This window comes from Nicotiana tomentosiformis, chromosome 8 (assembly GCF_000390325.3).
Source record: "Nicotiana tomentosiformis chromosome 8, ASM39032v3, whole genome shotgun sequence".
NCBI classification, from domain to species: Eukaryota; Viridiplantae; Streptophyta; class Magnoliopsida; order Solanales; family Solanaceae; genus Nicotiana; species Nicotiana tomentosiformis.
In genome coordinates, this window is record NC_090819.1 from 115,555,513 (window position 1) to 115,627,601 (window position 72,089).

At 36.7% G+C, this 72,089-nt stretch overlaps 2 protein-coding genes across 4 annotated transcripts; one reads left to right on the forward strand and one right to left on the reverse strand.

Annotated features, from left to right (window-relative positions):
- Positions 1 to 4,651: 4,651 nt before the first annotated feature.
- On the reverse strand, positions 4,652 to 5,787 carry LOC138898027 (serine/threonine-protein phosphatase 7 long form homolog). The gene is made up of 3 exons (XM_070184057.1): positions 5,222 to 5,787; positions 5,002 to 5,065; positions 4,652 to 4,912 (listed from the first exon to the last, which is right to left on the reverse strand). The coding sequence occupies exons 1-3, from the start codon at positions 5,785 to 5,787 to the stop codon at positions 4,652 to 4,654; spliced, it is 891 nt and encodes a 296-aa protein (XP_070040158.1).
- A 1,567-nt stretch (positions 5,788 to 7,354) lies between these two features.
- On the forward strand, positions 7,355 to 58,446 carry LOC104111184 (probable serine/threonine-protein kinase PBL19). 3 transcript variants are annotated; one of them, XM_009620829.4, is made up of 5 exons: positions 54,121 to 55,116; positions 56,464 to 56,724; positions 57,280 to 57,402; positions 57,548 to 58,036; positions 58,115 to 58,446. In XM_009620829.4, the coding sequence occupies exons 1-5, from the start codon at positions 54,757 to 54,759 to the stop codon at positions 58,118 to 58,120; spliced, it is 1,239 nt and encodes a 412-aa protein (XP_009619124.1). In that variant the 5' UTR covers positions 54,121 to 54,756; the 3' UTR covers positions 58,121 to 58,446. The 3 variants fall into 3 exon arrangements, with proteins under 3 accessions (XP_070038785.1, XP_070038784.1, XP_009619124.1); XM_070182684.1 differs by lacking the exons at positions 54,121 to 55,116; positions 58,115 to 58,446 and adding an exon at positions 7,355 to 8,343 and having other exon boundaries at positions 57,548 to 58,108; XM_070182683.1 differs by lacking the exon at positions 58,115 to 58,446 and having other exon boundaries at positions 54,120 to 55,116; positions 57,548 to 58,108.
- The last annotated feature ends 13,643 nt before the right edge of the window (positions 58,447 to 72,089 follow it).

The following is a 72,089-nucleotide window of genomic DNA, read 5'->3' on the forward strand; positions in this document are numbered from 1 at the left end:
CTACTAAAAATGTATGAACTTTATTCTTTGTTTTGAATAAAAAATATGTTCACTGGATTAAATTAAACATAACCTGTGGAAAACAGAAGAACCCTGTATTTGAAATTTTCTAGTCAAATACTTCAAGAGGACCTAGAATACTGTCAGTGTCAAATGTTGGTCCACAAGAAGTTTACAGATGCAAGTCTTCAAGCATACTGTCAGGGTCAAATGCTGGTCCACAAGAATTCTCCAAGGAACCACCTTCAGACAACCACCAAGAACATTAAAGGCCAAATATCACTTTTAGTTCCCGGCCAAAATTATTTATATCCGATAGTCATAAAAGTATATAAAATTTATAAATTTTTTATATATAACATACATAAATTATTTTTTTATATATATATATATATATATATATATATATATATATATATATATATATATAAAATATACAAAAAATATATAAATTTTTACTATTATTTTGAAAGTAACTGTACTATGTCATTTTCCCAACCTTATAACCCAAAAAAATAAAATAAAAATTGTCACATGATATTCATAGTACATTGATTTTAAAAACAGTAATCATATCATAGTACTACTTAAGAAGTTAGTAAGGAGTCCAGAACCCATTTGTAGTTCTTTTAGACAAATGTGACGAAAATGTGTGTTTAAAAAAAAGAGTGACATTTTTATATATAACGTTCTTTTAAAGAGCGTTATACTTTAACGGCCTATAAACCGCGCTATATACATAGCGCGGTATATAACCGCATTATACCTATTTTGTGGGCCCACCAATAAGTCTCATGCGTTTAACTAACATAACAATAATTCAAATAGGTATAGCTCTCTTTAAAAGAGCGCTATACCTAAAAAGAATTCAGCCCACCGAGCTAGGCATTGCCTTATTTAAAGGCGTTAGGATTTTACAAAAGTCCATTCAAAAATATTCCTAACTCTCGTTCAAATTTTTCTTCTTGTTAAATTCTCAAGCATTTTTTCATAGTGTCTGAAGAGCGAAAAGTAAGAGTTTCATTATATTGGGGGGTGAGGTTGCAGGGAGGGTGAGGGGGAGGGTGAGATTGTGGTGGCGAATAACTCTGTTAGCTATAATTTATCTCCACAGTGTCATGTTAAATTGTCACTTACAATGGAGTATGATAGATTGGTATCGTTGTTATGTAATAAAATGAGTGTGAGGAAACGTTCGGTGAACCTTAAAGTAACCGGAAGATATCCGTATTCCGTCACTCCGCAAGGGTTGCTTGTTACGCTGAGTTTAACATCGACGATAATGAAACTTTGAGGGATTTTTTGAGGACTCCGGATGAATACCGGGAATTTCTTGTGATAAAAATGTTAGAAATGTACGTCAAGGTCGAAGACATTCGCAATAATGAGGTTGCGCATAGTAGGGATAACCCTCAGTCATCGGGTGGTTATTCTGGAGCAATTTTTGCCGGACAGGTTCTGGATGAAAGAGTTTGCCCTGATTTAAACTTATCACCACGGGCGAATTAGGAGCGAGAAAATAATTTCTCTCCTGCTTTACATAATCTACAAGACGAGTGGTAAACTTCAATTTTCCTTAGTGTTACGATGTATATTTTTGTTGTATTGAATTTTTATTAACACTCATATATTCCACAGGGGGTGCTGGCCAGATATGACTTTTATAAGTTATGAACCCACGCCCAGTTGGAATATGCGTATTTCTGGTGTGTTGGATCATGGTGGTCCATCCGGGAGTCATCACCAACAGGATAATGTCCATCAAGGAATGCCAACACGTTACGACTTGTAAGTGAAGTGATATAGCTATATTGAAAGTATTTATTAATTTCAGTAGCTTATCATTTTGTTGTTTGTGCAGTAAAAACGAGCAAGTTGAACCACCTGTCCTCACTCAATTGCCCGAAGATGACATATTAAATCGGGATCTGGTAGATGCACAGAGTGAGGAAGAGAACAGTGATTATGACAACAATGTCGATGATTCCGGAGACGACACACCCTTCCCTCATGAGGATGGTGACGAGGAGGAAGAGAATGAAGGACCTGATTTGACGAAGGAGTATGCTCTACCCCCGTTAGACCAAGAGTGTACGAGTCCCAAGTGCCGTTTCATTCAAGGAAGATTCCCTACCTTGATAACTTGCCAAGTATGCCGGATGTGAATGCTCTCACAAGGGATTTTGATGAAATTCGGACAGCAATATGGGATGATTCTAGACCAATGGTGCTGGCAAAGGGCATGCTTTTTCCTGATAAAGTGCGCCTAAACAGGGTGGCGAAAATGTACAGCGTAAAAGAGTGTCATGAGATGACGGTATGGGAGTCAAGTCCGGATGTATACAAGGTTGTTTGTCGCAGATAGTTTACAGGTTGTCATTAGATATTGCGTGCGAGCAAGAAGAACACAGGTCTGTGGAAAGTGGGTAAATATATTCTCACCCACAGATGTGAAATGGACACAATCAATGGGAATCACTACAATTTGGATATTGACTTGATTTCTCTTGTCCTTATTCCACACCTTGAAGCGTCCATAAGGTATAAAATCAAAGAGTGCATTACATCAGTCCACCAAGAATATGGCCATACCATTACCAAAATAAAGGCATTTCCCGGGCGCAAACATGCGTTTGAAATTGCTTATGGTAACTGGGATAAATCATTTGTAGCTCTACCCAAGTACATGGCCGCACTGCAACACTTTAATCCCGGGATGGTTGTTGAATGAAAGCTTGAGCGGAGTCCGGGAAAACTAAAATATATATTCAATTACGTGTTCTAGGCATTTAAACTAGCAATTGATGGTTTTCCGCATTGCCGGCCGGTAATATCCATAGACGACACTCATGTCTATGGAAAATATGATATCAAGCTGTTGATAGCCGTTGCAGTAGATGTTAATGGACAAATATTTCCTCTAGCTTTTGCTATTTGTGCCAATGAAAGCCAAGAGATGTGGACGCTGTTTTTGAACCATTTGAAAGAGCACGTTGTCAAACAGCGTTCCGGCATTTGTCTAATATCTGATCGGCATGGTGGTGTCTTAAGTTCTGTAGAGAACTTGCCTGCATGGCAAGAACCTTATGCCTACCACCGTTACTGTGTGAGGAACTTTAAGGCCAATTTCCAGAAGGCACATCCCAATAAGGATCTGCATGATTTGATGTGGATGGCAGTAACAGACCACCAAGAGCATAAATTCCGGAGGCACATGGAATCTATCAGGTAGGAAGATGAGAGAGCCTATCATTGGTTGATGTGATATGAGCTTCACAAGTGGACTTTGCATGCGGATGGTGGAAGAAAATGGGGAATTCTGACTATAAACGTGTCAGAGTCTTTCAACGGGTTATTGAAGTCGGCAAGAGGATTGCCTGTCACCGCTATGGTGCGGATGTCGTTCAAGCAGATAGCGGAGAGGTTTGTTGAAAGGGCTGCAACTGCAACGTCATTGATGGAAAGGGGTGTTGAATTTATGCCACTGCCGATGAAGAGATTTGAGAAATGCAGGCGGCGAGCACATTGGCATTCATTTTTGCAGTATGATCACTACATAAATATTTTTGAAGTTCGCACCGCTATTCATCAAAACCGGGGGAATAATGTACATACCATAAATGAATCTAGAAGGTTATGCTCTTGTGAGAAATGGTCCATCTACCACATGTCGTGCTCACATGCCATTAGGTGCTTTCAACATACAGGTTTAGGACCAACCAACTACGTTGATAAACAATATAGTGTTGCAGTTTAGGACCGTCGAAAATGTCCTTCGGCTGGTTTGGGTGGCGGTGGTAATCAAGCTCGTGGTGGGTGTTCTTCTAATGTGCCCAACTATCAATGAGTTTATGTTGTAATAAGTAGTTGTTTTGTTTATTTTGCAAGATGTATCAAATAAAATTATGTTTTCATTGTTGTTAAATCTTATTGATATTTAACATTTTCTAGTTGAGTAAATTAATGCATTTCTCCCTCCCGTTCATGTAATCAAAAATAGTATTGGATTAAAAAACGGAAAAATATGTGAATATATTTGATAAATATAGTTCAAAAATAGTTGAGTTAAAGGTAGATTTCTGATAAATATGTGAATACACATAGCGCGGTTAAATACTATATTATGTGAATATATATAGCACGGTTAAATACTACATTATGTGAATATATATATCATGGTTAAATACTACGTTATGTGTATTGTCTTGTCAAACTGAAAAGCTGCCCGTTTGAGAAAAAGCCGTTTTGTATTCGTAATCATCTTTAACACGCAAAGCATAGCGCGGTTAACTACTACGTTATGTGAATATATAGAGCGCGGTTAAATACTACGTTATGTGTGTTACCTTTCCTATAAATAACGGGCGTATTCTAGTTATTTTTTGCGCTTAACAATAACCAATAGCCATGCTACATATGCGTCGTCCGCCCTGGAACGATCATCCCGCTGATAATGTGTGGCCTCCCATGTAGGCCCCCTCGGTATATACTGCGGACGGCCAAACTGGCGAAGTAGCCGCTCTGTGGCATGATGCTCCACAATATCGAGGCACATGAGTGGGACGGAAGTGCTCCAAATCAGTCGGCCGGCCGAGCAATAATCGGGCAGACCACCTATCAAGTCGTCGTTATATGGCGTCCAAATGAACTATCAAATAACAACAGAAAACATGAGTATGCGCAACACATGTGAAGCTATACCAAGTAAGTTTAGGTACACATTTACCTGTGCGCCCTCCAGCATATCCAACACATCCCTGCAAAGGGGGAGATTATGCCGAGCCTCGTAATCTCGTACATATCCACGCCGGAGAACCCACCTCCTAGCTAGAGGGAGAAACAAAGGTGGTACATCCGGAGGTAATGGTGGTAGAGGTGGATGCAACTGCACGAACCGCTCCCAAGCCCAAACCTAACATACAAAGTTGACGTAAAGTTTAAGAAACATTTTGACTAGATAGAATTGGAAGGAATGAACAGAGTATTCGAATATGTTGTCACCTGTAGAAGCGGCAAAAATCCACATACGTCATGCTGGGTGCCCATGCTCGCCTGGCACAGATGCCTATACAAGTAGGCGAGAACAGCAGGACCCTAGCTGTACTGGGGTAAATCATCTAGCAGCTGAAGATGATGAAGAAATCGCAAGCTGACTAGGTTCCCCGAAGTGTTCGGCAACAAGACCCCCCCAAATAGAAGGAGCATCAGCAACCTCGTATACCGGTGAATATGCAGATCATCTGTCTCCCCGGTGATGTCGGGGTGCAATATCTCCAAATGTTGTCGAATAGCTGTCAAACTCATGCGACTGGCCCCTGAGTGTGCAATCTCATCCTGTGGCCTGAAACCAGTGAGCTGCTGCAGCATGTCCAAATACTGCCCACGCGTCATCTCTCTCATGGCCTGAGGCAGTGCAACATGCAGTCCATTAACAGGCATCCCATATAAAACCTCCACGTTGTGCAGCGTGATAGTGGCCTCGCCAATAGGCAGGTATAAATTATGCATCTCCGATCGCCACCGCTCTATCAGGGCCGTGATCAAAGACCAGTTGAGCTGCAGCCGCCCGATCTCCAAAATCCTGTAGAAGCCCGTATCCCGCAGGCGCTGGACTACACGGGGATGGAGATCTCTGTCCTTCATAAAATCCCATATGTCGTCCACTCTCCTGGCGCGGAGAGTCTGGGCCTGTAACTCTCCCTCCCATACGTAGGCGGACCTATGACCGCCCTGTAACACTAATAGCTCATCGGAGACAGGTCCGGGATGCATAGGCGGCACGTCCATGTCGTCTATTGTAAATTAAACATCATTAATTGTATGCTTGATCTGTAAATTAAATAATTATTTTTTATAATTATACAATATTTAATTGGACAGAGTATATATCTATGGATTTCGGGCTCCATATTTGATGCCCAGTAGGACCAAGCTATCCTGAGTTCTTGTATGTGTCAATTTTATTATTTTCGTAATTTTGTATGTTTGTTTTGTAAATTAAATAATTAATTTTTATCATATTTAATTGGACAGAGTATATACCTATGGGTTCCAAGCTCGATATTTGAGGCCTAGTAGCACCAAGCTATCATGAATTCTTATGTGTGTCAATTTTAATATTTTCATAATTTTGTATGTTTGTTTTGTAAATTAAATAATTAATTTTTATCATATTTAATTGGACAGAGTATATACCTATGGGTTCCAGGCTCGATATTTGAGGCCCAATAGCACCAAGCTATCCTGAATTCTTATGTGTGTCAATTTAAATATTTTCATAATGTTTTATAAATTAAATAATTAATTTTTATCATATTTAATTGGACAGAGTATATACCTATGGGTTCCAGGCTCGATATTTGAGGCCCAGTAACACCGAGCTATCCTAAATTCTTATGTGTGTCAATTTAAATATTTTCATAATTTTGTATGTTTGTTTTGTAAATTAAATTTTTAATTTTTATTATATTTAATTGGATAGAGTTTGCGTTTGATCTATCAGTATAAAAGATACTTAAACTACAGAGATTCTACGCGAAAAGGCTCTACATTTTACTACGCTAAAAGGGCACTAGTGTTTAAGCAAATAAATAATCTAAACTAGATAAAAATAACAAATATATTTTAATCACAAAATACTAATATCTTAGTCCGGATAAAAATAACATACTAGTTTAATCGCAAAAAAAAAAATACAAAACAACATGGAAACACATTCAAAACAACTAATATGCATTATTATATGAGTTTCGACATAAACTAAATCGGAATACCTCGATTTATGTTTTTCGGAAAGTCGATGAATTGAAAATTTGAGCCCGAAACGAGGAAACCACAACAATAGAAGGCTTGGCTAGGATGTGGGACCTATAATCTTATCTTTTTGTGTGACGGGTGGGGTCCACTATAATTCTTTTAGAAGGAAATTTTGGGAGGTGGGGGTGGGGGTGAGGGGTTAAAATTTTTGAATTTGGGGAGGGGGACGTCTGGTTCGACTATGGGGAAGAAGGAGGGGGACCGTTTATTTATCTATGTATAGTGTGGTATATAACTGCGCTATACATTGTTGTCTTATCAGCCCTGTGTAATACGGTTTATAGTGGCATTATATATATATATATATATATATATATATATATATATATATATATATATAGCTCGTTATATTTTAACGGCCAAAACTCTGTTAAAGTATAGCGCTCTTTAAAAGAGTGTTATATATATAGATGTCACTCTTTTTTTTAAACACATAGTTCCGGACTGAGTTAGTAAGTATATTGGAGCAGAAAAAGGCAAAATTGATGAGATCAACTTGTATTTAGCCTTCTTCTCAAGCTTTGTCTTTGCATACTCCTTTTCCTTTCATACACGTTAACACGCTGCCTCTCTCTCTCTTTGTCTCTATTCCTATGTCACACGTTTGTTCAAATAATTTTCTCCAAATTTTACTATTTTTACAGCTTCAATATTCTTGTCTTTAAATTGTTTTTGTATCAATTTAGAGGTTCAATCTTTCACTTTTTTAGCTTCAATTCTCAATCGGGGTTTCTGAGTTTTCCTTATTTGTCTTCTCTTTTCACATGGGTTCCTCTTGTTTTTGAGCTTTCTTGTTTTTGTACTGTGTTTCAGTACACATGGAATTTTTTTCCCTTTTGGTGTAAATCCCACTTTTTTCATAGACTTTTCTCTGTTCCTTTTTTCCCAAGTTAGTTCTTTTCTCATATAGCCATTCCAATTTTCAATTTTTCTTACTTTTTCATGCTTATCCAAATTTGGTTCCTTTCTTAGCTACAAAAGGTTAATATTTTTCCCTTAGTGATCATCAAATTTTCTCTTTTAGCTACAGAAAGTTGGTATTTCCCCCCTATTAATCACCTAATTTTAATAAAAATTCAATCTTGGAAGATTTTTGATAAAGAAACAGAATCTGTGTAATTTGGCAAGAAGGGAAGGTTTCAAGATTTTAGCTTTGAGGGGAAAAAAATGCTGAAGTGTTTTTATATATTCAAGGATAAGTCAAGGTCAAGAAGGAGAGGGGAATCAGCACCAGAATTGAGTAATGAAAGTAGGAGAGATGGTAATTCAGAAGGGAAAAAGGTAGCTAAGTCTACAGGTTCAGTTTCATCTGCTAGAAGTATACCGCAAATGTATAGAGAGAAAGAGCAAAATTTGAGGGGTTTTTCACTTTCAGAGCTTAAGGAAGCTACAAGGAGTTTCAATAGGATGTTAAAGATTGGGGAAGGTGGTTTTGGGAGTGTATATAAAGATACAATTCAGCCTCCTAATGGAAGAGGTGATCCTATTGTGGTTGCTATTAAGAAGCTCAACACACTTGGATTGCAGGTATGAGCTTTGCTTTTGATCTGCAGAATATGTATAATTTGCTTGCCTTTTGTAAAAGATCTCCCTTTGATAAAATGTCTGAGTAGTAAATGAGTACATGATTTGAATCTTTGATTGAGACAGATGTAGTAAAATATCCCTTTGAATTTTATGCTAAAGGGATGTAGTCTTGTACTAAGTTTAGCATAATTGGATAGAGTATATACGGTAAAAATCGGTTAGTACTTCGTATAAACTGGTTTAAATGGTAATACATTGGATCGGAGAAGCGTCTTCATAGTATCAGGTTGAGGTCCGAAATCAGGTCACCAAGTTTCGAGCCCGAATGACCGATCAATGTCGAGCTCGATGTTATTATCAAACTCGATGTTATTATCAAACTCGAATCTAAGTCAAACTATGATGCAAAGTAAAGTTATCGAGCTCATGATTCAGAGACCGACCAACACTGACCCCGAATCAATACAGGGATCCGAGTCAGAATCGAGCTCGAGTCAAGATCGAGAGCTCGAGTCAAGACCGAAAACTTGAGTCGATATCGAGCTCATAGACAAGAGCCGTTGCAATTCCACTAGAGGAGAGAATACTGGCAAGAATTATGGAAAAACTGATTTATCATGGGTCTCCCACTATGTATTTTTAATTATATCTAAAAGTAGGATCCTCCACCATAAAGATAATGACTACATTTCTGTACAAGCAGTTCTTTGCTTACATTGTAATTCAAGCACCATATTCTCCTATATTCAAGAGTTATTCTTTTAAGCTTCATAAATTGATTCATCTTGCTTAGTCCTGAAAATCATCTTCTTTCCAACCCTGTTTATTTTGCATTCTTTGCAATCCATATTTGATATTTCTATTTATCCTTACGATTTGTATTAAGCTATATCACATATCCTTAGAACTATGTATAAATTCAACTTTATCCGTTTTTTGGGTAAATAGCTTGGCGTCCTCCGCCTTTGTCAAAACAAGCAAGAAAAGATTTTAAAATCTGTTACCAGTTTTTCAGTTGCACAAAGTAAATTTGGCCACCACACTCAGTTGTTACTGTCAACATGCCTTGAGGATTCATGCAAAGGCTCCCCCAAAAGACTCTTGTCAGCCCACTTGGCGCAAGTAAAGATAACTTGTGATTCTCTCTTACAAACAAATTGCTCAAAAAGCAAGAAGCCATTCAAGATATCAGAAAAGGTCACCTAAGCAAAGATCTCCAGTTGAGATAAGGCTGATTGAGCCACAAACACAAATGACACTGGAGGCAAAACAGTCAGGATTGATACAAAATGTAAAAGTCCCTTGAAAGCAACAACAGTCTCCCAGCAGTGCAGCCAACTACCAAAGCAGTCAGTCTTCCAAAAGTTGGATGATCACAAAGCCAAGTTGTCCAAGATTCAAGGCCACAAACCGACCACCACTTTTAAAACTCATAAATTTTCTTTGTTTGAAACATGACCAAAGCAGTGCAGGGAAAGTGTTTCCAAAAAAAGAAAAAAAAAGATGAAAAAAGAAAAGAGAAAAAAAAGAGCCGCCAAAGGGAAGTTTCTCAAATCTTTGCCTTTATTTTTCTTGTTAGAATGCATAAAATCATGCCATTGCTCTTTGCATTTTCCTCCTAGGGTAATACATCCTAGTCTGATGGATTTTTCCCCCCAATAGAAGTTTTAGTATGATGAATCTTTTTCCTAAGACAAAAAGTCCTAGTTTGATGAATCTTTCTCCTAAGACAAAAAGTCCTAGGCTGATGAATCTTTCTCCTAGGATAATAAATCTTAGTCTGATGAATCTTTCTCCTAAGATTAAAAAAAAATTAGTCTGATGAACTTTCTCCTAGAATAGACGTCTTAGTCTAATGAATTTTTCTCTTAAGATAAGAAAACCTAGTCTGATGAATTTTCTCCGAGGATAGAAATCTTAGTCTGGTAAATCTTTCTCCTAAGATTAAAAAAAAATAAAAATTAGTATGATGAACTTTCTTCTAGGATAGACGTCTTAGTCTGATGGATTTTTCTCCTAAGATAAGAAAACCTAGTCTAATGAATTTTCTCCTAGGATAAAAATCTTAGTCTGATGAATCTTTCTCCTAAGATTAAAAAAAAAAAAAACTAGTCTGATGAACTTTCTCCTAGGATAGACGTCTTAGTCTGATGAATTTTTCTTCTAAGATAAGAAAACCTAGTCTGATGAATTTTCTCATATGATAGAAATCTTAGTCTGATGAATATTTCTTCTAAGATTAAAATATATATATATATATATATATATATATATATATATAGTCTGATGAATCTTTCTCCTAGGATAGACGTCTTAGTATGATGAATTTTCTCCTAAGCTAAGAAAACCTAGTCTGATGAATTTTCTCCTAGGATAGAAATCTTAGTCTGATGAATCTTTCTCCTAAGATAACCAAAAAAAAAAGACCTAGTCTGATGAACTTTCTCCTAGGATCGAAATCTTAGTCTGATGAATTTTTCTCCTAAGATAAGAGAACCTAGTCTGATGAATTTTTCTTCTAGGATAGACGTCTTAGCTGATGAATTTTTCCCCTAAGATAAGAAAACCTAGTTTGATGAATTTTCTTCTAAGATAAAAGTCTTAGTCTGATGAATCTTTCTCCCAAGATATAAATAAAAAAAAAGAAAAAAAAACTAGTCTAATGAACTTTCTCCTAGGATCGAAGTCTTAGTCTGATGAATTTTTCTCCTAAGATAAGAGAACCTAGTCTGATGAATTTTTCTCCTAGGATAAACATCTTAGTCTAATGAATTTTTCTCCTAAGATAAGAAAACCTAATTTGATGATTTTTCTTCTAGGATAAAAGTCTTAGTTTGATGAATCGTTCTCCTAAGATATATATAAAAAACAAAAGACAAAAAAAACTAGTCTGATGAACTTTCTCCTAGGATAGACGTCTTAGTCTGATGAATCTTTCTCCTAAGATAAAAAATCTAGTTTGATAAATTTTCTCCTAGGATAATTAATAAAAATGAAGTCTGGATTTTTTTTTTTTTTTTAAAAGGGTCATTTGTTCATGCCCTCAGAAAATAAGCGTTGGGGCAATTTGTTTAAAAGAATGATTTTCTAAAATTAAAAAAAAATCCTTCTTGGTTCGTTTTAGCATAGGGTACACAATTTTCTAGTCTCGATTTCCAACATAGGACCTCCACTCCCTAGTTGATTTTTATTTTTAGACATAGGGTCTCCACTCCCTAGTCTTATTTTCCAACATAGGGTCTTCACTCCCTAGTTGATTTTATTTTAGACATAGGGTCTCCACTCCCTAGTCTTCTTTTCCAACATAGGGTCTCCACTCCCTAGTTGATTTTATTTTAGACATAGAGTCTCCACTCTCTAGTTTACTTTCCAACATAGGGTATCCATTCCCTAGTTGATTTGATCTTAAATGCAGGGTACACCACTCCCCGATATCTTTGCCAATATAGGGTATACCTTTCCCTTGCCACATTTTCCCAATAGAAGGTACACAAATCCTTAGTTGAGACATCTTTTTGACAATAAAGGAACACCATCAGAAAAAAATAAAAAAAATAAAAAAAATAAATAATCAATCATGATCTTTTCAGGGTACACCATTCCCGACCTTTTATTGCTTTCAATAAAGAAGTAGTTTAGAATTTTGTTACAATAACTCACGAAATTTTTCTGGTGCAAATTGGGGTAGAAATATTTCGCTCGTTTGTTTGTTTTGGTGTCTAAGAAGGTTTTACCTCGAGGCACAAGGTTCGAGAAGACCAAAGAAGAAGTCTCAATCCAGAAAGAAAAAAAAGTGATTCCAAAATGCAAAAGCTGATGAAAAGATGTGGACTACTCAAGACATGACTGAAGTCATGAGCATTGCATTTTCCGTTTTGATCAGAAGAAGCCTTAGAAGAATGAACTAACACCTACAACTAGCAACCATCAAGGTTCAGATCAGAGTCTGCGTGAAGAACCAATCAAGACTTAAGATCAAGTTTTAGAAGATTTATAAATAGGAATCTTGTAACTCATAGCTGATAGGCTAGTTTAGTTTCTTTTGATTTTGATGTAATAACAGGATCATGGACTGGAGCCTCGGCGGAACCTCACTCGACTCTGCAACTCATCATTCCATCATTCTCTTTGAACTACACGCGACCTGATTCCCTTATAACCCGGGATATGTAGGCGGTCCAAAATCAGGACTCGGTTGCACTCTTTTTTTTTTTTACTTCTTTTATTTCTTCCCCTTTTAATAATGGTTTGGTAAAAAATTGATCACATGGCTCACCTTTCCTTTGCCTGAAACTCTTCATGTTTCCAAGCAAAGAGGGGCATGCTGTGAGCACATAATTTTTAACCAAATTTGAAGATTTCATCATCTTTTAATATGTAAATATTTTTAAGTTTAACCTACGTATTTTAGCTCTTGTTTTACCTTTATAGATTTTATTTAAGAAAATTAAAAATCACAAAAAAAATTATATGTTCTTGATTTTTAAAATATTTAGCTAGTATTTTTATTTTACACTCTTAAAAGAAAAGAAAATATATTAAATAAAGCAAGAGCCAATGAATCATTTTCATGTGTCAAGATTCTTACTTATCTTTTGTAACAAAATCACATGCTCACCCTCAAAAATCACATGTACATACACACTCTTTTTTCTTGGCCACCAATTAATGATTATTGTCGATGTATCTATTCATTGTGTCTTGCTTTGATGACGTAAGTAAATGTTAACGTTCTTATAGCATGTTTAGTGAATTACAGTACACTTTATCATGTTTTATTGATCCTTCATTGAGATGGAAATTATTCATTATATTAAATTTGATTAGTTTTATTATTATGTTGAAGTGTTGAACATAATTTTCATTTCGAGAACGTTGGGCTGTTGAACATAAAATTTGAAGATGACCCCATTTCATCCACAAATAATTTTCATAATTCTGATACCGATCACAATGATCTCAAATTAGCTTTAGGAAAATAACTTATGAACATTCGTAGTTTGCTTTAGGCACGCTTAATAAAATTATTGTGACTATGGGTACGGTTCCCGTGGCATAGTCATGATACGTAACCCCAAAATTTGAGTGCACGCTTGCGTGACTCGACCCCAACTTTAAATAATAAAAAATAAACATGTTGTAAGTCGTGGGTGCGTTTCAAGTGACGCGATTCGCAATATGTACAAAAATAAACGAGTGTGCGACATCGCGACTTGTTCAAATAAATTTCAAAAATCGTAAAAGCAATTAACACTCTATTAAAAGCGGTTTGAAAGTTAAAAATGTACAATATGTTTAAAATATGTATTAAATCAGATAATTAGGCCAATTATTAATAGTTGAGCGATCGTGGTAAAACCACGGAACTCGGGAGTGCCTCACACCTTCTCTTAGGTTAACAAAATTTCTTACCCGGTCTTCTGTGTTCGCGGACCGTAAAAATAAAGTTAATTTTCTCGATCTGGGATTTTAAAATAAACCGGTGACTTGGGACACCATAATAATTATTTCAAGTGACGACTCTGATTAAATAAATAATCTCATTTCGAATAAAGTCACTTTAATTGGAAAAACTCTCCTTATCCCTCGGAAAAAAGGAGGTGTGACAATGATGTGGCGCATGATATCTTAATTTGGCCCCGAATCTTGGAGATACTATATGCAGATGCATTTTTTTGGTTATTTCTATGTTAATTAACTTTATTGAATGATAAATGCTTGACAAATATAAAATGGCAAATGGTAGATTCAAACTTGTTACGTTACTGCCTTTAGTATATGCATTTTTCCAATATGATTTATTTGTGGAACAAATATAGTATATAGTAAATTTTGCTTCGTGATATATAAGGCTTTACTTATTTCGTTTCTCTGGTGAGAACTAAATTCCTGAACCTCATTCTTCTATGAGATCTGAACTCCACCGGTTCTGTTTTGTATCCTACGTATGTGTATTACACTATTACTCATAAACCAGTATTAGCAAGAAAAATTGTTTGTCTTTCTTGTTTCTTTCTCCACGGTTCTTTAATTGATACATCGAATTCCTGAATTGAGTAACTATTTTCCTATTTACATCCACTTCTTACGCACTTAGCCTTTTAAGATTGCTGTATCTCCCACTGCTGTCACGACCCAAAATCCGACATGTCGTGATGGCACATGTCATGGTACTAGGCAAGACGATGTTTCATGCATACCAACATTTTAAAATCCCAAATATACGGAAATAGGTTTAAATAAGTAGGAATTTAAAAAAAAAAACTGAATATAAACATCGTAACTCAATACAAAAGTCTCCCAAAAGATCCGGGTGTCACGGAATAAATGAACATCTACATAACCATACGGTCTAACCAATGGACCACTGTCTAGGAACGTTAAACAATATAAACAAGACTAAAAGATAAAGGAAGAGAGTCAAGGTCTGCGGACGCCAAGGCAGCTACCTCGATGATCTTTGAACTGATGAAACGCCAGGAATCAGTAACCGCCGTGCCCGGAACACCTGGATCTGCACACGAAGTGTAGGGTGTAGCGTGAGTACAACCAACTCAATAAGTAACAAGTCTAACATGTGGTCTGAAAGCAGTGACGAACTCAACAATATAGTAAAGATACAGAGTTTAACAATACAGAAAAGTAGGCATGCTTCTAGGTTCAACAGTTAAGTTTAGCACAGATAAAATATGCCAAGTGTGACTGATAAGAAGAGTATGACGTCTCTATAGCTACATGCCAATGTGAATACCGTATGTGATGCAACACAGTGAAATCCCAAGTACTCACACTCTCAGAGCACTCAATTTGTCCGTCTCAATTCTCGCTCGTCACGCTCAGTCACTCAACACTGTACGATACTTGTTGCGGCGTGCAGCCCGATCCACATATAGCCATAAGGCCTGTTGCGGCGCGCAATCCGATCCACATATATATAGTCATAAGGATTGTTGCATCGTGTAACCCGATCCACATATATATAGATATCACTCACCGCACGACACTCGGGCCCCAAATCAGTCAGCAATCTCTCCAGTCTCTCGGGCTCACAACACTCATGCTAAGCAGCCCTAATAAATGATACGAGATGCGACAATATACGATAACAGAGACTGAGATATGACACGTAATGATGAATCTGACTAAGTACACAACTGCAGTTTAACAGATAACTCAACAGCAAAGAACGACCATTGTGAGTCTCAATAGTACCATCATATAGCCTAAAAATGATTTCTAGCATGAATCACAACTCAAGTGCTCTAACACATAGAGTACAACAAAAATGTTCGGATAAAATAGCTACGCAGTTCCAGGGAATCGACTAAATCATAATTTCTACGGTGCACGCCCACACGCCTGTCACCTAGCATGCGCGTCACCTCAACATCAATCACATAGCACGTAATTCGGGATTTCATACCCTCAGAACCAAGTTTAGAAGTGTTACTTACCTCAAACTGTACAAAACTTTACTCCAACAAGCCCTTGCCTCGCGAAACGGCCTCTGAATGCCTCGAATCTAGACACAATCAGTTTGATACAATCAACATGAGCTAAAAGAATCAATTCCATAAGAAAATACTAAGTTCTTAATTAAAAGTCAAAAGGTCAACTCTAAAGTCAGCCCCTGGGCACACATCTCGGAATCCAATAAAAGTTACCGTATCTCGGAATCCAGGGTAGCTGGTTCGTCTCCGGAGAGGTTTCAGAATGAGCTGGTTCGGCTCCGGAGAGGTATCTCAACTCATTCTGAAACCTCTCCGGAGCCGAACCAGCTACCCTGGCAAGTCACATAGCAACTATTAAGCATAAAACGAGCAGTAAATGAGAGAATAGAGCTACAACTCTCAAAACGACCGACCGGAACGTTACATCATCCCCATCTTAAACAAACCTTCATTTTCGAACGGGTCTAGAAACGTACCTGGAGTCTCAAATAGGCGTGGATATTTGCTCTACATCTCCCACTCGGTCTCCCAAGTAGCCTCCTCAACCGGTTGACCTCTCCATTGCACCTTCACTGAAGCTATGTCCTTTGACCTCAACTTTGGAACCCGCCAACCCAAAATGGTCAGCGTTTCCACATCATAAGTCAAATCACCATCCAACTGAACCGTGCTGAAATCCAAAACATATGACGGATCACCAACATACTTACGGAGCATAGAAACATGGAACACCCGATGCACACTCGACAGACTAGGCGGCAAGGCAAGCTTGTAAGCCATCTCTCTAAACCTCTGAAGCAACTCAAACGGGCCAATATACCGAGGGCTTAACTTACCATTCTTCCCGAACCTCTTAACACCCTTCATGGGTAAAACCTTGAGCAGTACCTTCTCCCCAACCATGTAAGCAATATCATGAACCTTCCTATCGGCGTAACTCTTCTGCATAGACTGCGTCGTGCGAAGTTGATCTTGAATCAATTTAACCTTGTCCAAATCATCCTGAACCAAGTTTCCAATAGCCTAGCCTCACCCGGCTCAAACCAACCCACTGGAGATCGACACCGCCTCCCATACAAAGCCTTATACGGAGCCATCTGAATGCTCGATTGGTAGCTGTTATTGTAGGAAAACTCTGTGAGCGGTAGAAGCCGATCCTAAGAACCCCCAAAATCTATGACACAAGCGCGTGGCATATCCTCTAACATCTGAATAGTACGCTCAGTTTGACCGTCTATCTGAGGATGAATTGTTGTACTCAACTTAACTTGGGTGCCCAACTCACGCTGCACTGCTCTCCAAAACTGCGATGTAAACTGCGTGCCCCGATCTGAAATGATGGACACTAGCACACCGTGAAGGCGAACAATCTCGCAGATGTAAATCTCAGCCAATCGCTCCAAAAAATAGGTAGTCCCAATTGGAATGAAATGCACGGACTTGGTCAGCCGATCCACAATCACCCAAATAGCATCAAACTTCCTCGAAGTCCGTGGGAGCCCAACTACAAAATCCATGGTGATAAGCTCCCATTTCCACTCCGGAATCTCAAGCCTCTAAAGCAATCCGCTCGGCCTCTGATGCTCATACTTCACTTGCTGACAGTTTAGCCATCGAGCTACAAACCCCACTATATCCTTCTTCATTCTCCTCTACCAATAATATTGCCTCAAGTCCTGGTACATCTTCGCGGCACCCGTATGAATGGAATACCGCGAACTGTGAGCCTCCTCAAGAATAAACTCACGTAGCCCATCTACATTAGGCCTACAAATCTGACCTTGCATCCTCAACACCCCATCATCCCCAATAGTAACATCCTAGGTATCACCGTGCTGAACCGTGTCCTTAAGGACAAGCAAATGGGGATCATCATACTGGCGCTCTCTGATGTAATCAAATAAGAAAGACCGAGAAACCACACAAGCTATAACCCGACTGGGCTCTGAAACATCTAACCTCACGAACTGGTTAGCCAAGGCCTGAACATCAACTACAAGCGGTCTCTCACCAACAGGAATGAACGCAAGCCTATCCACACTCACCGCCTTTCTACTCAAGGCATCGGCCACCATATTGGCCTTCCCGAGATGATACAAAATAATAATATCATAGTCCTTTAGCAGCTCCAACCATCTCTGTTGTCTCAAATTTAGATCATTTTGTTTGAACAAGTGCTGGAGACTCCGATGATCTGTAAATACCTTACAAGACACACCATAGAGATAGTGCCTCCAAATTTTCAATGCATGAACGATGGCAGCCAATTCCAAATCGTGAACAGGGTAGTTCTTCTCATGGGGCTTTAACTAACGCGAAGCATAAGCAATTACTCTACTCTCTGCATCAAGACACACCCAATACCAATCCGAGAAGCATCACAATACATTGTATAAGAGCCTGAAGCTGAAGGCACAACTAGAACTGAAGTTGTGGTCAAGGTAGTCTTGAGCTTTTGAAAGCTCTACTCACACTCATCCGATCACCTAAAAGGGGCATCCTTCTGGGTCAATTTGGTCAAAGGCGATGCAATAGACGAGAAACCCTCCACGAAGCGACGATAATAACCGGCCAAGCCGAGAAAGCTCCGAATCTCCGTAGATGAGGACGGCCTGGGCCAACTCTGAACTGCCTCTATCTTCTTCGGATCCACTTTAATCCCTTCACTGGACACAACGTGCCCCAAGAATGCCACCGAACTAAGCCAAAACTCACACTTGGAGAACTTGGCATAAAGTTTCTCCTCCCTCAGCCGTTGTAGTACAATCCTCAAATGCTGGGCATTCTCCTCCTGGCTAAGAGAGTACACCAAGATATTATCAATGAATACTATGACAAACGAGTCGAGATAAGGCTGAAATACACTGTTCATCAGATGCATGAATGATGTTGGGGCATTGGTCAGCCCAAAAGACATCACAAGAAACTCATAGTGATCATAACGGGTCCTGAATGCTGCCTTTAGAATATCTGAGTCCTGAATCTTCAACTGGTGATATCCAGACCTCAAATCAATCTTAGAGAACACACTCGTTCCCTGAAGCTAGTCAAATAGGTCATCAATGAGCAGTAAAGGATATTTGTTCTTGATTGTAACTTTGTCCAGCTGCCTATAGTCGATGCACATCCGCATAATATCGTCCTTCTTCTTCAGAAACAGAACCAGTGCACCCCAAGGCGACACTGCCTCCTAATATGACCAAGCTCCCCACACTCGTAGCATCACTTGCTTAGGAGTACGGGCGGCGGGAGTCTGAGTACCTCTCCCGGCCTGAGAAGTGGCTGTTGCGGACAAAACTGAGACCGCCTGAGCAAGGCCAATGCAAACAGTCAATATCTAGGTCAGAGCCTCCTGAAGGCCTTGAATCACAATAGGCACAGCTGCTGCCTGAGCTGGTCTTACCGGCTTAACCACATCTGGAACCTGCTCCTGAGATGGGGCAACTGGTAGATCTGCAGGTGCTGCTCTAGCTGTTGTACGAGCTGCACCTCTGCCCCTACTGCGGCCCCTACCGCGACCCCGACCTCTCGTGGCCCTAGCCGATGGTACTGGTGGTTGTCTGTCCTGTCCGATAGCACGTGTCCTCACCATCGGTGAGAGAATAGAATAATATCATTATTGATCTTTATTATATTTGTGGAACCTATATTAGTTATTGTTCAATTATTCCACTTCCATTCGTTTTCATTTCTTTTTGGAACCTTCTATTCTATCTACTTTATTCTCTTTCCAATCTTTCTTGTTGTTTGATTTAGCGTATACTTCGACAAGGACTCAATGTTATTTGTCTGTTCGTAACTTGTCATCTATAATCTAAATATTTCAAGTTTTATCATTTACTTTTTTTCTTTTTTTTTTTTCTTTCAAATTTATTACCCCTAGACAGGGAACAATAGAATTGCCTGCTAGTTGAGGGTTATGATTTTAGAAAACTGCAATTAGTATTGAATTCCCTTCTATTCATGTAATTGTTGGTGTAATTGGTGTCGCAGTTTCTATGATGTGGTCATTTGCATCTCTTTTTCGAGTGTTTATATATATATATATATATATATATATATATATATATATATATATATATATATATATATATATATATATATATATATATTCATGCATTAACTTAGTTATTATGTTTTTCATTTACCGCCAGAGGAAAAAGAAAATAATTTCAAGCTTCTTCAATAGGAAGAGATTTTGACTACCTTTGTTAGGCAAAACATGGCCATTTTGTGTGCATACCTCTCCTTTTTAGGTGGTGCTTCTTCAAATATAATAAAAGAGAATGATTACATACTATGTTAGTAAAAGAGAATGATCACATACTATGTTATAGTATGATCATATTAGGGCACTTTCACCTAGAATCTTAATCCATTTAATTTACATCACCAATAACTTGGACAAATGATCAACCGTCCCAGTGTGAGTGCAGTAGTTTTTTGGCTAAAACGTTGTATTTTCCATGGTAGTGTTACAAGTTCAAATTCCAGTAACTTTCTGATTATCGCTGTTCAATTAAACCTTCCTATTTTTCATATAAAACTATGAAAAAGGTTGTTTTTTTTTAAAAAAAAAGAAATAAAATAATCGACTAAATCAACAAGTTGTCTACTGTGGACTTAACAAGTCAATGGAAGTCCTAAAATTTCATACCTCATTATGATTGCATTTTCTACCACTAAACATATATGGTTCTATATATAATATAATATCTTGACCTTTCCTTGTACTAAACTAAAGTGGGCATGCGAAGTACTATAAAAAACACAAAGTTTAGGTAGACCAAAGGGTTTTATGAGAACATCATTTAATATCAATATAACGTGTAAAAGCTTGACCAAAATTGATATACAAAAATTTTCCATTTCACAAACACATGGGAACAGAGACGAAACCTTATCTCATTTATTGTTGCCATAGATCCAACATTTAAAGGTGATAGAAATGGGCTAGCTCTCATTTAGAAATTGCATGCATTAGTCGTTGTTGAACGGTAGACTCATGTTCAAATAATTAATGTAACAATAACCTACACGAATTTATGTCGAAAAGGTTAATTTTACAGCAAATTTCTCTGGTCTACATCACATGTCATTAGTGGTGTACACATGATTTTATGCAAATAATATTGGAACTGATGTTTGGAGCAACACTAAAGTTGTCGTCGTGTGACATATACGTCACGAGTTCGAGCCGTAGAATATACCGGTCACTTATGTTTGCATTAGGGTAGGTTGCTGCCTACATTACACCCCTTGGGGTTGGAGGTGCGACTCTTTCCTGAACTCTACGTAAATGCGGGATACTTCGTACACCAAACTACTTTCTTTTTTTGGTTTTAATTTAATATCGGGACTATTATCACAATTTGGTCTCTAATTAGGTAGTTCTAGGATTGCGTTAATTTTGAGACTTCACTTTAATGTTCACTTTATAGTACTGTATTATTTTTCATAGTATAGTCAGTCTATTATATTGTATATATCATAATAATCTTTTTTAAGAAAATATTATTTGCACATATATAAAGAATCCTTTGAAGCAGCGGGATATTAGATGTACAAAAGAGTTTGTTATTTAAATTTTTTCTTGATCAAGTGATTCAAATTGATCTGGTACATTATTTTTTTCTAAGTGAAAAAAATTGAAGATATCTATAAGTAAATGAATATAGGCAGCGACAAATACTTTTCTTCGTCTTCTTAAAGACTGAATATGAACCTACTTATTATGTCAATTGACGTCGATTTTTCATCAATCATATTTAAGTTTGGATCTGATAAAATTATTTTGTTTATTATTTATTCAATATTGTTTACTTATTACTTATTTGTCATAAAGTAAACTGGAACTTCATGTTTGATTAAACGGTGTCACGAATTATAGAATTAAGAGAGTATACAGATTTTACTCAAATCCCACTTTGGGACTACACTGGATATGTTGTTGTAAAGAGTATACAGATTTTATAATCCTTATCTCTATTGTGGTGGTTATAAATATAATGGTACCAAAAAGGCTTATAAATATAAACGTTGATGTATTCAACATAAAAAATAACTTCAAATAAAAGCAAAAAGAGAAACATATAGGGTAAAAGAACTCGATCATCAATTATTTTGCATGAACATTTTATCAAACTAAATAAAAGAAAAAGAAATTCGATTTGAACACTTATGAAATGAGTAAGCCGAAAACAAATCCAACTTGTATACGCACATTCCACAAGGAAATAACATAACCACCATTTTTTTTTATTTTTTTTCTTTTGTTTGGGTAAAAGAAGAATAATATGGACCAATATTTAAATATAAAATCATGAAAATGAATTTCAAAACTTTTAAAATTCTTAACCCATTAGAACCATGTGTAGCGTACTACTCCATTCGTCTTCTTTATATGACAATATTGGAGTAAAAACAAAGTTTAAAATATAGTAGTAGTTGTTATAAATAGCATTGTATTTAAGGTGAATGTTTATATTTTAGAGAGATTTTAGGGATTTTACTTGGTGGCTAAGTCACTCTTTCCCTATAAATTGAGGGGTCTTATTTTATTATAATTCATCCCAAAATCAATAAGAATTCTCTCTTTCTTTGTAATATTCTTCTTTATTGTTTCATTATACGTTATCAGCATGAGACTCTACCGTCTCAAGAAGCTCTTTGAGAAGATTAAGGTATAATTATCTTCTCTTTTAATTATGACTGATATTATGAAAAGAAAGTTTGTTGCTCTTAAAATTTCGGGCAAGAACCATATGACATGGGTGTTGGATGCTGAAATCCATTTAGATGCAATGGGTCTTGGAGACGCCATTAAAGATAAAAATAAAGCATCTACCCAAGACTGTGCTAAGACCTTGATTTTCTTGCGCCATCACCTTATGAAGGGTTGAAAATAGAATATCTCAGAGTTAAAGATCTACTTATTTTGTGGAATGACTTAACGGAAAGATATGACAACTTAAAGTTTGTCACTCTTCCACAAGCACAATATGATTGGGCTCATCTGAGGCTCCAAGACTTTAAGTCTATTTCTGAATATAATTCTGTTATATTCAGAATTACTTCTAAATTGAAACTCTGTAGAGATAGTATCACTGACTATGATACGCTTGAAAAAATATTCACAACGTTTCATGCCTCCAATATGGTCTTGCAACAGTAGTACCAAGAGAAAGGTTTCAAGAAGTAATCTAAGTTAATTTCTCTTCTCCTTGTGGCTGAACGAAACAACGACTTGCTCATGAGAAATCACGAAAATCGACCCACAGGTCTACACCATTGCCTGGAGTGGATAAGGTGTATTCCCATTATGCTAAGCATGGAAAATACCGTGGCTCTATTCGTGGTCGTGGTCATAGCCATAGACAAGGAAGAAATTTTTCTGGTGTTAACCATCCCCAAAAGAAAAATAATCACTAAAAATGGAAAGGGAAATATGAGAAGCTAAAGGCAAAGTGTGATGACCCAAAATATTATATTTAAATTTAATAAATAATTATATGTTCTAAGACCTCAAAAAGTACCATTTATTATTTCTCGACTTGCGTGCACAGTCCGTATAATTTTTCGAAAAGTTTTTATGTGAAAAATGGATTAAAATGTGAAATAGAGCCTTAAAACTGAATTGAGTTGACTTTGGTCAATATTTTGAGTAAACGGATCCGGATCAGTATTTTGACAGTTCTGGTAGCTTCGTATCGTAATTTGGGACTTGGGCATATGCCCAGAATTTAATTTGGAGGTCCCTAGCTCAAGTTATGACTATTTAACGGAAACTAGTAATTTAAAGGCTAAAGATTTTCAAGTTTGACCACGGGGTTGACTTCTTTATATCGGAGCCGAAATCCTATTTAGAAAATTTGAACAACTCCATTATGTCATTTATGACTTGTGTGCCAAATTTGAAGTTATTCCGAATTCATTTAATATGTTTTGGCACGAGATTTGCAAATGAAAAAGTTTAAAACTCAAAGTCCGGATCGAGGTGTGAATTGCAATTTTGATGTTATATGATCTGATTTGAGACCCCTCGTAAGTCCGTATTATGTTACGGGACATATTGAGATATTTGGATAAGGTCCCGAGGGGTTCGGATGAGTTTCGGATAGGCCACAGGATGTTTTGAACTTAGAAACTTTTGCTGGAATAACTGAACTTGGTGCAGGCCTCTGATCTCGCAATTTCGAGATCAGGCATCGCAAATGCGAACCAAGCAGGTATGGCAATTGTGAGATTTTTATCGCAATTGCGAAGAAAGCCTAGGCCAGCAGTTCTCGCAATTGCGAGTTTATCTTCGCAATTGCGAAGGGCCAATTGTCACAAATGCGACATAATCTTCGCATTTGCGAAGGCAGCGGGATTGTGAAGGATATCGCAATTCCGAGTGTTTCTTCACATTTGTGAAGCTCAAGTCGCAATTGCGACACCTGCAGCTGAACAAAAAGACTTTTGGGCGATTTTCACGGGAAAACATTGGGGTAAGTGTTTCTTATCCTATATTGATTATATTTCATGATTTCATACTCATTTATATCATGAATCCGTAAATTTATGGAAGAAAAATCAGATTTTTATAAAATCTTCCAAGAACGAAAATTTAAGATTTGAAGGTCCATTTGACATCAGAATTGGATAATTTTTGTATGGTTGGACTCGTCTCGGAATGGGTGTTCGGATTTCGTAAGTTTTTTCGAGATTTGCGACGTGGGTCCCACTACCGAATATTTTAATAAATTTCGGATTTTATTCGGAAAATTAGTAAATTCATATGGAATTAATTCCTATTATTTGTATAGAATATATCGAATTATTTGTGAATAGATTTGAAGCTTTTGGAGACAAATTTAAAAGGAAATGTTGTGGTTGAATAATTGATTGGAATTTATAAAGCGAGGTAAATGTCGTGGTTAACCTTGACTTGAGGGAATAGAACCCTTAAATTATTTGTTATGTGAAATGCATGTGAACGACGTATAGGCGAGGTGACGAGTGTCTATACGTCGTCAAACTAATTGTTTGCATAATTACTTGAAAAATCATAAATTATTTTAAATCATGAATTAATTATTATAATAATTGTTTCTCTCCTATTCTTTGCCAAATATTAATTCTTGAATTCATGCATTAATTGTTATATGCTACTTGAATTATGTGTCTTAATTATTATTTGACATTTAGCATATTAAATATTAAACTGCCTAGTTTCTCCCTGATTTCTATAATAATTTGCTATTTGACATTGTCTGTTTCATGATTAAATCATAATTATTGTATGCTTGTTGTCTTATAATTTCATATTAATTATTGTATTTATTGGAAAAATTTCTTCTATAAGAATTGGTAAATGAATATATTGGAGGAGCGGGTTGCACGCCGCAACAGAATTGATTGAAATGAATATATTGGAGGATCGGGTTGCACGCCGCAACACACTTATTAAAAAGTCCATATTGGAGGATCGGGTTGCATGCCGTAACAGACTTATTAAAAGTCCATATTGGAGGATCGGGTTGCACGCCGCAACAGACTTATTTAAAAGTCGACATACATATATAAATATTGGGGGATCGGGTTGCACGCCGTAACGGACTTGATTAAAATAAATATATTGGAAGAGCGGGTTGCACGCCGCAACAGAACTGAATGTGAATATATTGTGAGAGCGGGTTTGCATGCTGCAATAGAACTGAATATGAATATATTGTGAGAGCGGGTTGCACGCTGCAACAGAATTGAATGTGAATATATTGTGAGAGCGAGTTGCACGCTGCAACTGAATTGATGGAAATGATAATTGGTTATGACTGCTGAGTTGGCTTCAATTATTATAAATGAGTTACCTGATTTATTTCTATTATTGTTGTTATTTCTAATATTGCGTACAGGTAATGTAAGTGACCCGCCTTAGCCTCGTCACTACTTCATCGAGGTTAGGCTCAGCACTTATCAGTACATATGGTCGGTTGTACTGATACTACAGTCTGCACTTCTTGTGCAGATTTTGGAGTTGGTCCCAGCGGCGTACCGTAGACTTGCTCGGATTTCAGCTACTCAGAGGAGACTTGAGGTATAACTTCACAGCGTTCGCAGTTCTGAAGTCCCCGTCTACTTTACTTTACCGGTATGTTTGTTTCCAGACAACTTTATTTTATTCAGACCTTTATTTGTATTTATTCTAGAAGCTCGTGCACTTGTGACATAAATTCTGGGATGGTATTTAGACACCGTTATTTTTATGAATTATTCACTATATTTCAAACTTTGCTTCCGCCTTTGTTTTCTTGATTATTAATAATATAAAAGTTGTTATAAAAATAGATAATATTATTCTAACGTTGGCTTGCCTAACAAGTGGAATGTTAGGCGCCATCACGGTCCGAAGGGGAGAATTTCGGGGCGTGACAGTTGGTATCAGAGCACTAGGTTACATAGGTCTCACGAGTCACGAGCAAGCTTAATAGAGTCTGAAGGATCGGTACGGAGACATCTGTACTTATCTCTCAGAGGCTATGGAGTTTAGGAACAATTTCACTTCTATTCTACTCAGTCGTGCGATTTTATTCTATCATTGACGATTGAACTCTTCTATTCTTGTCCTCTCGCAAATGGCAAGAACACGCACTGCATCTACAACTGGACAGGAGCTAGAGCCCCCAGTGATAGCTACGATTAGGGGCAAAGGCCAAGGTCGAAGTCGCGCCAGAGGTCGAGGTAGAAGCAGAGGTAGAGCTCAGTCCAAAGCTCGAGCAGCTGCACCTGTTGTAGAACCTTAGGTGGATCTTCAGGAGGAGGTTCCAACTTAGAATGTACCAATTGGACCAGTTCAGGTCCCAAAAGGTTCATAGCCACTCCAGCAGCCCCGCCAGTTGGGGTAGTTCAGCCAGTTGTTGCGGCACAGACCAGTGATAGGCCCGCCATACCTTTTGAGGCCTTATTGAGACTGGATAAGTTTACCAAGCTCTTTCTAGTTCACTTCAGTGGTACACCTTCTGATGACCCACAGGAGTATCTAGAACGCTGCCATGGGGTGCTGCGAAACATGGGTATAGTTGAGACCGATAGGGTTGATTTTGCTGTATTTCAGATGACGGGTACCGCCAGGAGGTGGTGGAGGGCTTATACATTGACTAGACCAGTTGGATCGCCTGCACTTACCTGGGAGCAGTTCTCTCAGCTATTTCTGGAGAAGTTCCTTCCAATGACACTAAGGGAGGATTATCGAAAGCAATTTGAGCGTCTACAACAGGGAAGTATGACTGTTACTCTGTATGACTCCCGTTTTGTGGATTTGGCCCGTCATGCTCTCCTTTTACTACTTACTGAGGGAGAGAGACTGAGGAGGTTTATGGAGGGACTCACTCATCCTATCAGACTTAAGATGGCCAAGGAGACCGGAAGTGAGATTTCTTTTCAGGCGACTGTTAATGTCGCGAGGAGGATCGAGATGGTTCTTGCACAGGAGAGAGGGCAGAGGTCTAATAAGAGGCCTCGTCAGTTCGGTGGTTTCGTTGGTGCCTCGTCTGGAGGCAGGGGTACTTATGCCTGGGGTCAGATACCTAGAAATGGAGGTCAGACCGTTGGAGGTGGAGGACAGGCAGGTAGAAGACGTCCTAGAGGTGGAGACCCAGCCGTTGTTATATTTGTTTTATGGTATGGCGGAGGTCGTTACATCAGATGATGTCGTTATGAGTACGACCTTGATTTAAAATATAGGAATAATTTCCTTAACTTGATTCGGTTCTGAGTATCAAGACGAGTCCTCCTATTGTGCTCTATATATGAGAAAGCTTCGTAATTCTATAATCTACTTATGTGTTTACTCCTGTTGGGAGATTCTATGGAGATAACTACGCCTATCATTCCATGTTAGTCACTAATAAGAGCTATGAGGCTAATTGTGGCTTTCTGTTACTCATTTCGGTAAGTTTTGATGTAATTTACGGATAATTAATTATAAATTATGAATTATATGCCTTATTGGTGTGGGATTCATTATTTGTTGTGATTTTGTGTAACCGAAATTATTTAAAAGGAGAAAATGGAAAATTTTCGATTGGCACGATATGCATATTACTTGTGATTCAGAACTGAGGACGAGATCCTCCCTTTTTAAAAATAAACTGATATGTTTAAACTGGGCTACGAGCTGCGGTGGAAGTTATATAAGGACGAGATCCTTGTGATGAAAATTCTTGTGTTTAAGCTCTCCCTTGTGAAATTAAATTTGTACTATAGTACTAATAGGGAGTCATGCCTGTTAGGCTTATTTGAGAATTCTTGTATGAAATTCTTTGTGCACATTTGCCAAAATTCATGTTTATAATTATTGAGTTTTAACCTACGAGGTAGGTGCTCGCCCAGGTGGCGTTAAATATTACTCGTTAATTCGGGTAAATAATTATGAGGTCTTCATGTCTCGCATCTTGTTATCAGTAATGTGAAGGTTTGCAACAAGATTGTTTTTGTTAACATGAGGTTAATTGGCAATTCGGTAATTGATCATGAACAACTATTAAAAACAAATATCCGTTGCCAAGAATTGATGACTTATTTGATCAGCTTCAAGGTGCCAAGGTATTTTCGAAGATTGATTTGAGGTCTGGTTACCATCAGTTGAAGATTAGGACATCTAATATCCCTAAGACAATTTTTTGGACTCGGTGTGGGCATTACGAATTCCTAGTGATGTCATTTGGGTTGACAAATGCCCCAGCAGCATTTATGAATTTGATGAATCGGGTGTTCAAGCCCTATTTGGATTCTTTTGCGGTTGTATTCATTTATGATATCTTGATTTACTCCAACAGTCGAGAGGAACATGAGCAGCATCTTCGGAGTGTGCTTCATACTTTGAAGAATAATCAGTTATATGCCAAATTTTAAAAATGTGAGTTTTGGTTAGACTCAGTTGCCTTTTGGGGCATGTTGTATTGGCAGAAGGCATAAAGGTGGATCCTAAGAAGATAGAGGCTGTTCAGAATTGTCCTAGACCTACTTCAGTTACAAAGATCCGGAGTTTCCTGGGTTTAGCAGGTTATTATCGTCGGTTCGTGGAAGGGTTTTCATCTATAGCAAGCCCATTGACCACATTGACCCAGAAAGGTGTCTCATTCAGATGGTCAGACGAGTATGAGTTGAGCTTTCAGAAGCTCAAGACTGCTTTGACTACGGCGCCAGTGTTGGTATTACCCACAGGTTCAGGATCGTATACGGTATATTGTGACGCATCTCACATTGGGCTTGGTGCATTATTAATGCAAGATGGCAAGGTAATTGCATATGCGTCACGGCAGTTGAAAGTTCACGAGAAGAATTATCCTATTCATGACTTAGAATTGGCAGCCATTGTTAATGCGCTGAAGATTTGGAGGTATTACCTCTACGGTGTCTCGTGTGAGGTATTTACTGATCATCGTAGCCTTCAGTATCTGTTCAAACAAAAGGATCTTAATTCGAAGCAGAGAAGATGGTTGGAGTTTTTGAAAGACTATGATATCACCATTTTGTATCACCTCGAAAAGGCCAATATAGTGGTCGATGCTTTGAGTAGAAGGGTTGTGAGTATGGGCAGTCTTACGTATATTCCGGTTGGTGAGAGGCCATTAGCTGCGGATGTTCAGACTTTGGCTAATCAGTTCGTGAGTTTAGATGTTTCAGAACCCAGTCGGGTTCTAGCTTGCACAGTCGCTCGGTCTTCTTTATATGAGCGCATCAGAGAGAGACAGTATGATGATCCTCATTTACTTGTCCTTAAGGACACGGTGCGGCACGGTGATTCCAAACAGGTTGTTGTGGGGGAAGATGGGGTTCTGCGAATGCAGGATCGTATTTGTGTGCCTAATGTGGATGGGCTTCGTAAATTAATTCTTGAAGAAGCACACAGTTCCAGGTATTCTATTCATCCAGGTACCGCCAAAATGTATCAAGATTTGCGGCAACATTATTGGTGGAGGAGAATGAAAAAGGATATAGTTGCACATGTAGCTCGGTGTCTAAATTGTCAGCAAGTTAAGTACGAGCATCAAAGACCTGGTGGTTTGCTTCAGAAGTTAGAAATTCCTGAGTGGAAGTAGGAGCGTATCACAATGGATTTTGTTGTTGGGCTCCCACGGACTCAGAGAAAATTTGACTCAGTTTGGGTCATTGTGGACACGTTGACCAAGTCAGCACATTTCATTCCAGTGGCAGTTACTTATTCTTCAAAGAGGTTAGCTGAAATTTATATTCGTGAGATTGTCCGCCTTCACGGTGTGCCCGTGTCTATTATTTCGGATCGAGGTATGCAGTTTACCTTACATTTTTGAAGGGCTGTACAACGTGAGTTAGGCACGCAGGTGGAGTTGAGTACAGCATTTCATCCACAGACAAACGAACAGTCAGAGCGCACTATTCAGGTATTGGAAGATATGCTTTGCGCTTGTGTTATAGACTTTGGAGGTTCATGGGATCATTTCTTCCTACTTGCGGAGTTTGCTTATAATAATAGCTACCAGTCGAGCATTTAGATGGCTCCATATGAGGCATTATACGGAAGGCGATGTCGATCGCCAGTTGGTTGGTTTGAACCGGGAGAGGCTCGGTTGTTGGGTACCGATTTGGTACAGGATGCCTTGGATAAGGTCAAGATTATTCAGGATCGACTTCGCATAGCTCAGTCTAGGCAAAAGAGTTATGCCGACCGTAAAGTTCGTGATATTGCATTCATGGTTGGAGAAAGAATATTGCTCCGGGTTTCACCTATGAAAGGTGTAATGAGGTTCGGAAAGAAGGGCAAGTTGAGCCCTAGGTATATCGGACCCTTTGAAATTCTTGAAAGGGTGGGTGAAGTAGCCTACAGGCTTGCATTACCACCTAGTTTATCAGCGGTTCATCCGGTGTTCCATGTGTCTATGCTCCGAAAATATCATGGTGATCCGTCCCATGTGTTAGATTTCAGCTCAGTCCAATTGGACAAAGATTTGACTTACGAGGAGGAGTCGGTGGCTATTCTAGCCCGCAGGTCCGACAGTTGAGGTCTAAGAGTTATCCTTCAGTTCGGGTGTAATGGAAAGGTCAGCCAGTAGAGGAATCTACCTGGGAGTCCGAGTCGGACATACGGAGTAAATATCCACACCTTTTCTCCAGCTCGGGTATTTTTTTTTCTAACTCCGTTCGAGGACGAACGTTTGTTTTAGAGGTGGAGAATGTGATGACCCAAAATGTCATCTTTAAATTTAATCAGTAATTATGTATTCTAAGACCTCGAAAGGCACCATTTATCATTCATCGACTTGCGTGCGCATTCCGTACAATTTTACGAAAAGTTTTCATGTAAAAAATGAATTAAAATGTGACATAGAGCCTTAACACTCAACTAAGTTGACTTTGGTCAATATTTTGAGCAAACGGACTCAGATCAGTATTTTGAAAGTTTCGGTAGCTCCATATCGTGATTTGGGACTTGGGCGTATGCCCAGAATTTAATTTGGAGGTCCCTAGCTCAAGATATGACCATTTAACGGAAACTAGTAATATAAAGGCTAAAAATTTTCAAGTTTGACCATGGGGTTGACTTTTTGATATCGGAGCCGGAATCCGATTCTGGAAATTTGAACAGCTCCGTTATGTCATTTATGACTTGTGTGCCAAATTTAAAGTCATTCTGGATTCATTTAATATGTTTTGGCACGAGATTTGCAAATGGAAAAGTTTAAAACTCAAAGTCCGGATCGAGGTGTGAATTGCAATTTTGATGTGATTTGAGACCCCGAGTGAGTCCATATTATGTTACGGGACGTATTGGGATATTCGGATAAAGTCCCGAGGGGCTCGGGTGAGTTTCGGATAGGCCACAGGATGTTTTGAACTTAGAACATTTTGCTGGTATAACTGAACCTGTTGCAGGCCTCTGATCTTGCAATTGCGAGATCTGGCATCACAAATGCGAACCAAGCAGGTATGGCAATTGCGAGATTTTTATCGCAATTGCGAAGAAAGCCTAGGCCAGCAGTTCTCGCAATTGCGAGTTTATCTTCGCAATTGCGAAGGGCCAATTATCGCAAATGCGACATAATCTTCACATTTGTGAAGGCAGTGGAATTGTGAAGGGCATCGCAATTGTGAGTGTTTCTTCGCATTTGCGAAGCTCAGGTCGCAATTGCGACACCTGCAGCTGAACAAAATGACTTTTGGACGGGATTTTTTGATTCATTTCCCAAATCTTCAAAACCTAAAACCTCAAGAGGCGATTTTGGGCGATTTTTACGGGAAAATATTGGGATAAGTGTTTCTTATCCTATATTGATTATATTTCATGATTTCATACTCATTTATATCATGAATCCGTGAATTTATGGAAGAAAAGTCATATTTTTATAAAATCTTCCAAAAACGAAAATTTAAGATTTGAAGGTCCATTTGACATCGGAATTGGATAATTTTTGTATGGTTGGACTCGTCTCGGAATGGGTGTTCGGATTTCGTAAGTTTTTCCGATATTTGAGACGTGGGTCCCACTGTCGAATATTTTAATAAATTTTGAATTTTATTCGGAAAATTAGTAAATTCATATACAATTAATTCCTATTATTTGTATTGAATTTATCTAATTCTTTTGGAGACAAATTTAAAAGGAAAAGTTGTGGTTGAATAATTGATTGAAATTTGCAAAGCGAGGTAAGTGTCGTGGTTAACCTTGACTTGAGGGAATAGAATTTTTAAATTATTTGTTATGTGAAATGCATGTGAACGACGTATAGGCGAGGTGACGAGTGTCTATACGTCGTCAAATTAATTGTTTGCATAATTACTTGAAAAATCATAAATTATTTTAAATCATAAATTAATTATTATAATAATTGTTTCTCTCCTATTCTTTGCCAAATATTAATTCTTGAATTCCTACATTAATTGTTACATGCTACTTGAATTATGTGTCTTAATTGTTATTTGACATTTAGCATATTAAATATTAAACTGCCTATTTTCTCCCTGATTTCTACAATAATTTGCTATTTGACATTGTCTGTTTCATGATTAAATCATAAATATTGTATGCTTGTTGTTATAATTTCATATTAATTGTTGCATTTATTGGGAAAATTCCTTCTATAAGAATTGGTAAATGAATATATTGGAGGAGCGGGTTGCACGCCGCAACAGAATTGATTGAAATGAATATATTGGAGGATCGGGTTGCACGCCGCAACAGACTTATTAAAAAGTCCATATTGGAGGATCGGGTTGTACGACGCAACTGACTTATTAAAAGTAAATATTAGAGGATCGGGTTGCACGCCGCAACAGACTTATTTAAAAGTCGACATACATATATATATATATATATATATATATATATATATATATATTGGGGGATCGGGTTGCACGCCGCAACAGACTTGATTAAAATGAATATATTGGAGGAGCGGGATGCACGCCGCAACAGAACTGAATGTGAATGTATTGTGAGAGCGGGTTGCACGCTGCAACAGAATTGAATGTGAATATATTGTGAGAGCGGGTTACACGCTGCAACTGAATTGATGGAAATGATAATTGGTTATGACTGCTGAGTTGGCTTCAATTATTATAAATGAGTTACTTGATTTATTTCTATTATTGTTGCTATTTCTAATATTGCGTACAGGTAATGTAAGTGACCCGCCTTAACCTAGTCACTACTTCGTCAAGGTTAGGCTTAGCACTTACCAGTACATGTGGTCGGTTGTACTGATACTACACTCTGCACTTCTTGTGCAGATTTTGGAGTTGGTCCTAGCGGCATATCGTAGACTTGCTCGGATTTCAGCTACTCAGAGGAGACTTGAGGTAAACCTGCACGACGTTCGCAGTTCTGAAGTCCCCGCCTACTTTACTTTAGCTGTGTGTTTGTTTCCAGACAGCTTTAATTTATTCAGACCTATATTTGTATTTATTCTAGAAGCTCGTGCACTTGTGACACCAATTATGGGATGGTATTTAGACGCCGTTATTTTTATGGATTATTCACTATATTTCAAACTTTGCTTCCGCCTTTGTTTTCTTGATTATTAATAATATAAAAATTATTTTAAAAATAAATAATATTATTCTAACGTTGGCTTGCCTAGCAAGTGAAATGTTAGGCGCCATGGACCGTTCCGAAGGTGGAAATTTTGGGGCATGACACAAAGGGCTCAGAAAGTGAATGTTATCGTTGCGGTGGAAAAGGGCATTGGGCAAATATTTGTCGTACACCAAGACATTTGGTTGAGCTTTATCAAGCATCCTTAAAGAATAAAGGTCATGAAGCTAACTTTGTCTATGACAATGAATTTGACATCATCCACTTGGATATGGCAGTCTTCTTTGAGCACCCTGATGAAAAGATAAACTACTTGATCAGTGATGAATCCGTGATTAAAGATGATTGAGTAGTTTAACTTTTTTTTTGCCTATTTTTTTTTGCCTATTCATAATAGTTAGTGAATAAAGATAATGTATTCGTATTCTTTACATGAGTACTAGTTTCTCAATTAGAATTAATTAGTTTCGCTATTGTTGTTTATTTAATAAAGTTTTCGTTTTGTCTGATTTTATTTTGATTAATCATTGTTTGTTATTGATTTGGTTTACCTAGCTTTTCTGTTGACTAGCAAAACATTTATTACAAATTTTGAGAGACAATTTGGCAAAAGAAACGGTTTTGCTACTGGAACGTAGCAGTATCCACTTATATTTGAATTGTTTAATAAGAATGCTTTTTCTTCTCTTTTTTTTTTGATTGCTGGAACAAGGAAAAGATTTGAGTGAACAGCCATACCTCTTATTCATGCAAAGTGCACATTTTTATATGCATAGATATATCAAGATTCAAATGAATTAATTCAAATAGAGTCCAAAGTGTGTTGATGACTCTTTAAAAGGGGCGGCCAAGCGCATTACTAGCGTCTCCTCTCTTTATTTCCTTTTTCGGGACACTGATAATATTTATTGTATTATCTTTTATGTTGTTAGTCATATATGTGGTGTACTTATAATTATATTATTTTTAGCTACTTAATTATTTGTATCATAATATTAGAGTTTGCTCGAAATTACATTAAAAGTCAATATTGAGTTATTGATTTAACTTTGTTTCTTTCCCTTTTTCTCTGAAAATACTAATATTTTATTCGTATATTTCTTTTGTATGTCAAACCATGGGAAGCAAATATGGATATCTCACAAAGCAAACTTGGATTAAAGTTTAATTGTAAAGATATTGTTTAATTGTTACATGTACGATACATACTATATTCAAAGAGAAAAAATATTTCTCTCATTTAAGTATGTGTAAGGCGGATGTTACTACAATTTCTGGTAGTAGTAATTTAATTGAAGGCTCTGGAAGAGCTACTATAACTTTGCCTAAGGGAACAATGCTTATCATAGATAATACAATGTTCTCCTCCAAGTCCAAGAGGAACTTGTTGAGCTTTAAAGATATCCGCCGAAATGGATATCATATTGAGACAATAGATGAGAATAACCTTGAATATCTCATCGTTACCAAGAATGTCTCTGGACGTAGAAGGGTTATTGAGAAGTTCCCATCTTTATCTTATGGCCTGTATTGGACAAGAATTAGTGCAATTGAGGCACATTCTATTGTAAACCAAAAGGTTACTGATTCCAATACTTTTGTACTTTGGCATGATCGATTGGGACACCCTGGATCAATTATGATGAGATGAATTATAGAAAATTCAAATGGGCATCCATTAAAGAATTTAAAGAATCTTTTAAATAATGAATTTTCTTGCACTTCTTGTTATCAAGGCAAGTTAATTATTAGACCATCACCAACAAAGGTTAGGATTGAGTCCCCTACATTTTTGAAACATATACAAGGGGATATTTGTGGACCTATTCACCCACCTAATGGGTCATTTAGATATTTTACGATTTTAATAGATGCATCTTCTAGATGGGTTCATGTGTGCATATTGTCATCTCGCAATCTCACGTTTACAAAATTAATGGCACAAATAATTCGATTACGGGAGCAATTCCCTAACAATCCAATTAAGTCTATTAGACTTGATAATGCTGCTCAGTTTTCATCCCAAGCATTTAATAATTATTGCTTATCAATTGGGATAAAAATGGAACATCGTGTAGCCCATGTTCATACTCAAAATGGCCTTGCAAAATTTTTGATTAAACGTCTGCAGTTGATAACAAGACACTCATGAAAACGAGGTTACCCACTTCTGTTTGGGGTCATGCCATTTTGCATGCAGCAATGCTAATTCGTCTCATACTGACAAATTATCATAAATATTCCCCATTGCAATTAGTTTTTGGTCATGAACCTAATATATCCCATTTAAAAAAATTTGGATGCGTAGCGTATGTGCCTGTAACACCGCCATATCGCACCAAAATGGGTCCCCAAAGAAGGTATAGGAATATGTTGGGTTTGAATCGCCCTCCATTATTCTCTATCTTGAAACATTAATGGGAGGTTTATTCACTGCTCGATTTGCAGATTGTCGATTCGATGAGGCATTCTTCCCAAAATTAGGGGGAGAAATTGGTGAAACCAAACGAGAAATTTTGTGAAAAAATCCATCATTGTCTCGTCTTGATCCACATACCTCTATTTGTAAAAAAGAGGTGCAAAAGATTATCCATTTGCAGAAAATAACAAATCAAATGCCAGATGCATTTACGGATCTGAAAAGAATAATAAAATCACATATCCTTGCAGAGAATGTTCCAATCCGTATTGATGTCCCTGTTGGACAATCTTCTAGTGTCATAACTAATGAGTCAAAAGCACGCCTAAAACGTGGCAGACCATTGGGTTCTAAGGATCGAAATTCTAGAAAAAGGAGATCAAGATGGCACTATGAAAGAGTCTCATGAAGAAATCCACGATTTAACCAATCCTGAGATTCATGAGAAAATCAGTGAGCCTGAGACTCAAGAAAATAAGGAACTATTAATATATTCAATCGGTATTAAGACAGATTTGAATCGATTGGATATAGTGGTGGATTATGTCTTTGCATATAATGTTGCATCTGGTATTATATAAGATAGTGAGGATCTTGAACTTCAATCTGTTGGAGAATGTCGACAAAGACGTGATTGGCCAAAATAGTAAGAAGCAATCCAATCTGAGTTGGATTCACTTGCAAAACGTGAAATTTTTGGGCCTGTAGTCCAAACACCTAATGGTGTTAAGCCTGTTGGCTATAAATGGGTCTTTGTACGCAAGAGGAATGAGAAAAATAGGGTTCAAATGTATATAAGGCACGCCTTATTGCACAAGAATTTTCACAAAGGCCTGGTGTCGATTATGAAGAGACATATTCACCCGTTATGGATGCTATAACATTTTGTTATCTCATTAGTTTTTCTATCCATGAAAAACTTGACATGCATTTAATGGATGTGGTTACCGCCTAACTTTACGGCTCCCTTGATAATGAGATATACATGAAAATTTCTGAGGGATTTAAAATGCCTGATGCACATAATTCAAAGTCCCGGAAAATATTTTTAATCAAATTACAAAGATCTTTGTATGGCCTAAAGCAATCAGGACAAATGTGATATAACCGTCTTAGTGATTATTTATTAAAGGACGGATATATAAATGATGTCATTTGTCCATGTATTTTTATAAAGAAAACAACATCGTAATTTGTTGTACTTGCCTTATATGTTGATAACATAAACCTTATTGGAACTCCTACAGAACTCCAAAAGGCAATTGATTATTTAAAGAAGGAATTCGATATAAAAGATCTCGGAAAGACAAAATTATGTCTCGGTTTGCAAATTGAACATTTGGCAAATGGGGTTTTTGTTCATCAATCTTCCTACATTGAAAAGGTATTGAAACGGTTTTACATGGATGAAGCAAATCCATTAAGTACTCCGATGATTGTTTGATCACTTGATGTGAATAAGGATCCGTTCCGACCTCAAGAAAACAATGAAGAGCTACTTGGTCCTGAAGTACCATACCTTAGTGCAATTGGTGCACTAATGTATCTTGCTAATACAACAAGGCCTCACATAACTTTTTCAGTTAATGTCTTAGCAAGATATAGCTCTGCTCCTACAAGAAAATATTGGAATGGAATCAAACACATATTGCGGTATGTAAAAGGGACTACCGATATGGGCTTATTTTATGGAAATAATTGCAGTCCAGATCTTGTTGGTTATGCTGACGCTGGGTATTTATCTGACACACAAAAGGCTCGATCTCAAATAGGCTATGTGTTTACATGTGGAGGCACTGCCATACCTTGGCGATCGACTAAGCAATCAATCGTGGCTACTTCATTTAATCATGCTGAGATAATTGCTATTCATGAAGCAAGTCGAGAATGTGTGTGGTTGAAGTCTATAATACACCTTATTCGAGACAAATGTAGTTTGAAGTGTGACAAACTATCCATAATTTTGTATGAAGAAAATGCAACATGCATAGCCTAATTATTGAAGGGAGGATTCATCAAAGGAGATAGGACAAAGCACATTTCACCAAAGTTATTTTTCACACATAATCTTCAAAAGAATGGTGATATCAATATGCAACAGATTCGTTCAAGTGATAATATGGCTGATTTGTTCACAAAATCTCTACCGATGTCAACCTTCAAGAAACTAGTGTACAAGATTGGGATGCGAAGGTTCAGGGATGTGAATTGATGCTCTTATCAGGCAGAGTTAATATGCGTTGTACTCTTTTTCCCTTACAAGGTTTTGTCCCACTAGGTTTTCTTTGCAAAGTTTTTAACGAGGCAACCAAAAGATGTATTTCTAAACATGTGTACTCTTTTTCCTTCTCTAGGATTTTTTCCCACTGGGTTTTATTTTAGTTAAGGTTTTAACGAGGCACATTATCTGTTAAATAGACATTCAAGGGGGGTGTTATAAATAGAATTGTATTTAAGGTGAATGTCTATATTTTAGAGAGATTTTAGGAATTTTACTTAGTGGCTAAGTCACTCTTTCCCTATAAATAGAGGGGTCCTATTCCATTGTAATTCATCCCAAAATCAATAAGAATTCTCTCTTTCTTTGAAATATTCTTCTTTATTGTTTCATTACAGTAGTTGCTTTATTACATACCTATCTTTTTTCTTATTTTTTTGAAAATTTCTTGGGAAAACCCGCAATCGCTACCTTTTGGGTTTACACTGGGTAACTTGTTCACGACTGAAGAGGCTTGTTGGTGAGGGGAATGGGTCTCGTTCAAGTCACACCTCTATTCGGGGTTGTGAAACGGTCAATTGCAATAATAATTCCCAACAAGGAGTCGGGATCGAATCCACAGGGAGCTTAGATGGGATTAGTGGTATATATTTGGATAAAGCACGTGAAGTATCTTGGTTGCACTTCCACAAATAGGGTTTTGTCTTCTAAAATTACGTTAAGGATTACAATTCTAAAGATAGAAAACTAGAGAATATTATTTTTGGATGGTTTTCAAATATATAAAAAGTCCTAGGGGTATGACCTTCACCTAGGTGTTTACCTAACGGGTTGTAAGCTTTAAAGCTTGTTTTGTTGGTCGGGGTGTATTATAGAAATCAACACTCAAATACCCACTCAATACCTCTAGGTAAGAGAGTGATTTTGTCCAATTTGGCTTTCTCAAGTCCAAATGGGTATTGAACAAAACACTTGATAAAATGCTCAAGTCGGGTTTTACTATGTCACGACCCAAAACTAACCCCTGTCGTGATGGCGCCTATCATGGAACTAGGCAAACCGACTCATTTCCAAAACAAACCGATATTTTCATTTTAAAGAAAATTTCAAGGTTATTTAACATAAACCTTCATTTAAAGAGTTCAAATCAAAGAAAAACAGAAGTGCAGAAAAGAAAAGCCCGACATCGGGGTGTCACTAGTCATGAGCATATACTACAATCTGTATAACAATATCAAGGCTAACTCGGCCCGAAAAATAGCTAAATACAACTAGAGGAAGATAAGAGGGAGAAGAGCAGGGGATGCGATCGCCAAACAGCTACCTTGCTATCTCCAAGAAAATCTGCAACCAGAACACTCAATAACCGCTACCGTGTCCAGCTACACCTGGATTTGCACACAAGGTGCAGGGAGTCACGTGAGTACGCCAACTCAGTAAGTAACAACAATAAATAAAGACTGAGTAGTAGTGACGAGCAAATAAGCATATAACGTTCATATCATGAAATCTCAGTAAAGTACAACATGCTTTAAAAATCAGTGTTTGAATCGAATCATCTCGTTTAAACCCGGTTCCAGTAAAAATCATTTAAAGATATTTTTCCAACAGTTTTTTTTTCAAACAAAGGCTCAATGAAAAGGTGAGCAAAAATGATGAAATCATAAACAGCCCCTCGGGCAAAACATCACTCATAAACAGCCCCTCGGGCAAACCTCACAGTCACTCGTGCCACTCGGGTATACCTCACAATAACTCTTGCCATTCAGGCATACCTCACAATCACTCATGCCTCCCAGTCACTCATCACTCGGCACTCGCACTCAGTAGGTACCTGCGCTCACTGGGGGTGTGTACAGACTCCGGAGGGGCTCCTTCAGCCCAAGCGCTATAATCTGCACGGACAACTCACGTGCTATAATAATAATAAAGTATGCTATAAGCGTGCAGCCCCGATCCATACTCATCCTCACAAATCAGACCCTCGGCCTCACTCGGTCATAAATATGCTACAGGCGGGCAGCCCCGATCCACATTCATCCTCACAAATCAGGCCCTCGGCCTCACTCAGTCATGAATATGCTGCAGACGGGCAACCCCGATCCACACTCATCCTCACAAATCAGGCCCTCGGCCTCACTCAGTCATAAACCTCTCAAGCCACTCAGGCATTTCAGTAAAACATGGCATTCGGCCCAAAACATTTATATGCATCAAAATAGAGTCATAAAACTGAGTTATGCGGTAAACAAGTATAAACATGACTAAGTATAGATTTTCAATCGAAAACAATGAGAGGATGGTAAGAAACAGCCCCTAAGGGTCCAAACAGCATTGGCGCAAGGCCCATACATGGCATTCAGGCCAATTTACAGAAATTCTTTCTAAAACATATAAGTATCAAATGGTTTCAACAAAGTATGCAACTTTACAGTTTCTACGGGACGGACCAAGTCACAATTCCCCAATAGTACACGCCCACACGCCCGTCACCTAACATGTGCGTCACTAAAAATAGTAGAATGATATAAAATCCGGGGTTTTATACCCTCAGGACCAGATTTACAATCGTTACTTACCTCAAACCGGTCAAATTTCTACCCCGCAATGCTCTTGCCTCTGAACTCAGCCTCCAAATGCTCCAAATCTATTCACAATTAGTATAATATCATCAATATATGCTAATGAAATGAATTCCACAAGAAAAGCTTCAAAATTAGACAAAAACCCGAAATTGGCTCAAAAATCGCCTGTGGGGCCCACATCTCGGAACTCGACAAAAGTTACAAAATCTGAAAGCCTATTCAACCACGAGTCTACCCATACCAATTTTATCAAAATCCGACCTCAACTCGACCCTCAAATCTATAAATCTTATTTCCAAATTTCTAAGTTCCAATCTCCGATTTACACCTCAAAATCATGTAATCTAGTCGGATTATTCGATGATAATTCAATATTATGGAGTAGAAATGCTCACAAGGGACTTACCTCAAGTTTTCCTTGAAAATATATCAAAAATCGCCTCTCCTCAAGCTCCAATTTGTCAAAAATGGCAAATGGGACAAAGTCCCCATTTTTATAATTCTGCCCAGACATCCTCGGTTCTGCCTCGATCTTGGCCTTCGATCTTAGACTTCGATCGAGGTCCTCGATCCTGGTTCTCGGTCCTGGCCCTCGATTATGTCTTCGACCCGGCCTTCGACCGTGACCCTCGACCCTGGGCTCGATCATGCCTTCGATCGTGGCCCTCGACTCTGGGCTCGATCATGCCTTCGATCGTGGACCTCGACCCTGAGCTCGATCTGGGCTTCGGTCGTGGCCCTCGACCCTGAGCTCTATCTGGGCAGAAACAATTTCTAACAGAAGGAAATTGCAGCAGTTGTTCTAGTTCAATTTGATCCGCTAACTATCCGAAACTCCCTCGAGGCCCTCGGGACCTCAACCAAATATACCAACAAGTCCTAAAACATCATACGAACTTAGTCAAATCCTCAATTCACCTCAAACAATGCTAAAACCATTAATTACACCCCAATTCAAGCCTAATGAACTTTGAAATTTCTAATTTCTACAAACAACTCCGGAACCTATCAAATCACGTCCGATTAACCTCAAATTTTGTACAAAAGTCCTAAATGACATAAAAGAGGTATTCCAATTTTCAGAATCGGATTCCGACCCCGATATCAAAAAGTCAACCCTTGGTCAAACTTCTCAAAAATAAAACTTTCGGCATTTCAAGCCTAATTCCTCTACGGACTTCCAAAAAATATTCCGGACACGCACCTAAGCCCAAAATCATCATACGGAGCTATTGGAATCATCAAAATTCAAATCCGAGGTCATTTACACATAGGTCCATATCCTGTCCACTTTTCTAACTCAATTTTTCAATTATGAGACTAAGTGTCGCATTTCACTCCGAGTTCCTTCCGGACTCGAACCCACTAACCCGATATAACATAATATAGCTGAATAACACAGAAAGAAGTAGAAATGGAGAAAATGGGGTTATAACTCTCGAAATGACCGACCGGGTCGTTACATACTATCTCTAGGTTCAACCTTTAATTGGGACTATCAATCTCTCGATTTTATACCAAATTCTTGTTAGCCAAGTTTTCCAAGACTAAGTCTCTCTTTCTCAAGTAGAGACCAAGTCAAATAGGCATAAACTAATGTTTGCAACCATTAATTCTACAATTAAAGGCAAGAACAAGGCTAAATAATAAAAACACAACCATAAACAAGCCATAAATCAAACACCCATTAGTTTCACACACTAGGGTTGGGTCACAACCCTAGCTAAAAATCTAGCTACTCATAATGGGTATAGAGAAAAATAGAGAAGAAAAGATGATCAAACTCATATTGCAAGATTAAAAGATAAAAGTCCAATGTTAAATCACCAAAGTAAGCTAAAGTTGCCTAAAGGGTAAAGAAAAATGGTTGTAGGACTTTCAATATTCAAAACTTGACCTAATTTCGTGAAAGTAGTCTATTTATACAAAGCTAGAATTTCAGACAAAATTGCCCTTTCGGAGAAAATTATATGTGCGGTCCGCACTTCTCTTCAGATCTTGACAGGAGTTGATTCTGCGGCCGCACAATTATGGATTGCGGCTGCATCTCTCATGTTCTTTGGTCCACACAATTCTGGGTGCGGCCACACTGGGCTCTTCTGCAGACCGCACATTTCTTGAGTGCGGTCGCATAGCTGTTTCTGCGTCCGCACAATTATTGTGTGGTTTGCATTTCTTCTTGAGCTTGAGATAAAACTCTCTGAACTTTGGCTTTTACGTAGCTTCTGCAGCCGCACAATAATTGTGTGGTCCGCACTTTGCACTGGGGCTCTGTTGATTTTCTTTCACATTCCGTGGTCCGCACTTGAGCTTTTGTGCCTGATTTTTGTCTTTGTTCAGATCACTCCTCCTTGAGTTAGATTTCATCATAGTGGCTCATTTTTTAATACTCTTGTAGGTAAGCATATTTCATCAGTTTTCGGAAATACAATTAGACACTTTTGGACTAAAATAAAAGCTAAAAGGCACTAATAAGTAGTCAAAATTCCCAAACTTAGGCTTTTGCTTGTCCTCAAGCAAATAAGGTAATTCCCATCTCCATAAGATAAGAGTTATTCCATCTAATCTAAGGTGAATCAAACACATATCAATTGGGACCAACAATTACCCATAACACTTATGAATTATCAACAAGGCAATGATTTGAAATTTTAAGCACAACTAGTTCTAATGTGACAGTAGAGCATCAAGAGTTGACTTTACTCATCAAGGAAGTTCACTCTTTCATATAGGTCATTGTGGATCCTAAACTCCTCCTTCTCTACTCTCCGTTAGCATATCTCACTTAAGAATGTAGCACTCACTTCAAGGATTTGTGAAAAGTTCGTTCATCTCACTCAAAAGAATGTCACAAGTACGGCTCTAAGTACCATATGCTTGCCCCTCATGTAAACCACCACTAATGTAAGTTCACTCGGCTTGAAATCATGTAGGGCTTTTTCGGAATGTAATGAAGGCTTTTGGACTAAGGTAGGAAATGTTGGAATAGAACGGGTTCATCTTTCCTTAAGTACTCCATTTTCTCTTTTTTGGCTCATGCTTTGCCGACTCTTTGAGTCATTTTCTTTTTCCTTAGGGGAACTAGAGAGACTTAACATCACTCTTTCTTAGTCATGATATTCGTTTTCTCCTTCTTTATTTTCTCCATGCTTTGCATTTTTGCTTTTCTTTGAATCTCTTCAACTCTTCAACTTATTCACTTTCGTTTTACATCTTTTTTTCTTTTTCTTTGCCTTTCCTTTTGTTCATTTCTTTTCTCTTTTTGCACCTTGATACCACTTTCAAATTTCTCGTCTCTCCCCCAAACTTATATTTTAGCCAATTGTTTCTCAAGAGTGTTAAGGAAAACTCGGGTGCCAAGAGAGGATCACAACAAAACAGGTAAAGGCTTGTAACATGATTATCAAATGAGAAAGGTTTTAGGCTCAAAAGGGTTGACTAGGGATAACAACATTTGTGGGTCATGAAAAATTTCAAAACGGGTCAAGGAGAGCCTACAATAATTTTTCAAGCCAAGCAAAACTTAGAATTTTGCCTAGAAACACATTCGGAAAAGTTCTAGACCATTCGCACGGTTACTTGGACTTGCAACAAAATATCTCACCTCTCACACAGCTGGATTGTTCAAGAGGATAGAGTCGAGGGCCCACAACAACCATATTCGAGATTGAAAATCACTAATGGTTCAACTAAACCACTCGATGATTGCTTAAGTCAACACAAGAGTCAAAAGGTCACTAACTAGAGCTATTTCTTTTCAAGAACTTGTTTTTAATCATAAGCATGTAGTTAAGTGTGTTGGTACCAAGTGAAGTATTTTTGACTCTTATAGTTTGACTCAATAAGGTCCTCTTATTCATTATTACTTTTGTTCTTACCTAAACATAAAAAAACTGACTCAATTCCTTAAGAAGGTTGTCACGCCATCCATAGTTGGGAAGAGTCACCCGGTTCACACAAAAACCACCTTTGAAAAGAACTGTGGCATTAAGAAAACCAAAAGCTTATTGATCACTTAAATATGAAAAGAAACTACTAAATTAAAAAGAATCTATTAAAGTAAATAAGAATCTATTAGGCTAAACATTGACTACTGAGAAAACAAAATAAAGAAGCTATGAAGTAAACTGCTGAAAGCATAAATGAATATACAAACTGAGAAAGGGAAAGAGAATATATATACATCACTAGAGAGAGAATAATATGTATATAATAAAAGTAAAAATAAAAAGAGAATGTTATCAGTTATTACAGGCCAATGTCAAATCAAAATAGACTCCACCCCCTAAATAAAAATAAGCATTGTGCTCAATGCTTAACAAAATAAAAACAAGGAAAGGAAAGAGTAGAGAGGACTCCATATGTGGTCTCAGTGTCCATAGTAGTATCACCTCCCTCAGGCTCCTCTAACTGGATCTCATCATCCTCTGCTCGGGGAGTAGCTGGGTTGGTGAACATCTGTAGCACCGCCTCAGTCATGTGGACAGCAAGGTCTGGCTCCTCAAACTGGCCAGCTGGTTCCACTGGTGCTGCTGGTGATGCTGGGTCTTCTGGTACTGATGGATTTGTCTTCATCAGTAAGTCAAATGGAAGATCTCCAGTGGTTGCTATCTTGGTCACCTCTCGTCTCAATTTGTCGACTGATTTCCTCGAAGCCTGAGATTTCCTCATCTTCTTCACCTGCTTCCCGAGCTCCTCAATTGCTCCCCCATGTGCCACCAAGGTGTCCATGATGGTCTTCTGATTCTCCAATATTTTCTTCAAAGTTTCCTCCACTGACGGAGGAATCTGGGGTGCTGGGGTAGAAGTCTTTGCTGTAACAGCACTGGATAGGTCATACAGCTTTGCAGTAGCTGTCTGTATCCAGTTATTGAGACTCTCCAGTGTCTGGGAGACTCGCAGCGCAGAGAGTGGATAAGTAGAGGAGGAAGGCACTGATACTGATGGCCCTGAAGATAGAGATGGAGGTATGGCAGTTGTATCGGTGGAAGGCCCGGCTGCTGTGGAAGGCATTGCAACTGAATTTGCAACTACCACCGACGGCTCATCAGACTGGCCTATGGTAGTAGTCAACTTACCCTTGTTCTTCGGGTTCCTTGGGTCCTTCAGAGAGTACCAGGAGAAGGGTTGCTTAGCCCTAACCTTCGTATCAAAGCTCTTGGGCTCCACCCCCGCATCCGTGAGATACTCCGTGATAGTGTTAGGATACAGATATGAGCTTCTACATTGCCTAACAACCAGAGACATGTTGGCCGACATGATGGCACCCACATTGATTGGGTACCCGGCCATGATGGAAGCAACTAGGATTGGGAGATTGTTTTCATTCTGGCTTGGGTCTATGCGATTGCATGCAAATGTTTGCCACCCTTTTGCTTCAAAGTTGAGGGTGTTCCACTAAATGGGAACCCCTGCTGTGATCCATGGTGGTGGTGGTCCTAGAGCTTCTAGTATCTCAGCTAGTCAAGGGCGAGTTGCATCACCCATTGCAAACTTCTCTAAATACTCAACTGGCTCCATATCCTCGAGCCCCAAATAAGTGTTCAGGGTGCTCTGATCAAATCGTACTTTCATGTTTCTCACATTAGTCATATTAGTCACCTTAGTCCCCTTCTTGATGTGCGCCATCATACACCTTTGAAAAGTCACTGGTGCATTGCATAACCCAAATGGCATCCGTGAGAATGCGAAAGTACCATAAGGACATGTGAAAGTAGTCTTCTCTTGATCCTCCGGAGCAACAAGAATTTGATTGTAGCCGGAATACCCATCAAGGAAACAATAGAAAGCACGGACGGCCAACCTATCAAGCATTTGATTTAGAAAGGGAAGTGGGAAATGATACTTTCTTGTGACTTTGTTGAGCTTGCGATAGTCCATACACACTCTCCACTCGGTCACCATTCTTGTAGGAATCAACTCTTTTTTGTCATTGGTAACCACCGTCATGCCCCCTTTCTTTGGGATACATTGCACCGGAGAGGTCCACGAACTATTGGAAATGGGGTAAACAACCCCTGCATCTAACCACTTGACGATCTCTATTTTGACCACCTCTTGCATTGCTTCATTTAGCCTCCTTTGATGTTCAATGAAGGGTTTGGAATCTTCATCCAAATTAATCTTGTGCATGCAAAATACAGGGTTTATTCCCCGAATATCTGCCAATTTCCATCCAATAGCTATCTTCCTCTTTTGTAACACCGCCAATATGGAGCCTACCTGCATGTTAGTCAAACAAGAGGAAAGAATAACCGGTAAAGTATAACAAGGGCCAAGGAATTCATACCTGAGATGCGGAGGCAATGGCTTTAACTCCAAAGTGGGAGGCTCCTCGATTGAGGGCTTTGTTGGAGGAGTTTTCCGATTTTAAAGATACAAGGACAATTTACGGGGTCCATAGGTGTACGACCCCATTCCTTGCAATGAGTTCACGTATTCCACATAGCCATCCGTCTCGTCATCATCAAGGTTAAGCAAAATGTCCTCCAAAGTATCATCAACATTCATCGTGGCACTAGTATCATCAATAATCACATCGGTCACCAAGTCCACAAACGAACACACTTCATTGCTAATTGGTTGCCTCATAGATTTTCACACGTGGAACACCGCCTTTTCATCACCCACCCGGAAAGTGAGTTCACCGACTTCCACATCAACAAGAGCCTTCCCCGTAGCAAGGAAAGGTCTACCCAGAATAATCGGCACCTCATAGTCCACTTCACAATCAAGAATCACAAAATCCGTCGGGAGAATTAATTTATCAACACGAACCAACACATCATTAATGATACCCAACGGTTTCTTCATGGTACGATCCGCCATTTGTAATCTCATAGATGTGGGTCTTGGTTTCCCAATTCCCAAAGTCTTGAAAACCGAATAGGGCATCAAATTGATACTTTCTCCAAGATCACAAAGAGCTTTAGCAAAGTCGGCACTTCCAATGGTACAAGGGATTGTGAAAGCGTCGAGATCTTCCAATTTAGGAGCCATTGAGTGCATAATTGCACTTACTTGATGAGTCATCTTTATAGTTTCACAATTCATCGACCGCTTCTTTGTCACCAAGTCCTTCATGAACTTTGCATAACCGGGCATTTGCTCCAAAGCCTCAACCAATGGCACATTAATAGATAGACTCTTCATCATGTCAATGAACTTTTTGAATTGATTCTCACTATTTTGCTTGGCAAGCCTTTGAGAATATGGAGGAGGAGGCCTTGGCACTACTGGTTCCGGTATGTCAACAATGTGCTCCCTAGATGGGTTTACTTCCTCTTGAGTCTCCTCCACATTGTCATCAATATCAATTCTTACTTCATCATTTTCTTGCACCACATTGTTTGGGATCTCATCTTCTTGTACCACTTGCTCATCATCCATAATTTTTCTTTGACTTGAGATGGGTGCATCCCAACCTTTTCCACTTCTTGTAGTCATGGCCATAGAATGTCCCGTGTTGTTCCCACCCTTTGGGTTCACCACCGTGTCACTTGGTAGTGCCCCCTTAGGACGAGTGTTTAAAGTTTGCGAGATTTGCCCCAACTGAACTTTTAAATTGCGAATTGAAGTGTTGTGAGAGGCTAGTTAGGCATCGGAATCGGCATTCATCTCCATCATTTGTTTGAACATATTCTCAATTCGTCTCATCTCACTGTTGGAAGATCTTGGACCATTGGAAGGATAAGGAGGAGGGTTGCTCGGTTGTTGATACATCGGGGGCCTTTGAAATCCCGACCCCCAATTTCCTTGGTTATTGTTCCCCCCCCCACCCATCCACCCACCCCGGTTGTTTCCTCCCCATTATCCTTGACTATTGTCACTCTAATTGCCTTGGTTATTTTGACCATTCCAATTTCCTTGATTGTTTTGATTGTTCCAATTCCCTTAGTTGTTTTGATTGTTTCAATTCCCTTGATTAACATGAGGTCTCCATTGTTGTTGATTCATGCCTTGAGAGTTGTTTCTTTGCCCTTAGAAGTTGTTCACATATTATACTTCCTCCTTTTGGTCATTGTAAGATTTATCTTGATCAAACCCACTATCTTCTTGCACATAATGTTCCACACGGTTTTGCACTTGAGGACCCTTTTGCCTTCTCCTGTTTACTATCATATTAACTCCCTCCATTGCATTTACTTGCTTAGGACCTTGCACTTGTTGAAGTTGAGCCATGGCTAATTGATTTATTGTGGTGGTCAACTCGGCAATTGCTTGCCCATGATCATGCAATTCTTTATGTAGGTAAATCACGTTTGGATCACCTTGAGGAACATTTGCTATACTTTGCCATGCCGATGAAGTATCCGCCATTTCATCTAAGATCTCATAAGCTTCCGCATATGGCGTTGTCATGAAATTTTCACCGGCAAGTTGGTTGACCACGCATTTATTGGTAGTATTAATCCCCCTATAGAAAGTTTGTTGAATCATAGCCTCCGTCATGTTATTGTTTGGGCACTCTTTCACCATAGTTCGGTACCTCTCCCATATCCCATGCAAAGGCTCATTGGGTTCTTGTTTGAATGCTAGAATCTCATCTCTAAGAGTAGCCATATGCCCGGGAAAAAAGAACTTGGAAATAAATTTCTCTACCAATTTATCCCATGTATGGATGGAATGGTTTGGCAACCTTTCTAACCAATCCAAGGCTTCCCCCGTAGAGAGAAAGGAAATAGCCTCAACCTTAAAGATTCCTCAGAGATGTTTGTCTGTTTACTCCCCCAGCAAGTGTCCACAAACCCTTTCAAGTGTTTGTACGCATTTTGATTCGGAGCCCCGGTGAAGAATCCCCATTGCTCTAGAAATATGAGCATAACATTTGTGATTTGAAAGTTGCCCGCCCTAATGCGGGGCGGAACTATGGCAGTTGCATACCTTTCATTCGGCAACATCCGGTGTGGTGCCGCTCTTGGTGGATTTGGGGGTGGAACGGGAACGTTGTCTTGAGGCAGTCGGCCTCATCTATTTGCTTGAGGTTCAAGAGTAACCTCTTCAACTTGGTCATCTTCCACGTCCATATCCCCCAAAGTCATGTTTACGAGAGGATCATTGTTATTGAGAGCCATTGTTTCACCAAAAAGATTAGTAACACGAAAGGAAAAGAAGACAATTCACACACAAAACTAAATATATAGTTAAATCCGTTTTTATGCTCCCCGGCAAAGGTGCCAAAAATTGGTCTCGTCCAAGTCACACCTCTATTCGGGGTTGTGAAACGGTCGATTGCAATAATAATACCCAACAAGGAGTCGGGATCGAATCTACAGGGAGCTTAGATGGGATTAGTGGTATATATTTGGATAAAACACGTGAAGTAGCTTGGTTTCACTTCCACAAATAAGGTTTTGTTTTTACTTCTAAAATTACGTTAAGGATTACAATTCTAAAGATATAAAATTAGAGAATATTATTTTTGGATGGTTTTCAAATATATAAAAAGTCCTAGGGGTATGACCTTCACCTACGTGTTTGCCTAACGGGTTATAAACTTTAAAGCTTATTTTATTGGTCGGGGTATATTATAGCAATCAACACTCAAATACTCACTCAATACCTCTCGGTAAGAGAGTGATTTTACCCAATTTGGCTTTCTCAAGTCCAAATGGGTATTGGACAAAACAGTTGATAAAATACTCAAGTCGGGTTTTAATATCTCTAGGTTCAACTATCAATCTCTTGATTTTATCCCAAATTCTTGTTAGACAAGTTTTCTTAGACTAAGTCTCTCTTTCTCAAGTAGAGACCAAGTCAAATAGGCATAAACTAATGTTTGCAACCATTAATTCTATAATTAAAGGCAAGAACAAGGCTAAATAATAAACACCCAACCATAAACAAGTCATAAATCAAATACCCATTAGGTTTACACACTAGGGTTGGGTCACAACCCTAGCTAAAAATTTAGCTACTCATAATGGGTATAGAGGAAAATAGAGAAGAAAAGATGATAAAACTCATATTGCAAGATTAAAAGATAAAAACCCAATGTTAAATCACCAAAGTAAGCTAAAGTTGCCTAAAGGGGTAAAGAAAAACGGCTACAGAACTTTCAATATTCAAAACTTGACCTAATTTTGTGAAAGTAGTCTATTTATACAAAGCTGAAATTTTCGGACAAAATTGCCTTTTCGGAGGTTCTGCGGCCGCGCAATTATATGTGCGGTCCGCACTTCTCTTCATATCTTGACAGGAGTTGATTATGCGGCCGCACAATTCTGAATTGTGGTCGCATCTCTCATGTTCTGCGGTCCGCACAATTCTGGGTGCAGCCGCACTGGGCTCTTTTGCGGACCGCACATTTCCTGAGTGTGGTCACATAGCTGTTTCTGCGGCCGCGCAATTATTGTGCGGTCCGCATTTCTTCTTGAGCTTGAGATGAAACTCTCTCAACTTTGGCTCTTACGTAGCTTCTGCAGCCGCAAAATAATTGTGCGGTCCGTACTTTGCACTAGGGATCTGTTAATTTTCCTACACATTCTGCGGCCGCAGATAAAAATCTGTGGTCCGCACTTGAGCTTCTGTGCCTGATTTTTGTCCTTGTTCAGATCACTCCTCCTTGAGTTGGATTTCATCGTAGTGGCTCATTTTCCAACACTCCTGCAGGTAAGCATATTTCATCTCATATGTCTCATATGTGGGAAATCACTCACCCAACTAATTCGGCCAACCCTTGCGAGCTAAGTAACATACATACTAGTAAATTCTAAGCACCTTTTTTTGTACTTCCATTTGGTCTTATTTAACAATATCAAAACTGCAAACTCCCTTCTTAGTAATTCCACATTTTAATTTCTTACTAATCTTTCCCCTTTTGGAAGTATGAAGTCGTGGAGTCGCGCCAAAATGCGTTCAACGGTCTTAACTGTTTCAAAAATTGCCCTGTCAGGCAGAAATAAAAAACAAACCAAAAAATAAATTTGGCCTTCTAATTTTCTACTGAAAACCTATATACTTCATTCTTTGTTTTGAATAAAAAAATATGTTTAAGGGTCAAATATATCCTTTTATTTTGGTATATTATTCATATCTACCCTCCGTTATACTATTAAGCCATATATACCCTTACCGTTAATTAATTTTTTAAAAAATACCCTCCACCTAACGGAAAACCATCAAATTAAAAAAAAATTATTTTAAAAAAAAATACATTAACCCACTATAAAAATACGAAACCTAGATTTTTGAGACATCTTATTATATTTTATTCATTTAGAGAGAGAGAGAGAGAGAGAGAGAGAGAGAGAGAGAGAGAGAGAGAGAGAGAGAGAGAGAGAGAGAGAGAATGATGGTGACGGTAGGATTAGTAAAAACTTATATTTTGGTTCTTAGTTGTTCACAGTGGTATTAGGATGTCATGTTATCACTTTCGTTTGTATTTTTATATGGTTATAATATGGCATCCCTTTATCTAATGTAATGCACACTTGATAGTTGGTTTGTATGTTGGTAACAATTAATATATATATACTTTAACAATACTTGTGTTCGGTTAATACATGAAGTTAGTGTGATTATGTTGTTAAATTACTTTTCAATTTGGTGGTGTACTTTCTTTTATTCTTGTTGAATTCCTTAGACTATAGCTTGATAATAAATTGAATCTCCTCTAATTATTTTATAATTTTTGTTCATTATAAGTTCAGTTGTTACTAAGAATTATGAGTATCACACCCCATAGCTTGGACTCTACCTTTGGTTCTTAAGGCGTGATTTGGCGATAATACTCGTAGCTCAAATGCTTAAAGTAGAATAAGAAAATCATAGTGCGTAAATACTCATCAACAAAGGTTCACAATTGGAGGAAGAAATATCTCGGTAGCTGCCTTAAGACTTCAAAACTGTCAACCTAATAAGATACTATAAACATTCTAAGTCATGGTGGAAAAAAATTATGGTGAATACTCGATACAGTTCGACATGACGGGAAAAAAAAACAAAGAGAAAAGCTAGAAGAAGAAAAAAGAATTTGGAAAAGTTTATATAATAAACATACAATAAGGATATTAAAATAATTGTGACTAAATATATAAATGAATATATGGTTGTCGGTATTTTTATGTTTTTCACTTCTCCAATTTAACAAGTGACGACGAAGGAGATGACTAATCTTTGAGAAAAAGTGCAGTAAATAAAAGGGGTTTAACGGGTTATTAATGAGTTTAAAAAAAATAAATCTTTTTTTTAATTTGGTGACTTTTCGTTAGGTGGAGGATATTTTTAAAAAGTTTGGTTAATGGTAAGAATAGATGTGACCAAATAATATAATGGAGGATAAATATAAATAATATAACAAAATAGAAGGATATATCTGACCTTTCTCCCTTAAATTTAACATAAGCTGTGGAAAACAGAAGAACGCTGTATTTGAAATTTTCTAGTCAAATACTCCTATCTTAACTTAAAATCTTACAGATGTAAGTCTTCAAGCAAAGTGTCAGTGTCAAATGTTGGTCCGCAAGAATTCTCCAAGAACCTACCTTCATACACAGCCAGCAAGAAACCTTAAAAGGGCAAATATCTCTTTTAGTCTATGTCCGAAACTATTTATATCCGACATTCGAAAAAATATATAAAATTTATATATTATTTTATATATAATATATATAAATTATATATAATATATTTCGCTATTATTTTGAGAGCGGCTATACAATATTATTTTTTTTAATGTTACTAACACTCAAAGGACAGTCCGGTACACTAAACTCCTGTTATGTACGGGGTCCGTAGAAGGGTCGGACCACAAAAGTTTATTATACGCATTCTTACCATACATTTCTGCAAGAGACTGTTTCTACGGCTTGAACTTGTAACCTCTTGATCACTTGATAACAACTTTACTAATTGCGCCAAAACTATCATACACTTTAATAGAAAGAAAAAAATTGGAACATGATATTCATAGTACATTAATTTAAAAAAAAGTAATCATATCATAGTACTACCTCAGAAGTTAGTAAGTATATTGGAGCATAAAAAGGCAAAATTGATGAGGTCAACTTGTATTTAGTCTTCTCAAGCTTTGTCTTTGCATACTCCTTTTCCTTTCATACACGTTAACACGCTGCATCTATCTCTCTCTCTCTCTCTCTCTCTCTCTATTCCTATGTCACACGCTTGTTCAAATAATTTTCTTCAAATTTTACTATTTTTACAGCTGCAAGATTCTTGTCTTTAAATTGTTTTTGTATCGATTTAAAGGTTCAATCTTTCACTTTTTTAGCTTCAATTCTCAATTGGGGTTTCTGAGATTTCCTTATTTGTCTTCTGTTTTCATATGAGTTCCTCTTGTTTTTGAGCTTTCTTGCTTTTTTGCTGTGTTTTAGTCCACATGGAATTTTTTTCCCTTTTGGTGTAAATCCCACTTTTTTCATAGACTTTTCTCTGTTCCTTTTTTCCCAAGTTAGTTCTTTTCTCACAGTCATTCCAATTTTCAGTTTTTCTTACTTTTCCATGCTTATCCTAATTTGGTTCCTTTCTTAGCTACAAACAGTTAATATTTTTCCCTTAGTGATCATCAAATTTTCTCTTTTAGCTACAGAAAGTTGGTATTTTCCCCCTATTAATCATCTAATTTTAATAAAAATTCAATCTTGGAAGATTTTTGATAAAGAAACAGAATCTTTGTGTAATTTGGCAAGAAGGGAAGGTTTCAAGATTTTAGCTTTGAGGGGAAAAAAATGCTGAAGTGTTTTTATATATTCAAGGATAAGTCAAGGTCAAGAAGGAGAGGGGAATCGGCACCAGAATTGAGTAATGAAAGTAGGAGAGATGGTAATTCAGAAGGGAAAAAGGTAGCTAAGTCTACAGGTTCAGTTTCATCTGCTAGAAGTATACCGCAAATGTATAGAGAAAAAGAGCAAAATTTGAGGGTTTTTTCACTTTCAGAGCTTAAGGAAGCTACAAGGAGTTTCAATAGGATGTTAAAGATAGGGGAAGGTGGTTTTGGGAGTGTATATAAAGGTACAATTCAGCCTCCTAGTGGAAGAGGTGATCCTATTGTGGTTGCTATTAAGAAGCTCAACACACTTGGATTGCAGGTATGAGCTTTTCTTTGATCTGTAGTATATGTATAATTTGCTTGCCTTTTGTAAAAGATCTTCATTTGATAAAATGTCTGAGAAGTAAATGAGTTCATGATTTGAATCTTTGATTGATAGAGAAATAGTAGAAATGCCCTTTTGAAGTTTATGCTATTGTGGTCTTGTAATAATATAAAAAAAGGGCAGCTCAATTGAGCTCCCGCTATGCGTGGAGTCCGGGGAAGAACCAGACTACCAGGGTCTATTGTATGCAGTCTTACCCTGCATTTCTGTAAGAAACTGTTTCCACGACTCGAACCCGTGACTATGCCAAGGCTCCCCTTCCGGTCTTGTACTAAGATAGTTTAACAAAATTGGATTGAGATAGCACAATTTGTGCACTTTGAGCAAGATAGCCGAATATGATGTGGCGCATGATATCTTAATTTGGCCCAGAATCTTGGAAAATTCTATGTTAAAGTAACTTTTATGACTGATAAATGCTTCACAAATAAAAAAATGGCAAATGGTAGACTCAAAACTTGTTACATTACTGCCTTTAATGTATGCATTTTTCCAATTTGTGGAACAAATATAGTGTAATGTTCTACTCAAGTGTTTTGAGTTGGAAGGGGGGAGGTTGCCAATCACCTAAAGTTTCGCTTCATGATATTTAATGCTTTACTTATTTTGTTTTTCTGGTGATCTGGGACTAAATTCCTGAACCTCATTCTTCTACGGGATCTGAACTCCACTGATTCTGCTTTGCGTATCCTACGTATGTGTATTACAATTTAAAAGGCACTGCCATGTTAGTATTATTTTGGTGCTAAGATGAATATATTCGGGTTGTGAACTAATTTAGCAAGCAAAATTGTTGTCTTTCTTGCTTCTTTTCTCCACAATTCGTTAGTTGATACATTGAATTTCTGCATTGAGTAACTATTTTCCTGTTTACATCCGCTTCTTATGCACTTAACCTTTTGAGATTCAGTGCCGCTTTAACTCCCACTGGTCCAGGTCTTAGGAACCCATTCACTCTTTTCTTTAATGGTCATTGATCTTTTTTACTTGTTTCGTTATGTTGAAGAATCATAAATGAAGTAAACAGTTTAACATCCACCTTTGTTATTTACTTGTGTAAGCCTACTGTATCTTTATCTTTTACAACGTTAATACCTCAAATGAGTACCACTTGTTGCATCTTCGTCCCATAACCAATTTCATGTTTATGGGGAGGGAACATATATCTTTCCGTCACTAGCTAAGCCGTTATTAATTGTTGTCTTCGCCTTTTCTTCGTTTCATTATTGAGTTTGCTGTATGACTCCTAAGATAAACGTAGATAATTCTTTATATATGCAGGGCCACAGACAATGGGTTGCAGAAGTTCAATTTCTCGGTGTTTTGGAGCACCCTAACCTTGTTAAGCTTCTAGGATATTGCGCTACAGATGGGGAAAGAGGGATTCAGCGCCTATTGGTTTATGAATACATGCAAAATAAGAGCTTAGAAGATCATCTGTTCAACAGAGCTGTGCCGGTAATTCCCTGGAAAACAAGATTGAAAATTATCCTTGGTGCAGCGCAAGGAATGGCTTATTTGCACGAGGGTCTAGAAGTCCAGGTATTCTTTAACTACACAGATAAAATGATTGACACTTCAGATTTTGCTAATCAGTTTACAATTGCTTCTGTGCTAGTCACATAGAGAATAAATATCCTTTGACTTTGCCAACAAAGTCAGGTCCTAAATGTCAAGTGCTGATTGATAGTTATATATAGACTTGTTTATCAAGCTCTCTAAATAGTAAACATGTTTTCAAGCTCTCTAAATAGTGCACCTGTTTGTTCCAATGGTTATTTATTGTTGGATCATCATTGATGAATTTGTAGCACTTTGCCTTTTAACATTATTAGACAATGGCATATTTCATGTTCCATGTGCTTGCAAAACGCAACAAATAAACCTCGTTATGTCATGTGTGTCAGTGTTTCCAACTAACTTCTGAAGCCAAGAACGATAAAGCATGAGTAGCATGTTATGATCATAATTATCACCCATTAAGCTAACACAACTTGCGCTCCTGAAAGCACCTTTCTTTTTTCTATCTTCATACAAACTCTTGAACTTTTTTTCATTTCTCATTCTTAATGAATACTTTTTGATTGAAATGTAAAGGTGATATATCGAGATTTCAAGTCATCAAATGTGCTTCTGGATGAGGATTTTAATCCAAGGCTTTCAGATTTTGGGCTTGCAAGGGAAGGGCCGGCTGGTGATCGCTCTCATGTGTCTACAGCGGTAAGTGATGGCGATAATGGTTATCGCATGAATGCCAAATTTTTGTAGTTGGGGTCATTATTAGGACTTAAATTGCATAGGTGAAGTCATACTTTAGCCTTTGATTCTCGTTGGCTGATCATTATTTTGTATTTTCTGTGCATAGCCGGTTGGGACTTTAGGATACGCTGCCCCTGAATATGTTGAAACTGGACATCTATCGGTCAAGAGTGATATTTGGAGCTTTGGAGTTGTTCTTTATGAGATCCTCACTGGCAGACGAACTTTGGAAAGGAACCTTCCCGTGATGCAACAGAAGCTTATTGATTGGGTAAAGCAATTTCCTGCTGATAGTAGAAAATTCAGCATGATCATTGATCCAAGGCTTCGAAACGAGTTCTCACTTGTTGCTGCTAGGAGAATTGCAAAACTGGCCGATAGCTGCTTAAACAAGATCGCCAAAGAGCGTCCAAAAATGAGTGAAGTAGTTCAGATACTAACACAAGCAGTACAAGAATCACAAGAAACAACTTCTTTAGAAATCACAGGTCCAGGTCCAGGGCCATCTCGGCCTACACAGCTTGCCTCACCTAAACAACAACTTAAAAATAAGACCATTGCTGAAACTGCACGGCCAATGCGCCCCATAGCTCAGGCAAGTCTACTCAAAATATGGCCTTATAGAAGTTACTCATAAATTGCTTTGTCTAACTTTCTTGTTCTGCTATATCAGGCGTGAATGCTCAAAAGATCGCGGATCATATCTCAAAATTGAGATCCTTATGCACGAGGCGAGTAAATTTTTCTATATATATAGTAAGTAATATTCTTTGGTAAAAGAAATGGGCTCTTCACATGTCCCATTAGAGTTCTTTTTTGATAAAGTATGTTTGCACTAGGAAGAGTATGGCAAAAGGAGGGAAGTTTCTTTTTTCAGTTAAAAGTGATTTTTAAGAATGTACTTGTAAACTCCTTAGTTTAGGACTTCTATTCACTAGTGTTTGTTTGTGTAAATAAATCCATTTGTATTCCAAGATTTCAGAGCAACAAATTTTGTTCCTCTTAGTTCCTATTTTGAGTGGCACCCCGAAAATCTTTAACAATTTAACTCTTGATCTATAACATTATTTGCAAAACCATTAAACCAGTGCCAAAGTGGTAAACTTTGACCACCACTAAGAGAAAGATTTAAGTTTGTGTAAGTATTTTTTTTAACACTATTAGTGTATTTTAAGTTTTTAACTTGTTATAGTAAATAGATTAAAAAAAAAATCATCCTCTAGCGCCGCGTAGTTTTCTCGTGAACAATAAAAGTACCATAAATACTAGTAGAATTTTATCTTGAAAAGGTTTTAAAATGAAGTTAACCCTATATATATATATATATATATATATATATATATATATATATATATATATATGTGTGTAAATGTGTATAATCAATATATAATTTATGTATACTGGTTACAAAAAGTAAACAATGAATTTGACCGGCTATTTGTGTAACAATCCCAAAAAGGTAAGATTTCCTTATCCTCAAAAGTTTTACTGTTATTATGTAAGCGTATCATTAAACTAGATAATCATATCAAATTTTTTACATTCTTAATTGTATACAATCGGAAATGTTTTTTAAATAAATTTCATGATTCCATATATTTTTAATGTACGTTTAGTTTTTAAATTAAAAAATTTGTGGTTGCTGTACTGCTTATGCCTCACTCCATGATAAATGCACGTATCACCTTATATTTTTGTATGTTAAATACAGGTCAAATACCTTATATTTTTGTTTGTTAAAAGTTTCCGCAAAGGACCAAATATACCCATGTTCTTTTGAAAATGGTCTAAGAATACGTCTCGTTATACTATTGGGTTATCTATACCCCTCCCGTCATACTTTGGAACAAAAATACCCTTATTTTGGATGGAGTGCCACGTGTGGCAGCACCAGATGAAAACGACTCATTTCTTTTTTTTACCCGATCCGTTTTAAAAAACCCACCATCCGACCCAATTTTCACCCAAGGCTAAATTTAGCATCTTTTGATCTAAAGCAAATTTTTTTGTAAAAACTGAAGAAAAAAAAATGCTTTAAAAAAAAATCAGTTTTTTTAAAAGTATTTTGTTTTTGTAAAAACTGGAAAAAAAATAATTTTGCAAAATATTTTCGTTTTTTTTTAAAACTAAAAAAACTAATGCACCTGTAGTCCACTGCTTTAGGAAAGATTTTTTTTCAGTTTTTATAAAAAGAAAATTCAATTTTTTTCAGTTTTTTTAAATCATATATTTTGTAAAAACTGAAATTTTGTTTTTGTAAAAACTAGAAGAAAAAAAAGAATTTGCAAAATATATATTTTTCAGTTTTTTAAAGTATTTTTTTGTAAAAACTAAAAAAAAGATTTTGCAAAATATTTTCATTTTTTAAAACTAATGCATATGTAGTCCAATGCTTTAAAAGAGTCTTTTTTTTCTTTTTTTTTTTATTTTTTACAAAAAAATATTTTTTTTCAGTTTTTACAAAAAAAATACTTTTTTTTAAAATGGTTTAAAAAACTAAAAATACTTTAAAATATATATTTTGCAAATTTATTTATTTTTTCAATTTTTACAAAAAATAAATTCTAGTTTTTACAAAATATATGCTTTAAAAAACTGAAAAAATTGAATTTTATTTTTGTATAAACTGAAGAAAAAAAAAAGGACTTTCGTATAACAGTGGACTACAGGTGCATTAGTTTAAAAAAATAAAAATATTTTGTAAAATCATTTTTTTTTCATTTTTTACAAAAAAAAAAATGCTTTAAAAAATTTAAAAGTTATTTTTTTAAAGCATTATTTTTTCAGTTTTTACAAAATAATTGTTTTAGATCAAAAGATGCTAAATTTAGCCTTGGGTGAAAATTGGGTCGGGTGGTGGGTTTTTTAAAACAGATCGGGTAAAAAAAAGAAATGGGTCGTTTTCATCTGGTGCTGCCACGTGGCACTCCATCCAAAATAAGAGTATTTTTATTCCAAAGTATGACGAGAGGGTATAGATAACTCAATAATATAACGAGTGATATTTTTAGACTATTTTCGAAAATATATGAGTATATTTGGCCTTTGCCCTAAAAGTTTCCATTCTCAACTCATCATGTGAACTCGAAGTTTCCTTCGTAGCTTTCGAAACTTATTTTACCACAGTAATGCAAAGAATGATAATTTTTTAATTCGTCGATTGTACATTCCCGTTGAAGAAGTTACTACTCACTTTTTAGTCCGTACATGGTATTGGCTATCTCAGATGGTAGACTATAACTTTTTAATAAATATGTGCAAGTATAATTGTAAAAAAAATGCACCTTTTCACTATAAGTAACTTCACAAATATAAGTTCAAGATATGTCATTAGTTGCAAAATGTCACTAATGATGGGAGACAGTTTGTACGCAATTTAAATTCATTAAAGCATTTAGGCCACATTTGGTTACATGTAAAGTAAAAATAATCATGGTATAGAAATTCATATGATTTTAATACAGCACTCGGTATGCATACAAAATCCTGCACCACTAATTAGTATTTATATAACTTTATACTATGTTTGGTTTCAAGTATCGGTAATTAAATATTGTATAACAAACACAAGTATAAGTTATAGGAGAATTCATGTATTATTTTATATATATATATAAAGTGGCATAAGTAATACGTGGATATAAAAACAATAATAGTATAATAATCGTACAACAGGTAATCCCAAAATAACAAATACATCTATAATTTATGTAAAAAAAAAAAAACTTAGCCAGTTTTCGGATTGGTAATTAAAAAATAGCCAGCGTTTGCGAAGTCATTGAAAAATAGCCATTGTTTTGCTGAAACACGAAAAGCTCCAGCATAATATGCTGGGTTATGGAGCTCCGCGGATAAACTTCCAGTATATTATCTTGGAACTTTAGCACACGGAAAGTTCCAGCATAATATACGAGATTATGAAACTCCTGCACATAAACTTCCAGCATATTATGATGGAACTCCATCACATTATAAAATTCCAGCATATTATACCGGTAGCCCATATGTAAAAAATTTGAACTTCAGCGTATTATGCTGGAATATTTTCGAATTTTTAAGAGTGTTTTTGTTCAGATTTTATCTTTACATGAAAAGTTGTTAAATTTCAATTATTTTTGAAATTGCGACTATTTTTCAATTACCCGTCGTAAATATGACTATTTATTATCCCGTAATTTATGCACCACATAAAGATTTTCTTATTATTTATTCTCTGTGTAAAAGTATCCCCGTATTATTTATTCTACACATTGCAATCCACATATTATTTATTCTTCGTATAACTATCTATGAATTGCAATCCTTGTATAGCCAAAAATCAACCAAACGATCCCTTACTGTAATGAAAACGACAGTCTATATCTCTCAATTAATATCCAGGATACTTCTACTCTTTTGTTCTTTACTTTTTTTTGTAGATATATACCAATATTGCGCGTGCCATGTACTTTATATTATATGAATATGAATTGTCAGCCATTCTTTATGATTTGAACATTTTAAAATACTAAATCAACAACAACAACAACAACAACAATCCAGTATAATCTCACTAGTGAGGTCTAGGGAGGGTAGTGTTTATGCAGACCTTACTTCTACCCTGGGGTAGAGAGACTGTTTCCGATAGACCCTCGGCTCTCTCCCTCCAAGAACTCTCCACCTTGCTCTTGGGGTGACTCGAACTCACAACCTCTTGATTGGAAGTTGAGGGTGCTCACCACTAGAGTAACCCACTCTTGAAAGTGGAGGACTTGAACATTTTGAAATGGTTCGCGTATTTCGGACCAGTTAAACTCTCACGGCTCGACATGACATCCTAAGCTATGTTAATAAAGTTGTATAGGGTAAAATTGGTTCATATTAAATATTTGGGTAATAGAACGACACGTGGAACCAGATATAGATGGAAAGCGAGATAGTTGAAAATCAAGACCGGGAGCAACAGTTTCGGTTGGCACCGGGAAGCCCCCGGAGGGAATATTGCTAGTGAAGACAAATGAATACCTATCACTCGATAGCATTCAATGAAGAATATTCTGTTGTATTAAATACATAGTCCGTTATAGAGAATTTTGGCATTCATAGCCTGTTGTTACACATTCTTCATTGCCCCCCATAATTGTCATTTAAGAAGGGCTTGATCCTAGGACCTTGTTCCCTATGTGCAACTATAAATAGTGACTTAAACAGCCATGGTAAGGGGACACGAATTTTCTCATAAACTTATGCTACATATTACTTTAACAAGAGTGGGTTACTCTAGTAGTGAGCACCCTTCACTTTCAACCAAGAGGTTGTGAGTTCGAGTCACCCCAAGAGCAGGGTGGGAGTTCTTGGAGGGAGGGAGCCGAGGGTCTATCGGAAACAGCCTCTCTACCCCAGGGTAGGGGTAAGGTTTGCGTACACACTACCCTCCCCAGATTCCACTAGAGGGATTATACTGGGTTGTTGTTGTTGTTGTATTACTTTAAAGCTCAATAACACTTTATTTCTCGTTTATTGATATTCTGATTATTGTCTTCGAAAGTTCTGCTCCCGGAACTAAACTATTTGTTGTCTTATCTCAATTTCAACGCTAAGTCTTGTATTTTTTTTATTTAATTTATTTATCATTTTATGATCAAATCGATTCGTTTATCTATAAATCACGTATAAATTCAACTGTACCATTTTATGAGTAATTAACAAAAGTTATATTTAATGATAGAACATTTTATAGCATTAAGCACTGAGAATGCATATCCAAGCACAAAAACTTCTTCTTCATTAACTACACCATCATAGTGAGAAATTTTTAATATATAGAAGACTCCATCACAATTGAAAAACCGATACAAATGACGATACTCAATGGGCGGAGTTCCACTGATTATAATGAGGGATAAAGCTAATATTGACGATAATGGAAGACTTATGATTCCTAAATTTTTGGCGGGCTTAAGCATAAATCTCTATCCAAAATAACTTTGCACAAATTTGCTATTATATATGAGACACTCCAAGGAGATATTAAAGTTAAAAATAAACTCCAAAAAGAAAAGCAACTCAAATTATCCAAAAGCTACAATACTTTATGGAACAAAAACAAGAAAACTCGGCTGTCTTTTCCAAATGAAAACAAACCAGCAGTTGACTTCAAGTTGCAAAATGATTCCAAACCTTTTTTCCAAGAACCTAACTCTAATAGGTGGTATAGATATCAAGGAAAATATTTTGAAAATACAAAATGGAAAAATTAAAAAAGGTAACAGCATGCTGAAATCAATTACTGAAGGCATCGTGATTCGTGGATAAAGTACTTATAAATCTTGCATCCAATCATAGGAAAATATAGTGCAAAATAGAGTGCAAAAATGAAATATTAAATCACTTATGGTATTCGTTAAAATGTTGCATGCTTCCCTTCATAATGATGACCAACGGATCTAATCTCATCTCCGGTGTGCAAAAGAGGCAAGCCGCGAAAATTTACAAGAATAAAAATATTATCACCCTAAATTCAATTTGAGTAAGGAATATAAAAAATTTACGTTCATCATCAAAGATTGGTTGTTCATCATCAGGGACCGGTTGATCATCATCAAAGACCAATTATGCATCATCGATAATTTTGTTGTTCCTGAATTTGATTTTCACGAGAGAAAAAAATTCAATTCATATATAATATGAAAAAGAGAAGTATTAGATCTTAATATTTTACTCAAATATAATATGAAAAAATTAATTTAAATATAATATGAAAAAAAAAAAGAAGTATTATCTAGACGCATTTCGAAAAGACTTAGAAATTTCAAGGTGATGTATTTAGAAGATAAGAGTTCTGATTGAAAAAAGAGAAAGCGAGTAAATGAAGGTAGAGAAGTAAATGGAACGGGGGATGGGGGGAGGGTTTAGGGTCTAGTATATTTAACATTTGGTATCAGAGCAATTCTTTTTCTTGATTATTATTCAAATTTACAATTACATTGTGATGTAAAATAATATTAGAAAAATAATTTCTAGTGTTTTCGTAAATTTAAATGTTATTTCTGGTGTTTCGAATAATGAAAATAAATTGGTTGTACTAATAGGTTGAAATTAGATCGAAATAACCTAGCAATAGGTTGAATTCAACTATAGGCAAACAATAAAAAATTAAAAAAGAAAGGGTTATGCTTAGAAAGAGAGAATAGCGTGATAAAGTGAAAATATACTCTCAATTTTTATTAGATTAAATTTTGGGTATAAGAATAGAGTTATTATGGTTAGAAACTTAGAAAGAGACGATAGTGTTACAAAGCAAAAATCTCTCCATTTTGATTGAATTAAATTATAAGTACAAGCACACAAACAATTCAATGCTTTTGATATAGATGTCCTTTTCTTGAATGGAGAGAAAGTTGTTGGCAGCTTTATCAATGACCTTTCTTATTTGGGAAAATGGTCAAATATGCCCTTGTACGATTGAAACGGGTCTAATATTGCCCTATATTATACTATCTGTCCAAATATACCCCTAACATTATATTATCGATCCAAATATACCTCTGACATCATAAAAATAGTACAAACCTACCATTCCTCCGTTAATTGCCTCCCTATGATCACATTCATTGCCACTTCACCGTTTTACTCTTATTTTCATCCCTTTCACGCAACCTTTATTTCCCTTTCATTTGAAGAAAAATCACATATCATAGATATACAAATAAACTATACCAAAAGAAATGCAACAACTAACGATAATATGAAACAATGTGAACCGAGAAAATTATAATTTTTCTATTCACAATCCATGTTTGTACGAAAGAAAATATATTTTGTTTTATAAAAAAAACTAAGTGCAAACTAGTTTAAGGTTTCAAAATTGAAATCCATAGTGAGAAAGAAAAACAGCCTAGTCATGAGAGGTTTTTTTTTTTTTGTTTCTTTCTCTTCAACCACATTTCTGGAAGGCTGCCATTTTTTCTATCTTTACGTTTTATATTAATATAAAAGTGCTACTAAAATTTTCCTTAATAAGTCTTATAAATTCAGCGGCAATACAATAAAATACAAAATGAAACACAAAATTATAAGGTCAAGTGAAAGATACGAATAATTTCAGGGTCGGCCTGAGAAGCAATAGGAATTTTGAAAAACAAGAGGAAGTTGAGTCAGTGAAATCTTCAAAATAATGATAGAACTTCAAGGTTATTGAACTTGGTAGCTGCAAACATGGTGAAATGGTGAGGTAGCAATAAAATGTGATCATATGGGAGGCAGGTAACAGAGAAAGAGTAGGTTTGTACAACTTTTACAATGTTAAGGGTATATTTTGATCGATAGTATGATGCTAGGGGTATATTTGGACTGATAGAATAACAGAGAGTAATATTAGACCTTTTTCAATAGTATAAGGACATATTTGATCATTTTTTCTTCTTATTTACTTTACAGTTTGTTTGGATGGTTGTTACCTATTGTATCGTATTGTATCGTTATCCCAAAATAATGTTTATTTTGATTGTTTCATTAAAATTGGTTGTATTGTATTGTTAAATCCATTGTTCCGAAAAAATAAAAAGTCTCATTTTTTAAAACAACTGATTTGGTGTGGTGAGATTGTTTCCTATTTTTCTTTCCAATTATGCCCTAACTTATTACTCCATAATTCTATTTTACCATTTACCTTTTTTTAACTCCAAATATCCAACATATAACTTACTTTGTCTTCGTCCCTTTTTTTCTAGCATTTCTGTCGCTTCCAACTATAACGTCAATTGTGTTTTGCCTTATTTTGTTTCATTTTTTCTCCTAGTTTGATTTTATCTCCAATTCTAATTATCTTTGTTCTACTAATTCTCGTTCTTTTATTTTTGGCAAATTATACTACTAGACAGGTCGCCTAGTAGCTATTTTTATTGATAATAAAATAAAAAGAACCACAAATGAAGAATACAAGTAAGTGGAGGGAAAAGTTACAGTAATGTTGCCTCTATGCCTTGGCTATATAATCATCTTTGTGCGCTTTCATTGCCTAATGATGGCAGCCTCATGATGAGGCTCATGGTATGGCTGCCAGCAAAGTGTCACGAGCGCGAATGATCTCATAGGCTTTTGGATATTTCCCAAAGGCATAGTACATATAGCAAGCACTTACTGAGCTAGACCTTACCTTACAATTTCTATTGAGGCATAAACAATCTAATCTACTAGCAAGCATGTAAAAAATTAGAACTAGAATGCACTAAGTATTTTATGATCATCGCAAAGTTTATAACATACTCTATGATGATATTATATATAGTAATACTTATAAAATGATAGAATAAAATAAGGTAAAAATTAGAGTCTTGCCCCTGTTTCTGCAACCTTGTCAACTCTTTAAATTGTAACTCCTTGATTTCTTCTTCAACTATCTTCGTCAATGCTTCGAATGTCATCCTTTTTTCTTTGATCTTTCTTTATCAAAGTTCTTTCACTTTTTTTTTATTTTTATTATTATGATCTACTTAGGAATGGAGTGTACTTATTATTGTTTTTAATATTATTAACTTGTTTCACTATTTTTTTAAAATTTGTATGATTTTAATTGCTTAATCTATTTATAAGATATATTTGGTGATAAATTAGTAGAAAGAGATTTTCTTAAAATATTTTTATGCGTAATTCTTGATAAATTTAATATTTAAATAATTGAGGGTATTTTAGTAAATTTATCAGTTACAGTACAGTATGATACAGTCAAACCAAACAGTAAAATATTATTTAACAATAGCAAACAATACAATATATCCAAAAGTTGTATTCATAAAATGACATAATACGATACAATACAATACATTATAAAATGATAGGTAACAATGATCCAAACAGAGTGTTAGACAAAATACATACTTTACCCATCGACCTTGTACCCAAATCCCTCTTACACACTTGTTAAACATAGGAATAGTATTATACACCAAAACTTTTAAAAGTGAGTCAATTGCACACCTCTTTTTTCATATGTCACACCCGTGTATTACACATAAAAGAGGCGTGTGAAAACTAAAAAAATTCATCTGAAATTAAGTTTTTTTTTTATTTTTTCCTTTATTAACTATTTCTTTTTCAAATTAAAGAAAACAATATAACTCATGTCTTCTTCCCCAACCCCAAACCCCAGCGTACCCCCACCCACCCCAATGTTTCGTCTCTCCAACCCCCATGACTAAGAAGAAAAAGAAGAAAAGAGGAGCTATTGGGTCTTGTAAAAATTATCATTATTGACCTTTTGAAAAAGCTTGAAAATTTAATCGAGTCTTGTTGATTTTGATGTTCCATGACCTAGAAAATTAGTTTGAATTCGTGATTATTATTGAGTAAAAATTTACTTAGGTGATTAATTTTGATAAAATTCAAAAAAGACTATTAACAAGTGTGAAGCATTAGGTTTGAGCTTGAATTTGAAATTTGTATAAGCTTTGGTAGTAGTATGGTGGTGGTGGAGAAGATGATGAGGTTGGGAAGATGAGGAGTGGGGTTTGGGAGGGGGAGCAGAGGTTTTTTTTTCCAGTTTTTCTTTTTGTTCTCGATTTATGACACGTGTCAGATGGTGATTGACGTGTGTAATAGCAATCTTTAAGCATATGTGGTCAAATACCGAAGTGGTGTGTAATTGACACACCTTTAAAAGTTTTGGTATGCAATATTATTCCCGTATTTAATAGGTGCATAAGAGGGATTTGGAGACAAGGTCGATGGGTAAAGTATGTATTTTGCCTTTATTTTATTTGTTTATTTGATTGATTTTGCAATATATGTTTTTTTTTGTTTCTCATTTAGTGTTCGGTTCTCGCATAGGGGCCCGATATTATTCGCATTCTATTAAAAATTCCACATGAAAAGATGAAGCGTTTTCTAACAAAGAAAACTTCATATCCAGAGCTTGAATCCAATCAAGCAATATATGTTTTCATAATGACTAATATACGTCCCTCCTCCAAGGGAATGAAGGAATTTTCCTTCGTTAATTTGTTTAGAGCGGAGAATTGTGTTACCTGTTGGTCCCCTATAAGAGATGCTGAGGTTGTGTTTTTCACATCCGTGCACAAAACAATGCCATAGCAGTGTACCAGCGGGTCAAACTTATTTCCTTAGTTTAGGGTTGGGTTGGGATAGGGAAAGGGAAAAGGTTAGGATTATCGTATTGAAAGCATAGGTAAGGTTAGTTTTTAGAATTTACTAGTACCTTTATGAGAGTTTGCACTACCTATTAATCTGAATGAATTTTCAAGACAAAAAAATAAAATATTTTCATAATGATGGATCTTCGCGAAAATAATTTGTCAAATGGTGAATGATAAGTGAAATAGCAAAAACTGTCATGTTAATATTGGTATGTTTATGTGCTCACACAAATATTTTAAAATATTATTTAAGAATACAAAACTTAATTTTATTGTATAATTATATCAACATTCTTACTCTTTTTATATAATTATACATAAGTCATTTCGAGATTAATCGATACTCAAGCACCTGTCTAGGTTCGTTCCTAATTATAGGAGGAATTGTTTTTTAACAAATACATACTTAATTTCAAATAAATTATCAAAGTAAATAATGTTCCATATTTCATATGCTTGAATTGATACATTTCAAGATATATAAATATATTTTATGTTAAAAAGAAATTTCAAGAGAAATAAACTTGACAAAGTGCAAAAGTTAAGAAAGATATCTGAATAGTTATCATCGGATCCAGTTGTGCGTGTCCACACCATCTGTGAGAGAATAGGAAGCCAATGGTTTAGAATTTCGAAGTCAACAAATGCGCACGATAAGGAATCAAAGAAGTGAACATTTTCCTAAGAGTTTCATAGCCTCCCGAAAATAAGTACAAACGTCTCCGTACCAATCCGCGAGACTCTATTAAACTTGCTTGTGACTCATAACACCTATGAACCTATAGCTCTGATACCAACTTATCTCGACCCCAAATTCCCTCCGTAGGATGTCGTGATGGCACCTAGTCTCTAAGACTAGGTAAGCCTATCAATGCAAAATAATATAATAAAAATCTGAAATAAATGAAACTGCAATTCAAATAATTTCAACTGCCAAAACCCGGTAGAAATAAGTCATAAGCTTCTAAGAATTTATTCTAAGTGTCTCTATATATTAGAGTCTAAAGAGAATAAGGAAAGTAACATAATAAGGATAGAAGGGGACTCCGAGATCTACGGACGCTGACAAATGTACTTTATAGTCTCCGCGTACGGCTAGTTCATTGATGCCTGGTCTGATAGAAAGTACCTGGATCTGCACAAAAAGATGTGCAGAAGTGTAGTATGAATACACCACAACGGTACCCAGTAAGTGCCAAGCCTAACCTCGGTAGAGTAGTGACGAGGTTAGGTTAGGCCGTAGTGGAAATAATAAAAGACACGGTGAAAAGTTTAACAATATAATAATAGTAAATTGACAATGGGAATGAATCAAGTAAGAAGTATATAACAATTTAACTACACAGAATAAGGGCAAATAATACCTTGCGAAAGGAAAACAGAAATTTACAACTTTAAGGAAAACACAAATTAACCAAACGCAAATGCAAGCATAAAGAAATATCAACAAGAGAACTATAGAGGTACCGCCTCGTAGTCCCAAATCATAAATAAATTCACAATATCTCATTTCCTTATATCACCGCGGGAGCCTTCATATTTAATTTTAAAGAAAATATTTTCCCGAAATAGCATCCCGCGTTTTAGCTATCTTTATCACACTGCATGACTTCTAGTAGTTCCCCTACTAGCCACGCGTATCAAGCCAGCCTTATCTCACCGCATGCGTTTCAACACCCAGACCTTATACCATCGCATGCATATCAATATCACAATATATCACAATTTGCACCTCAAGTTCTCATATATTTCAACTTGCCAAAATAAATCAACAACAATATTATTTCCACAATAAGGAGCTCACGACTCAATCACAATGAACACAAAATCTCACAAAATATTCGGAAGTGAATAAATCAACAAAAATAATTTATTACAAATTTAACACCTTGCCTCAATACCAAATTTTTAATGTCAAATACTTCATATTAATAATAATTCAATTAGAAAATTCAACTTTCAAATAATGAGCATAGAATAAAGGAAACAAAGTTTCAACTAAATAGGTAAAGCAATTAGCTGGAAAAATGTCAGGCAAATTTAACATATAAAAATAGATCAATGATGATAAATATAACCGGATAAAATAATTTAATCAATGTGTAACAGAGATCTACACAATGTAAAATCAGAGTTTTCCACATTTAGCTCGTGTACACACTCATCACCTCGCATACACGACTTTCAACACATCACAATTATGATATTAATACCAAATCCTAAGGAGAATTTTTCCCACACAAGGTTAGACAAGTCTCTTACCTCTAACCGGGTAATTCTTTATTCCTCTATGCCTTTACCTCGTGAATTAGCCTACGAAAGCCTCGTATCTAGTCACAAATTATTGAAATTTATTCCATATGAAAATATAAATTTTCCAACAAAATCCAAAATTTAACTCAAAAATCACTCGTGGGGCCCACATCTCGGAACTTGACAAAAGTTACAAAATATGAACGCACATTCAACCACAAGTCCAACCATACCAAAATTACTAAATTCCGACATCAACTCGACCTCCAAATCTCAAATTCTTATTTTAAAATTCTTAGGCCCAAATCCTCTAATTTCACATCAAAAACATGTAATCTAGTCGAAACACTCAATGATAATCCAATATTATTGACTAACAATGATGACAAGTGACTTACCTCAAGTTTTTCCGTAGATTCTCTCTGAAAATCGTCCCAAAACCGTGTTGGAAATGTCCAAAAACGTCAAAAACTCGGAACCCTCTGTTTTTGTACACTGCCCAGAGGTTCCGCTTCTGTGAAATTTTTAACTATATCTATGGTTCCGCTTTTGTGGTGAACCTCCCGCTTCTGCGACAGCCTTCGCTTCTGCTATCCCAAACGCACGTGCGATCCTTCGTCCCGCATTGCAGATGCGAAATTTTCCTCCGCACCTGTGGCCACTACTCTACTCTCCCTTTTCCGCTTCTGCGCTCCCACGCTAGCTTCTGCGAGCTAAATTCTGCAGGTGCGATTGCATCAGATGACAGAAAGTTTCCAGCTTTGTTCTAAGTCCAAATTTTGATCTGTTAACCATCTGAAACTCACCCGAAGCCCCCGGGACCTCAACCAAATATATCAACAAGTCCTAAAATATCATACGAACTTAGTGGAAGCCTCAAATCACATCAAACAACGCTAAAAACATGAATCATACCTCAATTCAAGCGTAATGAAACTAATAAATTCCAACTTCTACATTCGAAGCCGAAACCTATCAAATCAAGTCCGATTGACCTCAAATTTTGCACACAAGTCAAAAATGATATAACGGACCTATTCAAATTTTCAGAATCGGATTCCGACCCCGATATCAAAAAGCCAACTCCCTGGTCAAACTTCCAAGCTTAAATTTCTATTTTAGCCATTTCAAGCCTAATTTAACTACGGACTTCCAAATAATTTTTCGGACACGCTCCTAAGTCCAAAATCACCATACAGAGCTATTGGAATCATCAAAACTCTATTCCTGGGTCGTTTACATATAAGTCAACATCCAATCAAT

Bases quoted from the DNA above. Each gene is read 5' to 3' on its own strand.
- LOC138898027 (XM_070184057.1), bottom strand. From the start codon at position 5,787: ATGGACGTGCCGCCTATGCATCCCGGACCTGTCTCCGATGAGCTATTA. The intron at 5,066-5,221 runs GTATACGAGGTT...CTACTTGTATAG, and splicing joins GATGATCTGCATATTCACCG to GCATCTGTGCCAGGCGAGCA. The intron at 4,913-5,001 runs GTGACAACATAT...TTTGTATGTTAG, and splicing joins GATTTTTGCCGCTTCTACAG to GTTTGGGCTTGGGAGCGGTT.
- LOC104111184 (XM_070182684.1), top strand. From the start codon at position 7,984: ATGCTGAAGTGTTTTTATATATTCAAGGATAAGTCAAGGTCAAGAAGG. The intron at 56,725-57,279 runs GTATTCTTTAAC...TGAAATGTAAAG, and splicing joins ACGAGGGTCTAGAAGTCCAG to GTGATATATCGAGATTTCAA. The intron at 57,403-57,547 runs GTAAGTGATGGC...TTCTGTGCATAG, and splicing joins GCTCTCATGTGTCTACAGCG to CCGGTTGGGACTTTAGGATA.